The sequence below is a fragment of the Thermobia domestica genome, chromosome 2, assembly GCF_964235325.1.
Source record: "Thermobia domestica chromosome 2, izTheDome1.hap1.1, whole genome shotgun sequence".
NCBI lineage: Eukaryota > Metazoa > Arthropoda > Insecta > Zygentoma > Lepismatidae > Thermobia > Thermobia domestica.
In genome coordinates, this window is record NC_137455.1 from 268291375 (window position 1) to 268363463 (window position 72089).

Sequence of the window (72089 nt, forward strand, 5' to 3'; positions counted from 1 at the left end):
CAATTTGTACCATACGGGATGTTTCATGGTACATTGCGTTATAACTCTCCTATTTGAGCTTTTTCGTCCGGGTTTCTTTTGTTTTTCAAGTCCAGAGGCATTGCAGAAGACATTACGTATGGTTTCACACCTTCCTCCGTCGAGACATAGGAGGTGATGACGTCATAAATCTAAAATTTATATTTTCGTGTAATACTTTTTGGGGGGTTATGTAAAGTATTTTTGGCGGGCTTATTTTTGCACGTAGAAGATTGAAATTTTGCAAAAACATGCAGTCCACCGAGTAGTATTTACCAGATTTTTTTCAGATTTCTGCGTTAAAACAGGGGGTACAGAGGGCTAAACGTTGAAAAGGAAATTTTTACCAAAACATCCCTTTCACGGGATTTTCCCGCCTTAGATACATGATGGGGACAAGTAAATGGTACCACCTGAAAGGCAGTTCCATTCTGAAGAGAATGATGGGCGAAACATCACCCTAGGGTAATTAGGGATGTCTCAGGGAATGTTTAAAAATTTCCCTCTGTATACGTGAATATGGGACATTGTCGGTATATTTTTTTGGGGTGGGCTTACTTTTGCACCTGGAAAATTGGAATGGTGCATAAACATTCAGCCCACCGAGTAGTATTTACCAGATTTTTTCAGATCTCTGCGTTAAAACAGGGGGGTCCAGGGGGGCTAAAAGTTGAAAAAAGGGTATTTAGACCCAAAAAATCCCGTTTTTCCTCATTTTCCCGCCATAGATACATGATGAAGACACGTGAGTCATACCACCTGAAAGGCAGTTCTATTCTGAAGAGAATGATGGGCAAAACATGACCCTAGGGAAATTAGGGATGTATCAGGAAATTTTTTACCTGAGATCATGGTGTTTTACGGTAATTTGGGGCATGGTGGGAATTCCTGATAAAATTTCTTCTGTCCTTGGTATTCAAGATAGAATCTTGAAATTTGGCACACACATTCAATATACCAAGTACTATTTATCAGGTTTTTTTTTAGATGTTTACGTTTACACAGGGCCGCTCCAGAGGGGCCCAAAGTGCGAGAAAAAAATTCCCTCCGACATCATTTTCCCACTCCTAGTATATGGTATGAGCATGCAAGTGGTATCATTTGAAAGCCAGCTCCATTCTGAAGAGAATGAGGTATGAACCATGATCCTAGGATAAATAGTGACGATGCAGTAGCTGCTTGACTGAAAGTCTAAAAAATAGCCAAAAAACGGGTACCGGAAAGGGTTAAATGATCGAATCATTTTAGTGAGAGTAAATGAATCAATTTGCCCATCACTAGTCGTATCCGCTCCCGAGATTTTAAAGTAGCCAAAATAAGTCTATGGCGAGCTCTACACCAGACAAGAAACTAGCCGCTGCTGTCACTAATTTTATTACGACTCTACTCCTTGAGTGTGGCAAGGAAAACTTAATTTTTCTCACTTGCAACGGAGGCAATTTTTATTTTATGTTGCAGGTCAGCTTTGCCTATACTTGCCGCGACCTTATCCTGATAGCCGAGATACGCAGCTTCAATTCAGGCGACTCCGCGCACATTACATAGTTCCTCCCGTTACACAAGTAAAACATTACTTAGGAGATCAATTCAAAGAGCTAATTGAGTTCAAGTATATAAAAATGTCAATACAGAAACAATATTTAAAATAAATGATACTACATTTATTAGTAAAGGGTTATGAAAATGACGTCACGACTCAGAATCGGAAAGAGAGAAGGAAAGAAAGGAGTGAAAAGCCCGCAGCTAAGATGCGAGTCTCTTGCAAGTGTTGCAAGATTATAAACTTGAAAAATCTTATAACAAAAGCAGAGGACCAGTAAAATTACTTAATTGGTCAATGTTAGAAACCGTCCACGATGGATAGGAAATTGCTTAATATTTTTATATGATATATAAATTAAATAGAGTAACTACCCCGTAAGAAACTTCATTGCCTGCTGATAAATGAAACAAAAGAAATAACGGAACTCACATGTAACTTCTGCAATTTTTGTGCAGAGAGTAACACTGCTCTGCCAAGTATCGTCTTCGCGCGTGCGTTAGAGTGGGTACGTGGGTGTACTGAAATTGAAACCATGAAGAGTGTTAAGCGCGAAGTTGAAAATATGAATGAATCCGAATTATCATCTTGTATTATTGCAAACACGAGGAAGGGAAACCTCTTTAAAGTCAAGCAAAGTAAATTGCCAACAATTTGTACGCTCGACTAAGAGAAAAATATGCAGACACAACTATTGAAGAAATTGTTAATATGATTGTTGCCGGTTCGCTGTGGTTTACTCAGTGTCAATGTAGAGTTGCTGTGCTTTTAGAAAAAAAATCGTATTTTTAATTTATTGTGTGGAAGGGTGGCTGCTCGTATGTTTCTGTTTATGATTGACCTTTTCCAGGTAGATATATGAGAATAACTTCATTTCTTATCCTTTCTTACCTTAATCAATTGAAATGAATAAGCAAAATAGTTTTCATGTTCTCGGGTTTTAATTGTGAGGATTGCAAATATATGACGTGCGAATTTCCAATACATTTATTACTATTGTCGTGTCTTCATGAATTATTAAAACAAATAGACCAAGAAACATATATTTCGTAAGCGGCAGGAAAATGACGAGAAATCATCGCTCCGCGCGTATCAGCTGAAACTCAGAACAGCGCCAGTTGAAACCCTGGCGATTGAGAGCCAAACCAAAACACACACACACACATACAAAGGCTTCCCTGTGAAAAGGTTCGCGCGCCGACATGTATTAATGCGCTTGTGATGCGGCTCTCAAGTTAACATTGCGTTTAGTATAGGTGTTATGTTAGTGGTGGCTCCGTCAAGACACACTCAGACCAGATTATCATGTCAATGTAGGTTTTCGCGTCTAATTTGACCTCAGGAAGTTTGAATTCTCTCACACTGACAGATTAGGATAATGTTCTTTTCCTTTCAAAATTCTCCAACCGAGCCTTCGTATGTTCGCCTCTGTGTCCGACATCATTGCCAAAAGTAAATTCTCGGGATGACTAAACCATGCACTTCGCTTTATCACTGGATCTATGATTGATTTAGTACTTGAATACATGGATCTAGAAAATGACATAAATTCCCATAAAAGTATTCCCATAAAATGACATAAATTCCTTATATACACGATGGTTCCCTTAAAAAAAAAAAAAAAAGAACCATACAGGAGGATAAACATTCATTATGCAGAAAACCATAATCTTGAGCTCTCCTGACGAAGCTTCCGTTCTGATGTAAAGGCGCAAAATTCTACTAGTAGTTGTTACTCATCTCGCCTGATGTAGCTTTCCAGAATTTAGACTAGCCAAACTTGAATAACAATGGCCCAAAGAAACAGCTTGACAAATATTCAGAAGATACTTTTGATCCGTGCTTAAATTCAAAACACAGAAGTTTTGAATCCAATGAATAGCTACAAGTTCAAAATCAACAAGTGGTAAGGACTCGCACGTATGATTTTGGACCCGTAGTCTTACCATCGATTTCATGGATTAAATGTCTAAGTGGAAGTTCATTTGTATGCAACAAATTATTTTTGAAGCGGATTTCCTAAATAATTTTCAATATTGGCCATTACTCCAATTTTTCTTCCAGTATTAACTGGCGTTCCATCGCAGCCTAGAACAACAAGTTTTGACATGTCAAGATTTTTGTCATTGAAAATTTGTGTAACAACTAACTTGATACTCTCCCCCTCCCTGACAATAAGCATACGTGGCTGATATATTTAGATTGTGGCTCTTGAACTAAAACGATACGTTTTTCTGTCTACACTGTCCTAGGTGGTATGCATCTATTTCGTTCAGCACTAGCGTTTGGTCTTGCCTTCCATCAAAATACAATCCTTTAATTTCGGAAGTCTTTAGAAAAGAAGTGGATTCTTCAGTGACAGTTTTCATGAATGCTTTTTCTCCCTTTCAACCTTGTTGAGATCAATAACTTTCTCCTTTTGCTGAGAAGTGAACAAGGCAACATCTAAAAGTGAAGAAGCTAGGAGTGCAACATGACGGACAAACATTTTTGATCTGCAAACCACAAAAGTGAACGTTGGTAGTTTAAATCTCATTTGCTTGACTAGCAGACTCTTATCTTTTTCAATTCTTGGAGATTGACGGAATTCTTTATCTAAACCCGAACATTCTAAATTGTGGTCACTGTTAGAGAGACTTGCGTCCACGTTTAAAGTTTGTTCAGCCTGTTTTAAACGTTCATTTCCACATTTTTGGCTCTTCCATACCGCTTCATAAGCCGTTTTGATTCACTTTTGTCTTTTCCTCTATAATAATTTCCCTTTTTGTTCGTTGATCAAGAAGAAATGGCATTTCTAACTTTGGCACTCGTCGTCCTTTATCACATTTACAACGAATTTACACCAAGCAATATCAAATAAGGTTTTTCTGGCAAGTTTTTGAAATTGTACTATTTTAGTATCACATAGGGTTTGATTTTTTCACTGATTTTAGGAGCTGACGAACAATTTCGTGATAATGAAGAATTAAGGCAACAATTCGTTGTTGACTTAATGTAGCTTTTCCATATATAGATGACTTCTTCCAAACTTTGCTTATGTAGTTGCTTCTCAAATAAGTCATGTCCTTTGCTGGTGGATCTTTTCTGGAACCGGAGATATTTCTCTTTGTTTCGTTTTCCACAGGAATTGTTTCGGCATACTTTCTATTGTAGGCAGTTGAGGACAAACTCTTCTGGAGACTCAATAACATCGTGAATAATGTGTTCAATGTCCTTTGACCGTAATCGAGCTTTACTCTCCAATTCCATGTAGATACAAGCAAAACAATTACGCATTCACGAAAATATCAGACCATAGGCTTGTAAACAATAGGATCAAACAAGAAAATAGTATCACGCATCAACACTACTAAACTATTCGCTTTTTCACGAAGCTTTGCAGCTCTTGTAAACAATGCAGACGGCAGTGTGTAAATGTTGCCAACTAATAGACTAAAAAATTTAGAGAAAACTTTGAACTTACAAATTAAGAAACAAACCGAAGAGCGGGAGATTGAAAATGAAATGGCATGGACTTCTGATAGATTACCAAGATGCATTTTCTCTCTCCTGAATCTCTGAAGAAACATATAAACATAGACACAGAACACTAGGAAGCATGGCTGCCCGCAACGGGTGGAAGGGAAAAGGGGGTGTTGTCTCCCTGGGTTTTGAAGGTTTATGGAAGTGCATGTCAAGACATAGTAATTTGCTTACTTAAATGTTATAACACTTAATATGTTCATATTAAATACTATAGTACCTGGTATTATATATTATTTACTGTAGTTAATAAGGATACGCGCGTAAATAACTGTTGTTTTACATGATGTATTACATGCCCTCGTGTATCAAAAATATTGTGTATTCGGTACTGAGTTTGCGTGTCGGTCTTTTGTACCTCCCTGGAATCGGTATTTTACCCCCTTGAAATAGTCCTGCGGAAGTCCATGCCTGGAAGCCGGGCTGAACAATCTCATAAATTTTCCCTGTAACTGCAAATCATGGCTAATCGTGGTTGATCATAAATCTTCGTCCTCTGTATACCAGGGAGTTCGCATTAATGGTTCAAAATACTCAACATATCACTACTAAATTTTATTTAACCTGCCTACAGTGTCAAGGGATAACATGGGAAATTATAATCAGAGCTATTGGATCTTACTATGTTCTCTAGTCCTGATTGTCTTACTATGTTTATTAACTTGACTAGCTGATCTACTAAAAACATATGCTCTTTTACTCCCGTCCATTTCAAGACTGTGTTTCGGATCACTACGTGACTCTCAAGTAGAGGCGAGAGAACATATGGATCAAATAATTGTTCATTTAAAAAAAGTGAAACAGTTTATTTATTAAATAGATTACAATTTTAGTATCTCTTAAAGAATTTTTCGGATATTGTGTTACTCGTGAGACCGGACAATCACTCTTGCGACTCTTAAATGTCCATTTAAGCCCGATCGCTTCTTTTAATCGATATGCGAATTATAACCAGATACAAAAGTGTGGGGGAACGCGGGAGAACGCCATCCCCCGACCTCGGAAAAATATGTACGGCGTACCCCATTCCTAAAATATTACAATGGGCAAGGATAGGCGGGGGGACGGCGTGACGTAATGCCGCTTAGTACTCTCCCCCTTGCAACTTTTTATATACAATGAAAGACCCTCCAATTATCTTAAGTACAATGCATTTAATACACTGCTCCACAAAACTTAAGCAACTCGAAGAAAGTGGCAGAAAATAAAATGACACCATCACTGCACCAAGTATAATGAACAAACAGACGGTCTAGATGCACAATGCAACACAAGTGAAGACGAACAATACAGTTAGGATGTACAGAGTGACCAAAAAGTTCAGCACAACAATACCTCAACAGGTGAAGCTGGATTGTGCGAGAGCATAGGCAGTCAATATGGCCTTCATGCTCGTATGTGACCCCCACGAACAGCTATACAGGCACGACATCTGGCCTCCATGCTGCAAATCAGTGTTGATCAAGTCTTGTGGCAGATGTTGCCACTCCTCGAGCAGAGCTGCTCCCAGGTCAGGGAGAGTGCGTGGTGGTGGACTGTACTGCGCTATTCGCCGTCCAAGAGCATCCAACACATGCTTGATGGGATTCAAGTCCAGCGAATATGCAGGCTATGCAATACGCGTAATGTCTTCGCTCTCCAGATAGTCTGAAACAAGATGTGCACGGTGTGGTCGGGCATTGTCATCCATGAACAGGAAGTCTGGGCCAAATGCTCCACGGAAATTGCGCACATGTGCATTCAGAATTTCATCCCGGTACCGTTGTGCTGTTAAAGTGCCATGTTGCACAATATGGAGGTCAATTTTCCCATTCAGCATAATTCCACCCCACACCATAATGGAACCACCGCCATAGGAAGGCTATTCAGGAATGAAGTTTGAATGATAGCGTGTTCCTGGCTCTCTCCACACTAAAGTCCGACCAGAATCATACGACAAACTGAATCTCGACTAACCGGAGAACATCACACGCGCCCACTGGTGTTCCCTCATGCAACATGTTCCTGACACCATGTGTAACGCGCACGTTTGTGCTCCATTTTCAATGGCGCACACAGCACAGGCCTTCCTGCATACAGTCCTGCTCTGTTGAGCCGACGACGAACAGTTTCACGACTCACGCGTTGTTCTGTAGCCTGAAACAACTCATTGGCCAGTTGAGAGCGTGACTCTTGACGGTTACGTTTGGCAGAAATTGTGAGAAATCCGTCATCGACGGCCGACGTCTTCTTCGGACGGCCTCCTCCATGACGTCTACTGACTTCATCTCCATTTTGGAAGCGACACCACAGCCTCGCACAACACTTTTGTTCACATTGAATTCCTGCGCCACTTCCACTTGCGATCGGACCAATTCCAACCTCCCAATTATTCGCCCGCGGTCAAAGTCACTCAAATGTCGTCTATCAGTCATTGCAAGGTGTGTACCCCACACAAGAACCACTAACACAATGCTTGGAGCCTCGGACACTACTAGGCTGTGGTGTACGCATCATGGCATAATTTGTTCACCGCGCTTGAAACGGTGCTGTTTATGCAATGGAACGTGTGCTCGCCTTGCCTGTGTGTCTCTGACGCGTCTCTGTGTATGTGCATGCCACTAACCAGTGTTGAATGGGCCCCACACGTCGCTTATACCACGTTCTCTCGGGTTGCTTAAGTTTTGTGGAGCAGCGTACATTAAATAGAAATGTAGTACAAGGGCTGCTTTTCTTTTGGGTAACATAACGAACATTGCAGCCCAGTTCTCTGAAACTGACTAAACAGTCTGACTACGATTCTTCGGTGAGGAAAAAATGAAATATAATCAGAAGTGAGCAACACTTACAATGAGCCGAATGACCATTATTCTTCCATAAGAAAATAGTCCTCAACAGATTCAACTTGTTCTACGTAGGTAGCAATTATTGTATTTTTAAAACACACTAAGAACATTTTAGTTTCAATTAAAAGCACATCTCTATATGTGGATTGACATTTTCCACAAAAATATTAAATTTAACAGGAAAACAGTTGCAACCACTAACAAATACGCAGAGCCATGGCCATGCAGGCAGGAAGATTACCAGCGTCTCCAAGTTGTTATAAAAAACATAAACAAGGCAAATCTTAAAGTGCAGGGGAAAACAAATAGTGCTAAATGTATTTAGTAGTTTTTGTAAGTGGTATCCAGACAAACCTGTGAACGAAGGGGCGCGGACAAAATCCAAGCTAAATTCTGGCAAGGTGGACAAAATCCAAGCGGATAAAATCCATGGAACAGTATCATGTGCGTAGCTATGGTAAGTGCCTGTGAAAACACTAATTAAATTGTATGTTTGTTTTTTCTTCAATTGTCATGTATTCTGAAGTTTTATCTGTAATTCTTCAATTTATTGAAATGACATTTCATTTACTTTTAAATAACTGAAAATCCAATAAAACATGTAAGATTGTCACAGTAAGAGTGGAGATGAGCTTTAATTACTTATTACATCCATATGAAAGTATGAAAAAGTATGTATGTATACAAATACATTGTAAAAGTATGTATTTGCATCTCATTTTTATTATATATAATACATTTAAGACACTCAGCATATTGTTTCAAGACCATTTATTGGAGTATTTTAATTCCATCTTTATGAGGTGGCATACAGAAGTCTTAATTTGTTTGTTCGTAGTGTTTTATGAATATTTTTTAAAAAATAATTCTGATATACTGATCAAATTTTCGTCAGAAATGATCAAAATGTGAAATATGTACTGTAGTTGTAGAATGTTGAGTTTTTTGTACTTCTCATGTTTCGCGTAGACCTATATATTCTAAATAAGTAAAATATAGATGTACACTCATGTCCAAAATGATTGTCGCATATCTATAACTGTCTTCTTGTAAGAATATAATTTGATAATGATTTTGCAGGATACTTTTAATACTGATACTATGTGTATAATCGGAAAATGTATATTTGTGGTAAATTTCATAGGAAAAGAATTTTCTAAATACGAAAATTAGAATGAGTAAAACAAAACGTTGCTAAATGGACAAGAAAGTTTCATTTTCGTTTTATTGTTCTTATTTACTGCTCTTTTGACATGAAATTTGCCACATAGATGTCTTTGCCGATTATACAGATCCGATTATAACATTATAAGAAATACCGGACGAATTCATTATCAAATTATATTCTTACAACAACATATTTATAGACATGCGACAATAATTTTGGACATGAGTGTACCTATAAAGATCAAAATGTGAATATGGTAATGGTAGAATGCTGTTTTTTTTTTTTAAACCCTGTAGCCATCCACCATTTATTATGTTTAAATGTTATTAAAGTGTGTTATTTTTAATAATGTAATAATGCGTGTGAATTAAATAATGTAAACGTGTTATCTAGAAAATCGAAATTTGAAAATGTGTCTAGACAAAGTAAATGAAAATGTATATGTTATTGGTTATTTTGAAAGTGTAACTGATGTAAATGCTCTGAGGGTGGAGAAGTAACTTTGTTTTTATCTAAATTATATCTTTTTAATTTTATTTATACTTTAATTCTCAATGAATAGAATAGAATTTAGTGTACTCTTTTTAAGACTGGGCTGCTTTGCTGTTATTTGTTATCTCTGATTTAGCAAGTCAGTGCTTTCATTTTCTGGTTGATTTATGTGAGTATACTCTTTTTGGTCAAAATATTTCTAATCACCATAAATTGGATCCACCTGGGCATGTCCTAGCAGTAGCCAGAATATTTTATGAGTAATTAAAGCTCATTTTCACTCTTACTATGACCATCTTACATGTTTTATTGGATTTTCAGTTATTTAAAAGTAAATGAAATATTACTTCAATAAATTGAAAAATTACAGATAAAAATTTAGAATGCATGACAATTGAAGAAAGAAACATACAATTTAATTAGGGTATTCACAGACACATACCACAGCTACACACATGATACTGTTGCTTGGATTTTGTCCGCCTTGCCAGAATTTAGCTTGGATTTTGTCCTACACTCGTGAACGAAATAGTAAATTTGGTTTCGAATGTTACTGGCGTATCTAAAAGATGTGTCTTCAATGAAAGAAAAGTGTGTCAGTGGTAATGTTCGATCACCTGTTAAAACTCGTAATGTTGTTGCCCGAGTGGACAAATATGATTCTTTTGACTTAGATGCAATTAGGAAAAAAGTGCATAATTATTTTTTCCAAAATGAGATCCCAACTTTGAACAAAGTCTTTCAGGATATTAACAGTGATGTGGAGGTACCAAATTTCAGTGCTGCTACACTTTACTGACTTATGAAGGACATTGGTTTTGTCTTTGCTAAACGAAATCGTGAGACGGCTCATCTGCTCATTTGAATCTATATTAAGATATGGATTAATATTTTGGGGAAATACTGTAAAAAGTAGAGATATTTTTGTTCTTCAAAAAAGAGTTGTACGAATCCTAGCAGGTGTAGGACCCCGAGAGTCCTGTAGGAAATATTTTAAAGAACTAGCTATACTATCTTTACCATGTTTGTATATATATTGCTTAATAGAATTTGTAAGATCCAATATAAATGAGTACACAACAAACGGTGACGTGCATGGATACAACACAAGAAAAAAGACTCATTTTCATCCACCAAACCATAGAACAGCAATGTACGAAAAGGGAGTAAAATATGCTGGTATTATGCTATACAATAAGTTACCAAACAAATTAAAGGTAATCAAGTCTAAGGTTACATTCAAAAGAAAATTAAAAGAATACCTATTGTCACATTGCTTCTATACAATAGATGAATATAATCAATTAAATAGTCACAATGTAAATAGTAGTAGCAAAGTAACAAGATAGGTTCATTTATGTATAAGGTATGCTGTAGTATTGGTATAATGATATTTCAAATTACTGTAATGTATAAAAGTATGAATTATGTTTAACAAATGTGTGTAATATATGTACTGCATCAATTAATCATGACGAATCCCATGTACTATCGGGAAATTATTTCCAAGTTTGTACAGAATGGAGAATAAATAAAATGAATGATGGACAAAGACGATATTGTAGAATGGCGAAGAAAATATCTAAGGTCAAAATCATTTCGACAGGAAAGTAGAAAAATATATTTTTTAGATGGGACGTGGGTAAACGCAGGACATACGGTATCAAAGGTTTGGCAAGACAAGACTATCACATCCAAGAAGCAGGCTTTCCTGAAAGACTGTCAACTGGATTAAAACAGCCTTCCGGGAAGGGAAACAGGTTGATTGTCGCGCATATTGGTAGTGACACTGGGTTTGTGGAAGGGGTAGAGCCCTTGTTTGTGTCACGGCCAACATCTGATTACTACGAAGAAATGAATGGCGAAACATTTCATAAGTGGTTTGAATCTGTGCTGCCAAAATTAGAACCGCACAGTGTAATTTGTCTTGATAATGCACCGTACTATTGTGTTCGAAGTGAAAAAATTCCCAACTCCACATGAAGAAAGCCTGAAATATTCAAGTAGTTACAAGATAAAGGTGTGGAAGTTACGTCTGATATGCTGCGTGTAGAGTTACTGCAACAGGTGAAATCTATACAGCATATATATATAACAAATATGTTGTTGACAAAATGGCAGCAAGACTTGGTCATACAGTGCTGCGCTTATCCCCCTATCATTGCAACCTGAATCAAATCAAAATAATCTGGAGTCAAATAAGGCGTTACGTGGCTATGAACAAAGATCATTTAAACTGGACGAGGTCAAAGGTCTTTTTGAAAAAGCTGTGTCTCGTGTTACGGAATCTGACTGGGCAGCAGCAGTTCATCACGTAATTGGAAAGGAAGAAAAGAGACTGTGGGAGGTTGATTGTTTGACAGACGAAATGAGTGAAAGATTGCATATATCGTTAAACGATGATTCAGCAAGTGACAGAGATGATTCCGACATTAGTGGTGTATGTTCACTCGAGGAGAATTAAAATCGTAAGTTGCCAATTTTCCCTTTTCTCTCTCTCTCTCTCTTTATAGAGAATACGTAGAATAAATATATAAACTATTTATTTCTTGTATGACTTTAGTTGCTATTTGTAAGTTCAAATGTTATAGGATATGAGAAAGCATATCGAGAAACAAAGCTTCAGGGAAGAAAGAAAAAAATGTTTAACCTGTATTCGTGCATTTATTTAATAATTTAAGTAATAGATAAAAAATTAGATTTTTACTGTGAGCAAATATACTTGCTGTTACATACAGCCTATCGTCTAATCTTGAAATTGATAATATTGACGTAGTGTGTACATGTAATTTTATCTATAATTATAGTACAATATTAAAAATCTGTGGTCCGTCCTCTTTGGAAGAGAGCAGAACTATTGTCGGCTATTTTGCCTAATGTGAGGGTGGTGTTGTGTGTTTCAGTTTAAAAAAAATCATCGTTTTAACAGTGAAGGATTACATGCACGCATGCACGTGCAGAAGCAGAAATATTGCGGGAAACATACGAAGCATTTTCTCCTGCACCAATCACTGAATACTCGTGCGCGGAGTGATACAACTCGAGTTACGCGGTTTGTTTTTGAAGGGTGCAAAGGTATGTGAAAAAGCGATTAGTAGCAGCACAACACTCAAATGCGATAATTCACCTCAAACTTATTGTTATGTCTGAGTAAGGCGAATCAATTCGTTTCAATAATTGAGTTGCAGGGGAGGCAGCTGCTACACACAGATATTTTAAATTTATCGGTTTTCCTCCTAAGTCAAACCGATGGCGGCACTGATAAATAAGAGCTAAAGATTTTAAACTTCTTTCCTCATTATATTTGGACTATTCGGAAAACAACTATTACTAAGGGTAAAACTGTATAAAGTGATATTTCACTTATTGTTTTAAAACTCCACGATTTCATCATTTTTTTCGAATTTCAAGCTAATGGCGGACAGCAAAAAATTGAAGCATACATTTGACATTTTTTCTATGTGATATTAAAAATATTTAGCCAAAAATGGCCACTAAGGGAAACAAGATTTTGAAAAAAAAAAAAAAGTTTCGATACACTCTACTGCACATGTTTGTTTGCTTTTTCTAGGGTATTGCAACCATTGTAATATCAAGAAAATCTTTTGGCCGTTTTCCACTCAGATAGGTCTTGTTAATAAGTGAAGTCAGTTCTTTGAATGCATTGTCTCCTAATCCCTTGAGCAAACCTGTTGAATGATCTTGGTATGTCACTTTCAGTTGTCTTTGATGGCTTGTACGAGTACTAATTCAGTTATCAATATACTGGATCCTTTTTCTCATCATCTACCTCTTCCCCTGCTTCGATCGCAATATCTTTGCGATGGTCCTTCTGATCATACAAATCCTTTATATACCCCTCCCAGATTCTTTGATGGTCAGTAACTACACGACACGATCTTGTTGATCTTCAATTTCAAACGTGCGTATAATTTGTTGGATTATCCTCCTAATTCTTGTGCTTTCTGATACATCAGTTCATATCTACCGCGCCGTTGAAGTTCCATTATTTTTCACATATCGGTTTCATGTACTCCTCTTTGGTTTTATTCTTCTCTCTTCTTAATTCATTACTTAGCCTTCTGTATTCTTGGATATCCGTGGTTTTCGCCTTTCCGGTTCCTTCATCTTCCTAAGCATCGCTTCAGTTACCAATGCTTTTTTCGGTGCTCTTTACACCCTGCCGATGTTGTGGTGTGTCTAGTAGTATCTTTTTAACTTTTCCCCAACTATTTTCTGCCAAATCGCTCACTGTACAGAATTTCTCTTAAATCTCTTCTTTTACATCATTGTTCTTACTTTTTGGTCGCTCTAAGTTCCATTTTCGATTTCTCTTTCCATTTTTCTTGATTGATTTCAACCATGTTTGCACTTCCACTACTAAGAGATTGTGATCCGAATCAATGTCCGCTCCCGGTACTGTCTTCATGTCTCGTACTATTCCTGAAACGCTGCTTGACAAAAATATAATCGATTTGGTAACGTTTCTTCTCTCCTGGACTTTTCCACGTGTACAACTTTTTTTTTTTTTTGTTCTTTCTTAAACCACGTATTCGTCACCACCATATTATGTTACCTACAAAAGTCTATAAGCATTTGGCACTCTGCGTCCACCTAGTCCAATGGTCCCACCTACTTATTCGCAGTTTCTTCTACTATGCTGTTGAAGTCACCCATTACAATGGCGTTGGCATTACCTTTTCCATCCTGATGCAACATGCTATTAATATTATCATATAGCACTTTTACTTCATTGCCCTCATGGTCGGTTGTTGGAATACACACTTGCATTATTATAATATCCACTGCTTTTGCACTTAATATTACAAACATCGAGCGGTCACTGAAGCATTCCACTTTGCTTACAGTTTTTACTATCTCAGGACTCATAGTGGTCTGGTCTCATGTAGAGTTGAAAAGTGAACAAAAGCACACGAAAATGTGACCAAAAGCAAACGGAAAAGTTACCAAAATCTCATCATGCTCCTTTTTTCCTTTGTCAATTTCTCCATCCCTCTCTCTTTGTTGTTTTGTTTTTTCTTTCTGAGCTTCCTCTTTTCTTAGGTTTTTTAAGTATGTTTTGTAGTTACGACAAGCAGACTTAGCAGATGTAAGAAGCTTCTGAGTAAGTAGAACCAGTTCTGGCCTATTTCCGAATTTCTTTATCCCAGACATTAGATTTAACTTAGCACTGAGAGTTCTCAAAGCCATGAAATATTCAAATTCATCACCTACTCGTAAGAAAAACATACAAGAAGCAAAATACAAGACGAACACGATGAACCACACAAATATATATATATATATACACACACACACACACACAACGTTGAGCGGAGCGTTAACTATTACGAGAGAAAACTAAAAGACTATTATGATAGAAGAAATAGACAAGGCCCCACCTTGAGAGCTTAAGCATCCACCAATCATCCACTGTGCTTTAGAAAGAATAAAAGCTGACTGTTTCGCATGTGGCAGCAAGTACTGAAGCTTTCAGAAGAGTAATGAGTAACAAGTTTCTGCCTTTTTCCATTTATTTTTTTATAATATTTTTCTTAGAAAACTGTCAATGCAAAACATAAATCTCACGAAAAAGTCACTTTACCTCCCAAGAAAGTAACTTTTGGTGACAAATTTGAAAAAAAGTAACTTTAATGACCGACTTGAATAAAAGTAACTTTTAGTTTAAAAAGTGACTCGTTATGAGCCCTGCTATCTGTTTTTTCATTACTATCGCGACACCATTCTCAGCCTTAACGCACGTGGAATAGAACTGTGTATTTTCCAGATACTATCTCACATTTTCCTAACCACTGTACTTCACTTAAACTCACAATGTTAATTTTAAATTTATCCATTTCTATATTTAATTTTCAAGTTTAACCGCACGTCGTAAAATTCGTACATTCCACATACCGATGCTGAAATGACAGTTATTATTATTTTCTCCTTTGATGATTCGTACTATTCCAGCATTTGTCTGGTGGCAACGAATACAACCCAGAAAAAGTCTCACTCAAGATGGCTGACCTGAAAACGTTGCTACATGTTTTCGACCAAGTCTTCCCCACAGAGAATTGAACTCGGGACCACTCGCATCAAAGGAGACAGCGTTAGAGACTACGTTACGCGGGGATACAAAAATTAAAAATAAGGTGTAATGAATATTCTGAAGTACAAATATTTAACCCTTAAACCAGTTCTGAAGCGTGATTTGCTTTTGAATATATTGACTCCCGACACATATAGGAGTAAATTGCGTGAGGGGCATATTTTAGAATGTTCGTACATTTTTCTGAACAATAAAGAAATACAAATCTGAAATTAAATGATCTTTAATTCTGAGTTTACAGACCGGAGAAAATATTGCATACAAAACTAGAAAAGGTGACCTTCAGGTAGCACATGTAACCACAAACGTGAGCTGCAGTACCCACGGGTGGGTCACATGGCCCGTGGAATATTCCTATTGTGATCCACCGGTGGGTCATGCGACAAGTAAGGTGTTAAATCTTTACTATAAATATGTCACTACGTTATGTCTTTACATAATGTGTAATGTTGATTATTACTTGTGATGATAATCAAATGAACATAAATCGGATATTAAAGAAAAGGCTGAATAATATTTGGCCCCGTACCCGATGTTCAAATTAATAGGGAAAACAAAATGGTATTCCAGCTAATGAATATATATTTATTGATCGTATGTTAGAAGTAACTTTACATCCAGTGCCTTCTTGACAAATTTTGTTGGCAGTAGTTGCGGCACAATTAGGAGGTAATGTAGTCAGAAGCACACTCCGATTATATTTATCACAAATTTCCCCAGGTATAGAGTTTCAGAGGTTTGGTGAAACGTTGAATCGCAATGGAACAAAAGTAGATCGAGAAAATAATTCCTGGACTCACTAACGTTGTATCTGCGAAGTCCAGTTGGTAGGTGTAAACCTCACTGATTACGCTTGTGTATGAATCTTTCGGTGCCGAACCAGCATGAACCGTTCACAATAAGACTTCTCACAATAATCACAGGGGAAAGGAGTACTGTGTGTTCGCACATGCTTAACAAGATTATTTCTTTGTGCAAATGATTTTCCACATTCATCACAAAAATAATTTTTACTATCGTTTGTGTGAATTCTCTCATGGCGCACCAGGTGACTTCTGTCTGAGAAAGATTTCGGGCAGTAACTACAATGAAATGGAGTTTCTCCTGTATGAATTCGGACATGCCTTTGGAGATTACTTTTTCCTGAAAAAACTTTCCCACAAAGTTCGCAAGTGTAATTTCCCGTGTGGATCTTTTCATGTTGTTTAAGAATATCTTCAGTAGAATATGTTTTCCCACACTGTTTACAAGTGAATACACAGTCCATCATCGTATGATCAAGAAGATGCCTCTTCAAACTGTATTTCTTGACAAATGTCTTATTACAGATTTTACACGCGAACAGAACTTCAGATTGCTCTGTCTCCGAGCGCAAGTGTCTTTTCCAGTGTTCACTAAAGTTTTTGCGCCACACAAATCTCTTGCCACATAGTGTACAGCCAAATGGTCTGTTCTCCCCATGAAATTTCTTGTGGTCACTGAGATAAAATTTGTTTGAGAAAGTTTTCTCGCACAGATCACACGGATATTGGCCAGTGTTTCCGTGCACAGTTTTATGCCCGCTCAACTGGAAAATTGTCTGGAAAGATTTACCACACTTTGAACACGTCAATGAATCACCTGTTTCATGGTTCTTCATATGGGTTTTCAGGTAACAATTCTTCGAAAATGTCCGACTGCATAAACAACACGAGAATCGTCTTCGCTTTCCATTTCCAAATGAACTTCTATCACCACTTTGGTTCAACTCCTTCCCGCTGAAATGAAAGAAAAAAAAAGTGTTTTTTTAAGCCTTAGACAATGGGTGACATTCAAATATCTAATATTGTTTAATGATAACATTTCGAGCATCATTTATTGACAATCAAATGATACAACGAGGTGAGTGTGTGTCCAACCATGAACCACTGATCTTACTCCTACATTTACTCAAGGCTCTTCAATACACACCCTTCTCTTTTCTGGTTCAATCCAAATGAAATCGATCAATAATGGTTGCTGACAAAATTTAGTTTTTGATTAATTTGTTACCTAAGTTTGTACCATATTCTGGGAATTGAAAACGGGTATTCATTTATTTTTTAGCCGCGCAGGTTTTGTCGTAGCGGCCATTTTGTATTGGCGTCTGAGCGTATTTTGAACTTTTCAGAGGATTCCGTTAAACGCTGTAACTTTTTAGGTTTTAAAGATAAACCAAAACCATATGAAAGATAATGGAAAGGACAATATTCTGTGTTCTGTGGACATTAAGACATACTTTAGAACGTCGGGGAAAAAGCTCTGAACATTGATGGAAACCTAAAAATTTCCGTTTTGGAATGTATATTTTGAAACGAAATAAATGAGGCTCACCTTCAAATTTTTGTCTACATAGAGACTAGATAATAAACAACTTCTCAAACAAGTTTCAGATTTGAGAACCATATACTTGATTTTTTGGAAATTTTTAAACATTGCGAATTTTCGAAAATCGTGTATTTTCACCAACAAATATTTCTGGAAGGACGCAAGTGAAAAATCTGAAATTTGCACAAAATACACGATAGTTTTGCGATAACAAATGGATAAAATTGCATCCCTGAGACTTGAGTGGTTTCAGAGTTATAAGCTTTTTTCTTTACTGGCACTTTTTCATATGAAGCGCCATGAGGAGATGAGAACTAATGGAATGTGATGTCACCCGTTACACCAATATGATTCTATATGCATTCTTTAAGAATTGATATCTAGCTGAACGCCCTGAACGATTTGTAACTCCCAAGGAGTTCGCCTTCGATATTGATGGTGCGAACATTTGTGATCACTGTGGCGCGTCATTTTTCATTCGGTGTTCATGGTGCAAGTTAATGGTTTGTTTTGAACATTCCGTGAATATCGATTATGTCCATTTTGTGAAGTGTGTTACATATACCTAATAGAAGGTTGATCTCCGCACCTCCCGGACACGTAGTTTCTGTCGCCCTCCTGATGCACATGGTGAGCCATTAGCAGCTAATATTTTTCCTGTCATCATTATTCACACTACACTTTCAAATGAGCCTTACTAGAGATTGCCTTTCCGACTTCGCACTCAAGGGGTTCCTTGTAAGTTGGACATCCTCGGTTCTGATAATCTGCAAATATCTCAATATTATTTATTATCCCACCAAGCTACTCTCAGATTGCTAATTGCTTCTTGATCTTATTGTGGACTGCTATTCCGTCAATACACAACTAATTATTCCCTTCACATATATATATTATTAATTTTCCATAAACTTGATTACACTAATCTAATGTGACGGTATCCTAAACAATAGCTACTACATACGATGGGATTCATGAAATCAGTAACACGACCCTAACGCAGCTACTAGTGCACAGAATTCTTAAATAATAATAATAATAATTTAATTCCAAAGTGCATGTGCCGAATCTCCTGGTGATGCTTCTGAAATCAGAGACTTCTCGGGAATACCCCTACTAGGGGGACAACTTCAAAATTTTAAATGAAATCAGGGGTTGATTTTGTCCCCGCTTAAACAATCCCTACATTTTGAATAACCCTGAGAGGAAACACTTTGTCATTTCTCTTACCGTTTGGCAGCTACACGAGTTCATAAATAGGTCAATGAGAGTTTACGGATGTTTCAACTCAAAAGGAATGGTAAGTAATGGTTTGAAACTAAAGCGAAGTACAAAAGTACATATGCGGAAACAAAGTGTCCAATTTTCAGAAACAGTGGCGTCTCGGGAATATCTCTATTAAATATATTTTAACTGAATGTCTGCTAATATAGCAGGGGTGCTCACAAGGGGGGGGGGCTATGACGCAAACTGCGTCATTGAAATATTTGGGGGGGTTAAAATCTATATAAATATGTTTGATGAGGGGGGGGTAAAATTAATCGAAAAGAAGATGTTTTCATGGAAGAACACCTACGGATAGACAATTGTGGGGGTGCGTCATAGACATAAGGGGGGGGTGGGCACCACTGAATATAGTACTAGGAAAAAACGTAAAACTTGTATGGCGGTGGAGGATCTTCCTCCCCCCGCCCTGACCAGCAAAATCTGAAACGACGCTCCTGCAAACATACGTTAAATATTTGTAATCTCATTTCAATTTAACTGATTTCATTGTAGAAAAAAAGTGGAAATATTCAATTTTATCTGTGTACGTTTTTACCTGAAAGAAAATATTGAGGCAAGTTGAAGCTGAAATATATTGGTTGCAGTTTTAATGGCAAGAATTGTAGACTGTTGAATCTTATGAGATATACTAAAATTTAGCACTGAATCTAACCTTTTATCCTATTCCCAGAAGAAAAGGAAGTATCCTCTTGACCTACCTAATTTCCCGGGCTACTTATTCCTCCTTCTTGATTTTCTTTAATTCAAACATTTACCTTTCTTAATAACTACCGGTAAACGATGTAAATATCCCTTTGCTATAATAACTAAAGTCCCGTTATGTTGATATCCGCGCAAGTTGGTATGAAACACCAGTTTCGCTTATCAGCTCCTCTTAGTTTTAGTATTACTGACGACGGCCGACTTCAATCACAACTAACAACAACGGTCAAAAGTATGATAGGAGAAACAATAGGAAGTAACAACTAAGAAAAAAAAAAAACAATGGTAGAATGGACGAAAGAAAGAAAAAAAAGAACGCAGTTCTTACATGGAATGAAATTTGATAAATACATTATTATTTCTGAACAAAGAGCTTAAGAAAATAGAAAGTCAATGAAATTCTTAGAAACGGTAAGGATTATTGCTGTACGTAGAATGCGAAAACTAACAAATATATTTCAGAGGGGAGGGGGCTTGAGCCTTATAGCCCTCCCCACTATTTGTACTCTAATCGGAAGTTGTACATGCTAGGAAATTTAGTTCTTTTTTTCTTTTTTCTCATACTTAATCGTCCAATATGCTAATATCATAATTAAAGCCCGGAATTAATGGCAAAATAAAAGCCCGAAAATGGCAAAATAAAATAAACAAGTAATCACGAACTTTGGGGAAAAAACAGATACTAAAATATGTAAAAGCTATAATAGGCTATAATTCGTTTACTAATTGAATAAAATGTTTCATTTTGCACTTTGTACTTACCACTTAAAATTCTGGAAACTTGCGCAACTCGTGAAGGGACGACATCTAACAATTTATTCGCCATTCTTCAGTAGTAACAATGAAATAATAACTTAAAAACACTACCGTATCACATTTTATTCACACGTGGTTACATTAGCACAAACATTCAAAGAACTGTACTGTTGGACTGTACTGTAAGATTCCTTATGACTGTATCACTAATACCGAAACTGCAACATGATTTCGGGAACCTCTCAACTGCCCCTCCCATTATACTTAGCACTGATAGTAATATGCAATATTTGTTTTGTGCACAATTACCACAGAATAATTTAATTTACGTTGTTTCCCGAATTTGGCTACCAAAAATTTGCCAGATAGTGAAACTATCCCTTGAAACGTCCGAACTGTTCCTTTTGCCTATCATCTCATGTTCGCAAATCATTTTGCCATCACGAAAACATTAAAATATCAATTTTCATCATTACATTAAAGTGTATTTTATGCCAAGAAGCTTCACTATTGGCTGAATAGAAATACGAAGAAATTGTACCGAATATAGTAAAGTTGTAAGTGATTTTAATTTCAGACCATAGGAAGCGATTTCTAAGTCTCAAAAGAAACACAAACCATGTCATGATTTTCTTTTTAAGTTGCTGCTACATTTATTAAAATCTGAGGGTGAATCCAATACTTTTCCTTAAGTAATTTCAACTTTACACATTAAGCCTGATTTGAACATCTTTAAGGGCACATGCATATCTACCAAAATAATAAAACCAAAAATCTCGAATTTTTTCTTGCCTTTTAGAAAAATGTAATGACTCAAATGTGTTCAACATATTTTCAACTTCCTTTTTTTCCCTATGATTATTCTGTTTCTTTCAAAGCCGTACTTGCTGAATCAATTGTTAGCAAGTTCTCTTCTTTCTTTTTAAAGAGAGAGCCACGTAACCACATATGCAATGGTCTTTAAATTTTCATTAAAAAAAAAAAAAAAGTTTTCAAAATCTCATTCTTTGGAAATCTAAATTCTTAGCAGAATTCTCTGGATTTATCTTAATTTTTAAAATTCCCTAACATTTCCAGGTTTCACAGGTTTGTGGTCACCCTGGCTAAACACATATTGAAGCAGACATAACCCTCGAAATAAATCTGAAAAGTTTTAGCACCTACAGCTGAGACTGGGAACTGGATTTACATTGTCTTGTCTATCAGTCTGGTAAAAACTGATTTACAGTATAAATTTAAGATGTGGGTTGGGGACCTACAGACCCTAGTATTTGCTTGCAGGTTTAATTCTAGACAGACATGATCTATGGGGCTCTGTTTTTCGAATTTCTGAATGTTTCTTGATCATGATGGTGAAAAATAATTACAACGAAACGTACTGTGAAGACGAACTAAATTAAATAAGTATATTCACCTTCTTATGATTTAAATCAGGAATATGCACAAAAAAGCAAGAATTTACTATCCACAATTGTAGTTTTAAGAAACAGCAACTAACCTGGAAGACGAAGCAATGATCGTTGTTTCTAAGCTACATTCTTCAACATTTTGAAATTCTTCCTCATTCTGAAACTCTTCCACTTTCACCTTAATTTTCAAGTCCTCATCATTCAATAGCACATTATCTGTTTCCTCGGAAGTTCTCTCTACTCCGTCTGTCTCCTTTGAACTATTCACAACTCTTGCATTCATCAAATGTGATGTTGTATTCGCATTTAAGACAATTGATGTTTTGTTGCTCCACCATGTCACTGAGTTATTATTATCCATCAACGAACTAACTACTGATAAATTATCCTGGAAATTTTCACTAACTTCAACTGTTTCATTTCGCCGGTCTTCCAAAACATTCACTAAAAGTTCGGGATCAATTTTAATAGTAACTATGCACGACCCGACGTCTGTAGCTTTATCATCAATATTGTTCCTTGGATCATTGCTCTCAATCACATTTGTTTGACTGTTAGCACGAGGAAATTCTTTTGATTTATTGCTCATGGTTGGAGGAAGTGATGTCTCTCTTTTTCGATCCTCTGGAGAATTCATTCTTTTTACGTCTAAAGTACGTGGGAATAAATTAAGAAATTGCATGTATCACACACGAACATACTGTAATGTTCTTAGAATCACAGAAAATGTTATAATCATCAGGAAGCTGGAGATACATCTTGGTAAGCCATTGCAGAAGTCCTTAATTTCATGCGTTCGATCGGAATTTCTAAATATATTCTATATAAGAAGATTCATGAAAGGCGTTCCGATATTCTTATTACTGTCATTGTAGTCATCTACTTGAAAGCATAGGACCCCTAAGCTAACTTCCTTAGGAACGCTTCAGTTACACAACCATATACCTATAATTAAAAAAATGAATAAATTTAAAGTAAATGGCTACAAGAAAACAAAAATTCTGTATCGTTTCATTATTCCTACTTTTCTATATTCTTGAACGTCTTATTTTCTTAAGACATTAAAAAGAGATATACAAACAGAGTGAAAACAATTCAAACATGATATTTACCAAAATGATATCAATTCTCTCATTTTCTTCGCGATTATGCTCCTAGGTTAAGAAAGACGGTGATGCTGATGAACGAAATGGTGGAATAAAAGGGAACTTGGGTCGAACTAGAGACCCCCATCCATCAGAGTTGAACTCAGGAAATACACTTTAATTTCAAGTTTTACGTTTTCTTAATTGAATGATTATGCAGTAATTGGAATGAGAATGTGGGAAGAAGAGAACACCTTAAAAATCACGAACACAATATTTTCCACAAAATTGCGTGGTCACGAACCGAACCAGGAACTCTCGCCCCAGAAGTGACTGTGAGCTACCGAGTCCCCACGAACTAGTAGTAGTAGTTGTTGTATGAAGAATTAATTTAAATTTTAGTTTAGAAGAGCAAGGTGAGAACCTTTTGAAAAAGTAATGGGTAAAATAAAAACTGTCACATGAAAGTAACTGTTAAAATTTAAAGTAACTCTTTTTTAATCACTTAAAACTCCTTAAGGACGTATTTTGAGTTATTTCATGGCTGCAGTAGTTTTCATTTATTCTTTGTTTTGTTTTACTTAACCCAAAAGAAACAATCTATTGTTGTGCGTGTATTTCTTTCTCAACAGAATATCTCTAGAAGTAGTCGTATCCTTGTTAAACTTCACGTACTTGTTGTTCGGAACGCGGGAGTTGGTATTTCGTTCTGTGAGGTAAAAATCATTCTCTCTTTTTCCTGCACAATGTTGTAAACAGGAATTTGTAAATGAATGACATCAAGTCAGAAATTAGAGACATTTTTGATAGTTATTGATTATAATTTGATTTGATTGTAATTTTAGCGTCCCTTTCAGTAACAAAGCTATATGAGACGTGGACCTATAGTTTAACGTGGAATCCGAACCACATAAGCTCCGCCGGGAATGGAACCCGGGTATCCCACTGCGAAATGTCAGTAAATTTCGGTAAAATTTCAGTGCTATTTGATACGCCACATAAGCTACTTTTTCTTTTACATTGTGAATCCAAATTTAAGATGGCCAGTTTTAATATGGCGGCCATGATGTTCATATTTCCCAACATACAGCAGATCTTACCATACAACGATAAATCTGGTTCTTTATTACTGAGCCACAGTAAATCATACGCACACTTCGTTTCTATTTGATTCCATTTATTATTTATATATTATTTACCTGGTTGCCTGCCAACCAGATATTGACAAACTCATTATTTTATGACATCTGAATATCTTTCTGTATATTTGACAATTATATTATTTTTAACTAACTTCTTCTTCATAATAACCTGGGTTAGTACGTATAAAGAAATACTCATTGCCCCAAAAATATAAGTATATACAACGTATCGTTGTAACCATATATCAACTACTAAACATTTGACCGTCATTTCTGTGGCCATTCACGCGCGGAACGAGTAATCCCTTAGCTTTCTGTGTTGTTGAGCCCTATTGTCGGTAATATTTCTTCCTACTCTCATGCTTCTCCATGTTGCCCTCAGCCGCTATAAGTTTGCATATGTGCATAGTTTCACACCCTCTTTCATATCTGATACACGTTATTCGGCAAGTCGAGTACCCCATTTGGGCCCTTGCCTGGTTAGATTTAGATAATTTTTTAAAATGAAAAACTGCATACAAAATTATTAGACCCATATTTTTTTCCTTTTGCTGAAAGAATTTCTCCTTCGATATACAGCCTTCCAAAATGGCGGCTCTCTTGAAAAAAATGTCAAATTAAAAGTTTTATTGTAGAGAAACGAGTGTACTTACTAACATAACCGCAATAGTAGAAAGAATATAAAGCAGTGTGTTTCGGTGGAGGCGCAAAATTTGTCTGTTGGCAAAATAGGAATCGCGCAATTTACTCGTAATGTTGTCAACTTTAGTAAAAATTCTGCTAACTTCAAATACTTTTATTTCTGTCCTCACTAGCTGCCATCAACCATCTGCTTCTAGCATCGAAATCTACTCAATAAGGTCTCTTGAAAACGTAAAGAATCTACGTTTCTAATTATTACAGCTGAAAATTTTATTAAGACACCATGTGTGGTCACCATTTTCTCAAAAACCCCACCATTTAAAAAATCTGAATTTTTTACAACTATTGGAGAAGTACCTAAGTATTTAATATCCGTTAACCGTTCATACGGCTGCAGCCCCTAACGTTTGCAATTAATTACTGAAATATCGATTTTTGTACTTGGAATGTAAATATTTCCTATGGATATTTAGCTCCTGAATACAACGCAATTTGAAAAGCAGTATGAAACTTTTCACAGTTGAATCTCGACATCAAATCAAGTAGAAGAGCTCCTATAAACATGAGTCGAATTCCGCTTCGTTTTCGAGTTACATAGTTTCCAACTCGGGACCCAAAATCGGCTCGCGACAATGGAAAAATAAAGCATATATATTTCGCGTTAAATCAGAAACTATGCGATAAAGTTACGATAAAATCCAGAAATATAATTTGTATCAATTTGTAATGATTTTAATCTGGAAAAGGGCGATGTAATTCAGTTGGCAGTGTTGCCAACTTGGTAGAATTTTGTTTCCAAATGACACCACGTGGTTTTTATTTGGTATTCATTAATGATTGTTAACATCACATGAAGCACAGTTTTCCCCACTTCACCACAGCTTTCGAAAACTTACATGTGGTTCATTAAAAGGTTTTATCTCGTACGTTATTGATAGTTTGCAACATTGAGTGTGAATTTTACTTGATACTTACCATCATTAGTAAAACCAAATTGCGAATAAAAACCACGTCTGTGTAAGTTGTCATAATAGTAAGAAGAAGAAAAATATTTTTTTAAAAAAATTATTATTGCAGAACCTCTTGTAACTCTATACATTAAGTTCGAACTTATTCCAGAAGCGAAGTGATATCTGCTCGGCAAGTTGTAACGTGTTCAAGAAGTTCTGCTGCAACCACGAAACAGTTCATCACCTGATTCGGTGTCGTGAGCATCGTCCTAATGTTCTCTGGAAGCTGAAAATTGTTTTCACTGGTAATATGATATTGTAATGCACTAATTACAGTTTGTGTGAATGACAATGGTGAAGTCCTATTACAGTACGAACCGTATTAAATGTGTTGATTATACTAAAAGGCATAAGAGGATTGTGTACAGAAAGAATTCTCGACAATTTTCTTTTCTTGTAGTAAAATATATGGATTGAGTACAGCGTGTCTGCGCAAACGTACTATTAGAGGAGGAGAAATCACCTTGACGGCCAATTTCACCGTCTTCGCCTTCTCCGGAGCTGGATCGTCTTTAAAACCCCACTGTTTCGATTTTTCCTTTGTTTCTGGAGTGTAGTAGTATATCCATGTCTCGTCCACTGTTAAGTATCAACGCGGAAACTCATCGGGATTGCGACGAAAAGTGCCAAACCAGTCTCCAAATCGATCCTGTAACTTGAAATAAACAAAACTTGAAATAAATAATTAGCCGAACCTAACCCTTACATACAATTTCTTGAAACATGTATAATATACTGAAACACAAATTATTAAAAAGTTACCCTGTCGAAATGTGTATTCACTCAACATCAAACACAAGGTAGAAAAAGACTTTCTATACACTAAGTAGTTTAGATACTGAGAAAGAGGTAAGCTCCCTATCTCCCAACACAAACTATGTAATAACATTAATACTGTAATAAATAACAACTAAATCATGACACACCAAATTCACTGTACTACTTTTCTAACGATCCGCCTCAGAATATCAACTAATGAACTACACTCAAATCTTATTCCCATAAACTGGGATAGCACCGATAAAACACTTGAATACATATTTATGGTATTGTGAAGCATCGTTATTTATATGCTTAAATATGATGGGGTTCACTCGAACAGATGCGTTTACCAAATAAAAAATTTATAGGTAAAATACGACGTGAAACATTTTTCGTGCACGAATAAGAGCGTGAATACAAGTAATCACTGTCAGTGAACAGCATATTAAAATGAATTTTGATTGATAGTGAAAGTATTGTATGTGTGTTCTTTCACTTTCGTTTATGCTTATATACTACCGTCGCTGATGCGCCTACTCCCCACGGATGCACCGTTCACTAAACTTTCAGACCCCCTACTGCGCTCCTGCTTGACTTGGCTATATAGCATTTGTACTTTTTACGGAGCAGGACGTTTGGGCGCAAATCAGTCCACGATGAGCTGCTTCGGTGTGGTTGTTCGTTCTTAACTGGCCATTGAGAACTTTGTCAAACTATCATACAGATTCCATATCCTTATTGGCAATAATGTTGTTCTTATTTTGCCGCCCAATCGTATCGTTTCTTTACGTAAATATATTATAAAGGACAAAAATTCGTTTTGGGGTTTCACAGACTGCTTACAGTAAATTTATTTGGCCTGTTCTTCCTATTTAAATGCATAGCTAATGCCTACAAGTGGCTGTTTTTATGAAATCTGAAATAACTTTTTATTAATACAATAGAGTATCAACTATCCGGTCTAATGGGCAGATCAAATAACAAAAAAGCATTCGATAAATACTTCCTGAATCACCCATATCATTAAAAATACTATTTTTATTCCCAAAACAGTTCTTATTCGTTTCTTCTGACCTCTTGATAGTTATTATATTGATATAATTTATTATAGAAAATGAAAATATATACAGTATTGTACACATTTTAAGGTAAATTTAGTAATGTCTGACTCAAAAAATCAAATGCACAATGCAGTATGAAAATATAGTCACATCTTTAAAATAACTAAACATTAACGAAAATCGTACGTCTTTTTTTATATACACAAATTATATGTCTTTATTACGTATGTCTTATTTTATTAAAAGAAAATATTCTTTTAATATGAGCCGCATAGTACGGAGACCGGATAGTCAATAGTTTGTTACGGTTTCTTCCGCTTCTTATTGAACCGGTAGAGACAAGTTATGCATGATATGCAAAAACTTCGCTGTGTTCAGGATGTTATTTTTAGTTTTTGCAAAATTAGTTGCGGAAATTTTTCGAAATTTCCAGTGCTTCAATAATTGGGCTCTAGATGTGAAATACGTTATAACAAATGTAGATAGGTAAACCTATTTGGATAAAAGGTTTTGCACACAAACGGCCGCTTCCAAATGCCTGCGCAAAAATGTCATGGGTCCTGCTTTTTAGTGGTCAGTCTAGCATAAGTTGGTTATTCGTTGCTGGTTTATTTTGGCGCACCACATTTTGAAAGACTTCCAGGTAAAATTGAATACCTTCCATGAAAAGACATATCTACAAGGAACACATTTCTGCAGGTGACACAATATAATACAAAGTAATACAGCTGTATTTTAGATTTACATATGTAGCATTACTAGTGTAAAATCATTACAAGTGCTTTACAATGGATGAAATAGCTGAGTGCATATGAAAGATGACTCTATTAGACGTTATTTTGCACAGTGTACAGAAGCTGTACTTTATGTTTACAAGTGAGGCGTTACTAGTATTAAAGCATAGGAAGTGCTATTGAAACTCGTGTCTTTGCCAAAATCCACTTTTTTTTTACTATCCTTGCTTACACGTATACTCACCAGCTTCGCCCACCGCTGACTCGGTTAGATAACATCTGTGCTTTGCAGTGCGAACCTACCACAACTTCGTTTGTTTTTACACTGCATTTTTAATGCCATACATCCGGGAGCTGTATTTATACACAAATCACAAGATAATTACTTTTTCGTGCAGTTTTACTATACGGATACATACTAAAAGTAGTAGCAGTAGTAGTAGGAACGAGTTAGAAGCCCCGCATGCGTTCGTTGGGTTCTGTTTTCGACAGAAAATGAGCAAATTAAAGACTTCCCCAAATTTTTCAATACATTTTTCAATCTGTGAATCCGTATAGGGTAATAGTTAAGAACAGCTACTTCTCATCTCCCGTGCACGAGGATACATCTTACTGTTGCACTACCTAAACACCCTAAGTACAAGGGCAAGAACTCAGTCTATTACCTACTTTTTAACATCCTAGATAGTCAATGAATAATTCCTGAAAGTATGGCGTTTCTCGTCCTTCCCTAAATGGGAAGTACGGCTCCTTAACTATAACCCCGTATAGTAAACCGGCACTTTTTTTTTTTTAAAGAAATACCTCTCTGACCCCTTGAATTTTATCTATGCCAAGTGCGATATTTTTATGTCACCCAGCGCAAAACTTAGAAGACTATAAAACGGAAGTTACTGAGAGAATTATAATTTCTCAACAATATTTCAAGTGGTGCGTCAAAAGTAAACCTGCACGGATTATTTAATGCCCTGTAGTTTTTATGCCATATATCCACACTGTATTTACTGAGCTCCTCAAAAATCTGCAAGTAGCAATGGAGCTAATCATTTAGTACATGCTCTGCTAAAAGAAATATAAAGCTCTAACCTAACCAGAAGAGAAATGTGAGAAAAGTGTGAGGTAATAGTATACAACGGGTCCTCATCATCATCTGTACGCGTGGATGGTGAACGACTTCCTACTGTTACACTATGTATAAAAATGACTTTATTACATAACAGTTTGGTAGTACCATCTCTTTGAGTAACGCCTTATAATGATTCATGTTCGCACATTGGGAATCATTCCTACCTCTATTTCATACTTACGGAAAATGTAACAATTTGAAATGATTGCCATTCTGCTTTTTTTCCTTTTTAAAAAAATTTATGATCCTCTTCTTCCTCTTATACTTTTGGGCACAGTGGGAAGGTGATATTCCCCCTTCTTTGTTCCAGCGGTGATGCCTTGAACATGGGGTGTATAAAGAAAGGTAAGTACATTGTAATTTGCTGATAAGGTTAGTTTAGAGTAGGAAGTCATGTAGCGCAGTTGAAAATAATGGGGGCTACTCTGAGTGGTTAGAGATCGAGGAGAAGAAGATGAAGGAAATGATAAATCACTGTGGAGTTGTTAATGGATAGAATGGTGCACACTGGAATGTGACCATAACCAAGCAAGGAAGTAAGAAACACTGGTCTGTAGTGCTGTGTGTATGAACAGGTATAGATTAGGTGATTCAACGTACCTAGATCTTCTTGGCAGTAGCAGAGTGGAGCATCCCGAAGGCCTTGACGAATTTTTTTGCACTGGAGTCTGTGGGGTGTTGAGACCAAGTCGTCTGAACAAGACATGGTGAGCATGAGTCCATTTAGGGTGATAAATAAAAGAACGTGTGGTAGGATTAGGTTCATTCGCCTGTAATATTTACCTGGTCCACCTCTAGCCTGGTGTTGATAGTTTCGCCATTCGCTCTTCTGTTTTTGCTCCAAGAGTTGGGATATATGCAACCGGTAACTTTACTGAACAGACGCTAATAACGTTTCTTGTTTATACTATTTTCAACCTCCTCATTACCTGGTATCTTTTTGTGGACGGGAACAAATATGAAAGTTACCTGTAGTCCTTTGCGTTGTATTAATATATCTGTTGTAGAATATTTACCAGAATCCAGTTGGAAATAGCCGGTTGGGATGTAGGAAGAAGACGACGAAGAACACTGACTATCACTACAAATAGAGCTAACAGATGTTTGGAGGCATAACACACGTTGGAATGCGGCTCGAATAGCGAGCGCTTCGGCTATGTTGATTGACGTGTGGCGAGGCAATGCCTGATCAGTAAATTATAATGGGGTATAAAAACACCAATGCCAACCTTCGATTGTCCAGCCTTTACCTGTTTAGGTACATCCGTGTAAATAAGTACAGCGTCTGCATAGTTTGGTTAATATAGTCTTCCCATAGATGCGATGTTAGAGAGTGGGGAGCGTTGCGAGAGATGGAAATTCCACTTGCGTAGGAGTGATGTATGTGGTGTATGATGATTGGTAGTATGGGAGTTTAGCCTTACGGTAGATAAAATTCACCCATTGTTTTACACGAAGATACGCAAAGTAGGTCCAAGGCAGTTGGCGACGGTAGGGTAGAGTTTTGCTACGGTTAGTAGAATATAGGAGTTGTGTTTTGGAAATAATGGGTGACGTTGTAATTGCCATTCGATTCCAGATGAAAAGTTTAGCCACATAAAAAGCTCGGATATTGTAAGGAATGATACCTGCTTCTTCCAGAAGTGTCCTGTTCGGCGAGTTTCTAGGTTGCCGAAGTATGGAACGGAGTTCTTGCACTTGTAATCGAACACAGAGTTCACTGAGACGCCGAGGTAGGGGAGAGAGAGCTGGGCAGCTATTTGGTCCAGGAATTAATTCGTACGGGTGGACAAGAGATGGCGCAACGAACGGAGCGTCCCACAGTTCCGTGTATCCACACATGTGTTGCAAACCACTGTCATCGCGTATCGTTCGTAGTATAGGGCAGTGGATTAAAGCGTCAACAACACCAGTTTGTAGTTAAGTGAACATGGCGCAATTTGTGCCTGATAAAGTGTTTTTGCGGGGTGTCCTGCTGCATTACTTTAACATGCAGAAAAGTGCGACTGAAAGTCATCGTATTTTGGTGGAAGTGTATGGTGACCATGCTCTAGCTGAGCGAACGTGTCAGAAGTGGTTTGCACGGTTTAGAAGTGGTGATTTCGGCTTGGCAGACCAAGAGCGAGCTGGACAGCCAAAAAAATTTCAAGACGAAGAATTGACAGCATTGCTCGAGCAGGATTCGTGTCAAACGCAGGAACAACTTGCAGCAGCATTAGGCATTGATCAAACAACAGTCTCCAAACGCTTGAAAGCCATGGGAATGATTCAAAAGATGTCACATTGGGTTCCACATGAATTGAAAGACAGAGACGTTGAAAAACGAAAAACCATTTGCGAATTGCTGCTTCAACGACAGAGCAGAAAGGGGTTTCTGCATCGAATTATTACGGGTGATGAGAAGTGGATCCATTACGAGAACCCTAAACGAAAAAAGGCCTGGGTGAAACCAGGTGAACCAGGTCCATCACAACCAAAACGAGATATTCACTGTGCAAAGGTTATGCTGTGCATATGGTGGGATATGAAAGGTGTGGTGTACTATGAGCTGCTGCAACCGGGTGAAACTATGAATGGAGAACGTTATCGACGACAATTAATGCGTTTGAAGCAAGCTCTGGCCAGAACACGACCAGAATGGGAGAACAGACATGATAAACTTATTGTTCAACATGATAACGCTCGCCCACATGTCGCAAAACCGGTCAAAACCTATTTAGAAACTGTCGGATGGAAAGTTTTACCCCACCCGCCGTATTCACCAGACGTTGCTCCTTCGGACTACTACTTGTTCGATTGCATGAACAACGATTTGATTGGACAGCGGTTTACTTCTTCAGAAGATATCGAAACATAGGTCTCTGACTGGATCGCTTCCAAGGATGAGGACTTCTTTCGCCACGGAATCCGTACATTGCCTGACAGATGGGCGAAAGTGGTGGCTAGCGATGGACAATATTTTTCTTAAGGTATTTATGTATTTTGTGTTTGTACTACAGCTTCAATGTGTGCGTACCAACCGCACGAATTAATTCCTAGACCAAATATATAGAAGCCTTGTTTAAAAGCACTGACAGAAAATACATAACTGTGACCTGATATCCATTCCCCATCGTTGGGTGCTGAGTCCGCTAATAAGGATGAGAACGGGTTGCACTTTAGTGTTAAACGTGTCTAAATGTGCTTTCCAAAGGAGTATAGAGTCCAAGGTCATACCGAGGTAATGAAGATGTGAAACTGGCGACAGTTGGGCATCTTGAAGTATTAGTGGCGAAGACATGGTGCGATTTTCCGGCTGAAGATGATGTACTGACTATTACGCCAGTTGACACTAAGGCCATGACCTCTGCACCATTGTTGTAAGTTGTCTATGGCTTGACGAAGTTTAGTGGCTCCATGGGTCACTGTGGAAGTGCGAACAAATAACAAGAAATCATCGGCGAACTGATTGACTCTTACGAATGTTCTGAGCTGCCCATGAAGCGTGATGGTGAATAGATTAAAAAGAAGCGGGCAAAGTGGAGAACCCTGTGGTAATCCTTGAGATACTATCCTGGGGTTGCTATAGTGGTAACAAACACGCACTGAGACTTGTCGGTGTATAAGCCAATTATGGATGAAGCGGAGATATCTCGCTGGGATCTTGAGTGTAGATTACTCGTGGACGAGCACATCCAAAGGTACACTATTGTAGGCTCGTGCGAGGTCAATGTGGACAACCATAAGGTATTCCCTCCGTTGGAAAGTACTCCATATGTCAGTGACGAGACTAGTAAGAGCGTCGTGAGTGTTTCGAGCTCTGCGGAACCCGTCAATGGTTTGGGGATATATATATCGTAATACTCTGCCCACCACCCACATGAGACGTTGAAGGAAAATCTTCTCAAAAGTTTTGGATATGCACATCAATAGCGTGATCGGTCTGTAGCTGCTAGGGCCCCAGAGGACACATTAAGTTTCGGAACTGGAACAACTAGGTGATATTCTCAGGACTGCGGTACATGTGAAGTTTGAAGTACGCTGTTGTACAGTTGCAGCAGATAGTTGAAGCCGCTGGCAGGAAGCATTTGAAGGTGACGAAACGTGATACCATCCACACCGGGAGAGGTGGAAGGAGAACTCTGAAGCACTGTAGCTGGAAGTAGAGGAGGATCCACTTCGGAAGGGACCAAGCATGCTGCAGATTTTGACGAGCCGGTAAAGAAGTGGCCGGAGTATCCATCGCATGAAAAGAAGTAAGCCAGTCTTCATTAAATATAACTGGTGAAGGCGATACCTGTGCATTCTGGACCGTATATAGTTCCATAAACGTTGAGGTGTGGTGGAGAGAGTTAGAGTTCGGCAAAACTGTATCCAGTGAGACTTTCTTGGAAGCTTGTGTGCGTCGAAATGTGGAATGGGCTTCCTGATATCGAAGATAAGTTTCTCGTAAGCGGGTTCGCAGGTACTCCAATTGACAACTCCTGCGATAGTTACAAATGCGCTGGTATTCTATATCTCACCATGGTGGAGTGCTGAAGGTGAACGACTGGTGCGAGCTGTAGAAGTAGTTGGTTTCGTAAGTGTGACAGCTTTGCGGGTAGCGAGCACAATGGTGTCCTGAAGGTGTTTCACTGAAGGTTCGTCCTCTTCCGTAATGCACTCACGGAAAAGATCTTGAAGTGCTGGTGAAAGGAACTAGGCCGGGTTGAGAAAGGGTCTTTAGGAATAGAATGAGGGAGCAACAGTTCTAAGTCGCATGCAGGACGGGCGACTCGTGATGAGTGGAGAGTCAATAGAATGGGAAAGTGGTAATTTCCATAAGCATAGCCATGAACTTGCCAGGTATGAAGGATATACAACTTTGGACTAAGAATGGTGATGTCAGGAGGACTGGGTCTGGCCTGAAATGAAGGCAGCCTAGTCGGAGTACCGTCATTTGCTAGTAGATAAGTACAGTGGCGCAGAGCCGTAATCAGGTCAGTACCCACCATGTTCGTTGCTGCATTGCCCCAGAAAGGCTCTTCGTGTTAGGGTCTCCTCCGATGACAGTGGAGTGTGGGAAGTGGTGAAACAAACGGTTCCAGTAGACAGCAGGAATAGGATATTCCGGGGGTGAATAAAGGTTGATGAAATTTATAGCTCCTAAACGTATTCCCTGAAATTGCGTGTGTGGAGACGGAGGAGGTAGTATCTCAGTGAGGATAGTGTAGGGATGTCCGTTTTATATCCCCAGAGCTATACCGCCGTAATGATCCAGTCGTTCTTCTTGTAGTAGACAATAACCTGGGATGCGTAGTTGGAAATAATGAAATTACCAGACTTCTTGGAGCAGAAGTATGGTTGGTCGAAAAATAGCACATAGTCGTTGTAAAGCCAATAGCTTACCCTGTGCTTGATGAATATTCCACTGTAAAATTATAATTAGATTTGTTCCTGCCATTCTAAAATGTGAGATTGTGGTAATCGCAGGTTCCAGGCCACTATCGCTAAGAAGGTTGGTACTCACTAGTTGATGAAACAGCACAGTTCGAATCGCTTTGTACTGATTTTTGAGAACATTAGAAGGGTCCTTGCGTGTGCAATCTGGAATTTTAGGTGCAGATTGAAATTGGCGCACTACATCTCGTAGTGATTCTCTGTGAGCACGAGTGGAAGAAGCTGATGGAGTAGATGAAAAAGCAGATAAGGGAGGTGTCTCCAAAGAGTATAGACCTTTTCGCCTCTTGGAGGAAGATGTTTCTTGCAACGTGTCATGATGTGTGTCACGATCTGCTGATATTCTGGTAGTAGTCGTGGATCGAGCATGGCGTCTCGGCGAAGTAGGTGATGGGCGCTCAGCACTTGGAAGTGTTCCAGAAGAACGAGTAGCTAAAGTAAATGTGACATCTGAACAAGGTGAAGCCTGTACCGTTTGAGCGTAGGTGGCTTGCCTTGGGTGTAGCTTGCGTGCTTCATTGTAGGATAACTTAGATTTGACCATAATTTCCTGTAGTTTTTGTTGATGTTGGCGTTAAGGATAAACAGGATCATCAGCTACGTGGGATGCACCACAATGGAGGCAGATCGTAGGTTTAGAACATTGAAATGAGACATGTCCCTGACCACACTGACGAAATCTAGCGGCGCATTTGCAAGTTTTGGCGATGTTCCTGTATCGGTAACATTTGCGGCATATTTTCGATAACGGTAGATAAAGTGCGACTTTGAATCGGCAATAATATAATCTACACTCAATAGGAAGTAATTGGCTGTGAAAAGTGAGGACGACTGGGGTGGTAGGATGATGAATTGGCTGTACCGGCGGAGCAGTAAGTATGTTAGGAGCATCTGACTCTTGTACAACTTCAGTGGGCGGGTTGCGGACCACACGTTCTATCCTCCGTGTTTGTACAACAGGAGTTCCAGCACACTATATATCAGCGAGTAGATCTTCCATCGATACGTCAACAGAGGACTAGCTCGGGAGAGTAATGCTCCCGGAAGTAGAAACGAGAAACACATTTCTGATTGGTTGGCGTTATCCACTTCTTGCCATGTTGCTTTCAAATAGCAGACAACAAACGCTTGCAGTTATCGGCCTCAGTGGCCAAGTGGGCTAGCGCTATATGCTAGTAATAAAGTCCTCTTTTGGCGCGAGTTCAAACCCCGCCCGAGGAAAGTTTTTTTTCTTACATTTTTTTACATTTTTATAACACTTATTAAATTAAAATAATATGAAAATAATACTTAAAAAAGTGATTTATTTATTTTTGTGCAGATAAATAGTTGTAGTACTTGTGCCCTTGTACTCCATGATGTAGGGCTCGCTTTGTTCCCCTTGTACTTCATGATATAAATTTTGTGACCAACTTAAAACAACTGGCTAGGATAGCGCGTAAAACAGCTGGCTAGAGTAGCGCGCGGAGAAACGTACTTCCGGGAGTATTACTCTCCCGAGCGGGTCGTGTCAACAGGCACTCTTTTAATAACTCCCGTAGTAGCAACAGATAGTTAGGTATGTACGCCGTCCAATTTTGTTGTTTGAGAATATCATTGTTAACTTAACGTAACTGTAACGTAACGAAAATAGCTCTCTGTAACAAAATTATTGGTTATTTAATTTCGGTGGGTACAAGACATAACACACATTTTCGTTATGAAGCAGTAACGTTATTCAAGCATGTAACGTTTTTGTACCGTAACTAATTGAAGGAACAAATCTGTTTCTGGTATGCTTTATCACTCTTCTTTCCAGAAAATCAAGCTTTTGTACCACCAGAATGAGATTCTTTCCTATGTGGGTATCTAATGGAACGAAAATGTGCGGAACAGAAGCTATTTCGTTACAAAGACTATTTGCCACATGAGTAACACAGTTGATCAGACAGGTTTGGTAAAGGTATTGTGTTCATCAGTTACAGATCTTATCAGATCTTTGGAGAGTTAATTGGGCATGGTATCAATTGTATTGTTCTTCAGAGGGTCACATTGAACTTCGTTCTTCAGGTGGTGAAACAGAAAGAAATCTAAAGCAGTAGGGAGAAAAAATAACTTGATCGATTTCTGTGAATATCACAGGAGAAAGTCAGTCACAAGGCAGGTGGAACCGTGGAAGGGGCAGCAGGGTCAGGGGAACCATAGAGTGAGCCAAAAGTAGCAAAGGGGAGGGAAAAATAGACAATGTCTTTCATTCTTCATCTTGCTTTGTTTTCATAGCGCTCTTCGCTGTTCACAACAAGAGTAGGATTATTTTATGTGAGACCTGTTCCATGAATAGGGGCGCAAGCCTGTGAAAATCATATTATTATTATTATTACTAAAAACAAAACTTTACAGTTCTATAGCCCACAAAATAGCTAGAAAATTGCGTGATGCATGGCCATGGGGTATTTCAGCGGAGTTTGCTGATTCTTAATCCAGGCAGATCCCCAATTGGTTCACTATATTGAGTAAAGATATTATTATTATTATTATTATTATTATTATTATTATTATTATTATTATTATTATTATTATTATTATTATTATTATTATTATTATTATTATTATTATTATTATTTCTAACGAGCGTAGGCTAGTGGTTAGCGTTCTTCCTTCGCAAAAGGGAGATCGTAGGTGCAAAGCTTGTGGCTTGCTACCCTGACTAGTTACACCAGTTTTTTCGCGATTCCACAAGGTAAATGTCGGGATGTTATCTTTAAGCATAAATCCTGCCTGATTTTCTTCTTTCCTTTTTCCACTATTGATGTTAAAATATTCTGTTGTAAATTGGCCTTAGAGGCTGTATTTGAAATATTGTTACATAAATAAATGAATGTTTAGAGCACACCAGGCACGCGTCCATTTTTTTTGATGGATCCAAAGATTTGGGGGGGGGGTGTTATACGTATATTGTAGTATTTAACCTGTGTTATTCAACATCTGAAAAGACTAAGTAATTTTCAATTAGTGCCTCCTATTTCTCAGAAAAAATGATAGTGCTAGAGATATAAAATACAATTTTTAGGCCATATCATTCATTTCGATATGAAACAAATATACTTGTGTTAAGAAAGTTCACAAACATTCGTCGACCTACGAAGTTTAGTGAGGGCGGGGAATCTGAATTCAGTAGACCCCACGTAGCTCCTGGTTTCAATTCTCAGTAGGAGCTAAAGTGTTACCCAGCATCTTGAGACAATGGGAAAACTTCCTAAGTTAAGAGTACGGTAGACTAGCGGAATCTGGTTATGTGCTATGTGTCTTCCTTTCACTTGCAGCAATAATGCTATTGTTTAGGGTTAAAATTCATAAAGTATACTGCGGGGGGAAGGGAGAGTAAATTCAATCCCATGTTGCAAGTTTACACATGTACATGGAAAACAATATTTCAATTTACACTATGTAAAATATTTTTATGACAAAAGTTTGTGTATACTATATTTTCTTTATGACATCTTGTATATCCCTCAATTTTAGGTTAAAATCTGCCAAGAATAAAAGTTTAAGTTCACCTTTCTCCATAAATTTTTTAAAAAATATATGTATGGTCAACGATAATTTTCGTTAGAAAGTATTCGATTTTGGGGTAATTTGGCGTACTTTTATTTGAGGCTTCCCGATTTTTATTCCCTCTGCTCTGAGTTAAAAGCAATAAGAAATAAATTAGTGGGTTTACCCTCCTAGCCCCCGTGCATTTCTTTTAGAGTTCAATGGTAAATTTTCTATAATTTATTCGATACAATATAATGTGTTTTTTTTTTTTCTCTTTCCATAATCCCCAGTGCTTGGAATTAAAATCACTCAAGAATGAGCGGTGAATTCAACCCTCTTCCCCCTGAACTTAAAAAATATTTTTCTCGATAATTTCCGTTACAACTACAGCGGGAAAAAATGAGTGATACGTAAAATTGTATGTTACATTTGTATTATCCTGTAGTTTTTGGACTTAACGTACAGCAAACGTATAACTGAAAACGCATGTTTTATAATACTTTCTGCATAAGTATTCCAATTCCATCTGTACGTACTTTCCGTATGAAACAATATAGGCTATCAGGATCTCACATGCAAATGGACGTATATAACATATAGCTGACGAAGGTAACATACATATATGTATATTATAAGGAAGACTATTAGATATCCCACATCGTGCAACGGCATGATGTAATATCTAAAGGCAGGGCCTATGAAGCATACGGATAACGTTTGTTCAATACTGATTTCTGTAGTAAGCAAGTGGATTCCGTATATTTGTACAATATACCGCTGTCCGGAGAACGAATTTTTTCAGTGTATGGGTAGTGGATCTGAAAAGGAAGGGGGGCCGCGGTGGCTCAGTGGTAGAGCGTTCACCTCTGGTGCTTGGGGTCCCGGGTTCGATCCCAGCCCCCGCCAAGTGAACCTTGTGGTGGACAAACACCGCGTGTGTGGGTTTTCTCGGGATTCTTCCGTTTCCTCCCACTTTCTTCATTCCACCATTTCATTCATTACTCATCATCACCGTCTCCTTTAGCCTAACCGGCATAACCGTGGGACGTAAATCTCAAAGATTTCATTTCATTTTTTTCTGAAAAGGAAGGGGGGTTGCATGACGTCATGCTGTCCCCCGAGCCTATCTTTGCCCATTTTATTTTTTTTTTAGGAAGTGGGGAATGCCATAGATATTTTTTGTGTGTAGGGTAAGGCGTTTAGTCGCCTTCCCCGGTTACAATTGTTCGATTTTAGTGTAATATGCCGTATATTTTCCTTAAGGTTTCCTAATCATTCACTGTACATGGAGCCGAAATCAGTAAAAAATAGCTTAGTGGCTTTACCCTCTCCCCGATTATTTATAGTTTCACAGTAACTTATATAAATCTCATTCGGTTTGATGCAGTATTATATATATTTTCTTTGACTTTTTCCGTAATCTTTTGTTCTTGTAATTAAAATCGGTCATAAATGAGTGATGAATCACTCCATCGCCCCTTTCTTTATAAGAAATACAGTATGTCCAAGATATCTTTCGTAAAAATATTAGATTTTCATGGAATATACTTTTTAAAGCTTTAAATTCATTTCCACTACTTCGATTTAAACTAGGTAGTGAACTTATCTTTTAAATAATAAATAATATAGAAAACCATATCCAATTTACTTGAAACTTAGTGCAAACATAGCAACAATGAATAAGGGATAATGTTTATTTTCCTGTTCTGTGGAAACTAGTATAAAGAGTTAATGGCCCCCTCTCGAAATATTTTGCAGCTAAATCTAAAAGTAGTAGAAGAATATGACTGATTCAGTTGTAGCTCCGTTCATACATACATTACAATAGTAAAATCATATATTATGAACTTTATCTTTTACATGAAAAGCCCGTTCAAGGGAAATATTTTCGACCCTTCGGAAATATTTTAATGCCAGTGAGAGAAACGCTAGAACACGTCCAGTTACCTTGAACTTGTATATATGTACATAAACATACTAACGATAAAATATGAGCGCTTTTTTCTTTTCTGGGGAAACCCACAGAAGGGACAACACATCTCTAAACATTTTGCAGCTGACTCCGAAAATGGCAAGATATGTCTAGTTCACTTAAAATTACGTGCATACATAATACCTAACAATAAAATAATAGTTTTCTTTTAAGTCAGCAAGAAAATTAAAATGGCAAAATCCCCTTCGAATTATTTAGCAGAGATTGTCGAATATGTCATAACAATATGTACTATTAACTTACCTATAACTGCGTACAACAGCTGAAAAGGAATGAATCTAGAGGTTAGCCTGGTGAAAAATACCCCAGAAATTCAGAATTTCTCCGGGAAAATCATGCAACAGTTTTATATTATGTAGGTTTTAGTTTTATGTATTTTACACCAAATGTAGTAAAAATATAAAAAGTAAAATTGTTGTGTTACTCTATTTACAGTATAGTAGAATCTTAACAGATGGGGAGACGATGTGTAGCTATTATTATTATACTAGCGTATCTCCGAGATTTTACTTTATGTCCATTGTTTTTAGAAAAATGAAATACTATTTATATTATTTTCTAAGGTTGCTAAACCCATCGATTTTTGCAGAACATTTACTCCTTGCGATAGTATTCCTGGCCTGGACTAGTGACAAAGTTAAATGTGGGGTAAGAAAGATTTGGGACACTTGGTCCAACATTCGATTCGAAACGAAATACAGACTGAGTTGGGTCTTGGTCTCGTCTGGAATTATAAATCTATCTCGTCTCGTCTCGACACATTGAGTCTCAGTCGTGTCTCGACACAGTATTGTCTGTCTCAGTGTAGGTAACATCTTTATTTAGAAAAAAAGATGTTTTGCCACTCGTGTTTATTAGAAAGTTTCTCCTTCGATATAATGAAGTACATTCCATACTCGTGTATTTTTTCCCCGCAGGCTGTATATAAGTGCTACGTGTATGGCTATCAACAGTATACAGCTATGAAGATGACAGTGCCGTAACTTGAAAGTTTTCCTATAAGGGCAAGCAGTAATATGTGGGTTCCAAGAATTTAAAATCTCAATAAAGATCTATATTACTTCTAGAAGCACCAGTTGGTGTTTAGTGGAAGTAGTGCGGGAGTTAATTTTTTTTGTTGTTGTTGTTATTAAATCTTTTTTTTTTTAGATGATGATGGGGCATTAGCAGCATTAAATTATTTTAAGTACTTTTGGAAATGGCATCGTGGGGCCATTCCATTCTTTAGGAGTTAAATTGAGAGGATAATATTTAACTCAACTTAAAGATGTATTATTACTGGGGACACTAACAATTTTACTGAAATGGGCCCAGATCACATTTCAGCAAGATTTATGTGCCTATGTTTATGGGATGTGGTGAACCTATTCCATGCAACATTTATACATTCATGTTAGTATTGTATCATATGGATTAGGAAAGTTTTATCTTAAAGTGGGCCCTTCTTGATTAGCGGAAAGCTTAAATAGGAGGAGGAATTGCCCCTCCTGTCGTCCATAAGTATGGCCATGGCAAAAGATAATTCTAGTCAAACTTTTGATAACTCTACTCTATTTTGACTACAAAACAAATTATTCTGAGAGACGGAAGACATACAAGGCAAAAGTTGCTTTTCAAATAGATTCCTGACCTATATTTTGAGAGGTCTTTTGAGGATAAAATTTATCAGTTATGAGTCATGAGCGAGGGGTAGTATAACTCATGTAAAGTTATTATTTTTTGTATCTAATTTGGAGTCTAAGTTTGTTTCCTTTAACTTCTATCTACATTTTTCTTGTTTCACCTCATTTTGTTATTTTTTTAATGTGTTTTGAATTCTGCCGAATGGTAAGCAAGCAATCGATATCTAACAGGTTGACTGCCATGAGCATCATATGTGGTGCTCACCTTATTTTTCTGTGGAGCCATGAGCACCATATATGATGCTCAAGCTCGATATCACAAATTACTAACGTATTCAGGTTCTTGAGCATCATATATATTTGTACTTCTTGAGTAACTCTATATATATTTGTACACTTTCTCAATAAAACTGTACACCGTATTTGTTCAACATGGAAATGATTGATATAGCACAAAAATTTTATTTTACACTTCATCTGTACTCTTTCTCTTATAAGAGGCCGCGGTGGTTCAGTTGCAGAGCGTTTACTTCTAGTGCATGGGGTCCGTGGTTCGATTTTCGCTCACGCCAAGTGAACTTTGTGGTGGACAAACACCGTGTACGTGGGTCTTCTCGGGGTTCTCCCGTTTCCTTCCACTTTCTTCATTCCACCATTTCATTCATTTCTCACCATCATCATCGTCTTCTTTAGCCTAGCCAGTATAATCGTGGGAGGTAAAACTGAAAGATTTCATTTTATTTCTTTTTTCTTCCTCTTTATTATTATTATTATTATTATTATTAATATTATTATTATTATTAATATTATTATTATTATTATTATTATTATTATTATTATTATTATTATTTGCTTGTTTGTTCGAAAGCAGTGTTCCCAGAGCTACACTGACATCCTTCCGGTGTAGCACCGAGGCTACAGGAGATGCAGACCAACAATCTAAGGTAGGATCTAAACCATCATAATGCCTTCAACCTCTTCCACCAAAAATCGTCCCGGACCACGTCCATCAAAGGAGCGGGCTCTAGGTTTTTAGACCAGCAGGAAGAGCATAGGCGTTACCAGGGCCGTGCTGGGATACTAATGAGGGCGGTGGACAAGTCTACTAAAAGGGCGCCAATACAAACGGGAATATATATATATATATATATATATATATATATATATATATATATATATATATAGAGAGAGAGAGAGAGAGAGAGAGAGAGGCTTTGAAAGAAAGTATGAGTGCCATTTTATATCAAAATCACCACCAAATTTGTTTTAGTATTAACGTAAATAGCTAACCTCGAAGCGAAAACCTCTTTACTACAGAAAAACTTTTTAGTTCCTGTAATAACATTTCTATCAAATAAAAGGAAGCTAAATGTATCAACAACTTAATATAGCACGCCTATGGACGCAGGAGGCTCCTTGCCGCATTTACAAAAGCTTTCCATCGATTTCTATCCTTAGAAAACTGAACTCAGTGTCTAGTTTATATTTCAATCTCTGCGAGAACCATTTTAATATTGTCCTCCCATCTGCGCCTCGGTCTTCCTAACGGTCATTTTCCTATTTGGATTTCCAGTTACAACTTCGAAAGCGTTTCTAATTTCTTCCATTATGCAGTGGTGCCCAGGCCCACCCACCCCCCTCATGTCAATGACGCACCCCCCTCAATTGTCTATCCGTAGGTGTTCTTCCATGAAAAAAATCTTTTCGATTAATTTTTACATCCCCTCAAACATATTTATATAGATTTTTACCCCCCCAAATATTTCAATGACGCAGTTTGCGTCATAGCCCCCCTTTGTGGGCACCCGTGCATTATGGCTACATAACCTGACCATTTGAGCCTCCTAGACTTGATGACCCTAACAATGTTTAGTAAACGGTATAAAATTATGCTGTTCCTCCTTATGAAGTTTCCGTCTTCCCCCATTCCCGTTCCTTTTGGAGTTCGAATATTGGTTTAAGAATCTTGTTTTCAAATACTTTCAGTTTGCGATTTTCCCTCAGAGTCAGAGACCATGTTTTGCAACCATACAGCATAACAGGCATGATTGTCGTTTTATATTTTGAGCTACAAATTCCCCAACAGAATTAGCGACAACAAATGATTTTTAACTGAATAATAGCACGAAATTCCAGCTTTCAGTTGACATCAATTTTTTTAGTGATTATGGTTTTGGTCTGTTAATAATGATCCTAGATATTTGAACGTATCCACTTTGTCGAAAGTAAAGATTATTTTATATTTTAACGCATCCATAAAGTGCAGTATTACGATCCCGACAAACTTCCATTTATTTAGTTTTCTCTGCATGTATTTTTAAGCCCATATATATCCTTGCAAGCGATAATTAAGATCTCTGCATTCCTTTCTATTATTCTATCATTACCTATTAAATTTACATCATCAGCATACGCCATAACCTGGCAAATACAATTCAACTCTAGGACCTGATTGCTGTCTTTGATTTTCCTTATCGTGTTTTCCAGAACAAAGTTAAATAATAATGACGGCAACGCATCTCCTTGTTTCAGGTAATTCTCAACGTGAAAACTCATGAACAAGAATTTCTCTATTCGAACCTTACTTTGGGATTCATTTAAACATATCTTAATTAATCCACTTTTTCGGTATTGCAAATTCTGTAAGCATATTGTACAATGTTTCACTCCTACCCGAGTCTAAAGTCAATAATTGATGTGCCAGGATGTTGTATTCTCTCATTTCTTTTCAAGTATTAGTCAAATGGTAAATATCTGGTCGATAGTTGATCGATTTTACCTAAATCCGTTTTGATAATCTCCAATAATTTCATCTGCGCATGGAGTCAATCTTGCTAATACAATGTTTAAGAGGATTTATTGGATGTTGACAGAAGAGGAATGCCTCGATAATTATTAAATCCGTTTTGATGCTTTTCTTCTGAACTGGAACAATGATTGATTCTCTTCACTCTTGTGGTAATTCCTCCTTGTTCCAGATAATGAAAATGAGTTTGTGTATCTTGCTCTTCAATTTTTCGCCTCCAACCAAAAATTAAGTCAACTAGAATTTCATAGCGATTTCTATTTCTGTGTGGTTAGGTTCTGGAATATACGGTTATGCTGCATGCATTTAACTTTCTCCACGCGCATTAGTTTTTGGTTATGTGTTAAGCAAATCGTCAAAGAAATCTTTCCATCTATTTAAAATGCTATCTGTATCAGTGAGAACTGTTCCTTTAGGTTTCTTTAATATATAAGCACGAAGTTGATAGCCTTTCTTAAGTTCGTTGATGCATTTATACATGTCCCGAATGTTTTTGTTTTCACTATTATCTTCAAGTTAATTAATTTTAACTTTCAAAAGTCGCGTTTCTTTATTCTAAAAGTTTTAGAAATTTTTTTGCCAGATGACAATGAAATTTTATGGTTATTTTGTTCGGATTTTGTAGCCAACGCAGTTTCTTCTGTTTTCTCTTCTCTGCTACTTTAGTGCATTCCTGGTTGAATCATGGTTTGTTCCTACGTATTTGGGCATGCTCCAATATTTCTTTTGCTGAAATTTTAATGTTATCTCTAATTTCAACCAAGTATCTTGAACACTAGTGCACTCCGAACCTTCTAAAACCGAGAATCTATTCGACACTTCAATCTGGCTCCCCTCTTACCTGACTCTCTTCTATTAAAAAATAAATAAATAAATAAATAAATAAACCGCTCCATTTTCAGATATTGAATATTTCCTTTATTCAACGATAGTCTCTCTCTTACTATCATAATCAACTCCTGTGAGCGACCGAACATCAGTTGTGCTAGACTGTTCTTTTCTGTCTACTAAAACATAATCAGTTTGAATATGTGTTTTTCCATCTGAAGAAGTCCAAGTATATTTATGAATGACGCGATGTTGGAATTTTGTAATCTTCACGATAAGGTTTCTGGATATTGCACAGTTCACGAGTCTAACGCCGTTGTCACAACCTTCCTTATGCAAACCTTTATTTCCTATAATCGGTTTAAAAATACCCTCTGGTCCTACCTTCGCATTGAAACCGCCTAACAGAATTTTCATGTGGTATTGCAGGAGATGATCAAATACCCGTTCTATTCTTTCGTAAAAACTGTATTTTTTTAAAAATCGTCATCCTTATTTTCTGTTGGAGCATGTGCATTTAAGGTGGATCACCACCCGGAAGTCAGTGCGTATTTTAGCTCATTCTCTTAAATACTTCATAATGAAACATTACATATTATAAATATTGTACTACAAGATAGAGTTATATTTCACCTACAACTCAAGACACTGATTCATTTGGTTGTGTCTTCTGATATCGCAAAAGGTAACAATTAAAAGAAAATATTTGATTCGTTTTAGAATGAGCACACAAGATGGCACTTGTTGTTAGATCTTACTACAATTGCTCATTTTTATGAAATGTTTACTTGTATGTTTAAAGTACTTTAAAGTAACGATCTTATTACGAAATAGATATATTGTTTGACCAATTTTCGTGTTATTTTTCTCATTTTATATAAATATTAATTTACATTTAAGGAAATAGATTTTGATAAGAAATTTGCGCAGAACGCCATAATCCGTTGTTGCCAAATTTGTACGTTTACTGTGATAGTCATTATAAGAAAATTCCTGGATTCTAGCGTTGCAGTTCAAGAAGCGGAACTTAGCTGTGAATTGCAGTAAGGGTCGAAAACTAATTTCTCCAGTAAGTATCTAAGCAGAATTCCATGATTACTTCCTTTATTACCTAGCATCAGTAAACACTCAACACTATCTGGCAACGCCGCACTATTCAACCAGCGTTTAGCATAGCACAGAGAACACCTAATGTTCCACCTTAAAATAATAATATTACACCACCGACCCTGAAGAGAAGTAAAAGAAAATCTATCATTAACAAATTCAAACTATGTAATTGCTGATATTACGTATTCGTTTGTGTACGGAAAGTCCTGTTTCAAGTTGGTAATTTTTAATTTGTTCCCCGTAAAAGAACGTAAAATTTCCCGACTTGACTCCTCCATTTCCTTCTCATCTAATTTCCTGATATCCCACTAGGTCCAACCTCTATTTCTAAACTCATTTTTTACAAATTTTAACGCACCTGCCCTAAAGAGACTTCTTATATTTCATGTCCCAAATCTCATGTCAATTTTACTTTGCTGAGTTCGTGCCAAGTTATCAGTTCTGATCTAAGGATTCTGCGAACTTATCTGAACAATCCTTTTTTATTACAGGATGAGGTTGTTAGCCTCACACCAAATTCTCAAGCTGGATTATCACCTCTTGTCTGTCCGCGACTGCTTACTCACAAGTAAACCTTACGTTTGGGTGAATCGAGTTGCTGACTGAGACACATATGAGAAAGTAGTACTAAATGTGATCAGTATTTCAGTGAAGTTGTAGGTGCGAAGCTCCAGGGGTTTAGGAGATACAGCTACCAGAACATCACATGGAAGTACAGAATAGTCTTCATACAGTTGGAGGTAAAAGCCCTGTAATACCTCTTGTAACGACAAAATGTGAATAACAAATATATGGGTACATATTAGGACTAGGGGGAAGTCATATAGTAAGGGTATACCTGACGGCGGCCATCTTGAAATCCGCCATTTTGAATTAAGGTTAAGTTTTTAAAATAGGAATAGGGTCATCTGATACATGATTTAAGACTCAAATTTAATCAGAAGAACAATGGTGACGTTAATTTTGATTTACGCGCAATTGGTAAAAAGTTACAGGGAAATTAAATATTGTTGCAGCATACGTATTAATCCTTTACCCCACCTTGTAAATTTTGTGTTAATGATAATAATTAAATAAAAAGCAGGTGGATAAATATTAGGTCTATGGTAAGAGTTGCCTTGATGGCGGCCATGTTCAAATCCGCCATTTTGAATCAGACAAAAGTTTTAAACAAAACGCATAACTGTGACACCTTATTAATAGCAAATTTTACCATAACTCCAACGGTATAACCATTTTTGCTTTATCATTAACCAGCACAAAATTAAATGGATCGCTCCTTACGACTGCTGCTTTGACGAAATTGTTAACGACAAATGTCAAGTGTAACTCGATTGAATTTGTCAGGTGTGCTCACTGTGAGCAAAGCATTTGTGCAAGTCATGCACTCTTTTCTGAACTACATATTGATTGTACTAATTGAGGACTTTTCTGGAACAAAGACCCAAGTTCAATTATGACTCAATTCCACTTTGGTGTTTTTTTCCTTAAATTAGAAACTTGTTGATGCGATAACAAATGCTGATTAATGATAAAGCAAAAATGGTTATACCGTTGGATTTATGGTAAAATTTGCTATTAATAAGGTGTCACTGTTATGCGTTTTGTTTAAAACTTTTGTCTGATTCAAAATGGCGGATTTGAACATGGCCGCCATTAAGGCAACTCTTACCATAGACCTAATATTTATCCACCTGCTTTTTATTTAATTATTATCATTAACATAAAATTTACAAAGTGGGGTAAAGGACTAATACATATACTGCAACAATATTTAATTTCCCTGTAACTTTTTACCAATTGCGCGTAAATCAAAATTAACGTCATCATTGTTCTTTTGATTAAATTTGAGCCTTAAATCATGTATCACATGACCCTATTCCTATTTTAAAAACTTAACCTTAATTCAAAATGGCGGATTTCAAGATGGCCGCCGTCAGGTATACCCTTACTATATGACTTCCCCCTAGTCCTAATATGTACCCATATATTTGTTATTCACCTTTTGTCGTTACAAGAGGTCTTACAGAGCTTTTACCTCCAACTGTATGAAGACTATTCTGTACTTCCATGTGATGTTCTGGTAGCTGTATCTCCTAAACCCCTGGAGCTTCGCACCTACAACTTCACTGAAATACTGACCACATTTAGTACTACTTTCTCATATGTGTCTCAGTCAGCAACTCGATTCACCCAAACGTAAGGTTTACTTGTCAGTATATTCGCAGCTAACCTCTATATCCCAGAGGAGTTCTCCTTGATCCGCAACCTGAGGCGCGCCGTGCCATGGTGACAGGAGGACCACATTTTACGGAAATTAATACAGCGATATTTCAGAAATACAACAGGTACTGATTATCCGAACACTGCTTTAAAACACACAGGAACAATCAATATGCTCGGATATATGGACGCTTATTAAGACTAAAAGCTTCGATGCCATAAAAATCGTAAATTAGAGGCTAGTGTCAGTGTAGTATTACATAAATGCATTGTACGTTTGACTATCCGAACTCTAATTTACGATTCTTGATGTATCACATTGTTTCGTTTTATAGCTATATAACTTTGTAATAATATTTTTGTAAGTGATTATACTCTTTACCTGTTCTCTGCCAATAGCAACAGTATGCAAAACTGAAATACATAAGAATAAAAAAAATAATGTGATATTTCGCAGGGCATCTTATGAAAAGGGCGCCTTGTGTTCTTCACAGGTTCTGTACTACCAGTCAGTATTTGAATTTATTAAACAAAGCTGGTATACAGGATAACTAAAACCACTTATCTATAATGTGCTGTTTCGTAGGGCGCCTTATTTAATGGGCGCACTGTACCTTTCACGAGTTCTTCGCCAACAGTAACTGTGTGTATTTATTGCACAGAACTGTGGTATACAGAAGAGTGAATAAAATCGTTCATCTTTGATGTGGTCTCGGAAGGGCGCCTAATGTAAAGGGCGCACTGCACCTTTCTCGGGTTCTTTACCAATAAAACTATAAGAATTTATTACTAAAAACTTGTACCTTTATTTATACTGTGATATTTCGGAGGGCGCACGGGACACGTCCCGGTGTCCCTGTGGGCCAGCACGGGCCTGGGCGTTACTAAAGAGGAACTACTCCCGACTAGCAACTGCTCATTACTCCAAAGAAGAAGAGCTATTATTATTATTATTATTATTATTATTATTATTATTATTATTATTATTATTATTATTATTATTATTACAAATTGATTAATAATAATAATAATAATAACAATAATAATGTACAGGTGTCATAAAGGTTAGTGGTAGCCCAAGCCATCAAACCAGTATACGGCACTGTTATATATTACTTTCCCTAATTCATAATCCTTTGTTCAGACGCGTTCAAACGCTCATTACTCCGTTTGACTTAGTCAAGCTTAGACAGTACTGAATGAGTAGAGTGGTAAATAATTTGTCCTCTACTGGTAAATCATTTGTAAAACTAGTTTACGTATGACCTCGAGTTTGACTTATTTCATTTTTTTAAAAGAAAATACACGTTAGGGCTACTCAACAAAGTAAAAAAATAGTTCATAAAACAAAGTAGGTTTCTGTAGTGCAATATTTTTATTTTCCCAATTAATATTGAAACCCCAAAAGGTAGTAGATTTCTACCACTTCCGATTTTAGTAGAGAGATTAGAATACAGACGAAATGTATATTTCTGGGACGCTTAACTGATTGCAGAAAACAGTTTCTTGTTATCTATTATAGATTTATTCTATAACTCTCAACGTTAAAACAGGAAGTTTCTGATTTTCGACCACTTCCGGTTTGAATAGAGGCCCAAGACAGAAGATGGCAGCTATTTTTAGAACGCTGAATAGAATGCAGAGAACTGCTTCTCCCTGTTACAATTCCTGTTCTATGGATATGACTATTGAAACCGGAAGTGGTTCATTCCTACGACTTCCGGTTTCAATTGAAGATTAATAGAGGACATGAAAGGTATTCTTGCAGTTGCGTAGCGAGAAACTCATCAAGGGGGCGCTCACACACAAGCATTTCGTATATATGTATACAAGCATGGGCGCCGATCCTGGGGGACTAAGGTGACCCGCCCCCCCCAAAGCACATGTGGGCCCCCTTATTGTATTTAAGAAGATATAATATTTGAAATAATTTGAATGTAATTTGTTTTAAAATCCTCATATATGCCTTCTCCATCTAAATGAGGCCCTCCATTTTACAGAGAAATCGGCGCCCTTGTATACAGGCGCGGATCCGAGGAAGACTATAGGAGCTATAGTTCCCCCTTGACGATCAGGTATACACTGGTTAAAATGGGTTTCAATTCTGCTTTACACTGGATAAAGCTGCAAGCTATGGTTTAGCCCCTCCCTTGTTCATATCCTGGAACCGCCACTCTCTCTCTCTCTCTCTCTCTCTCTCTCTATATATATATATATATATATATATATATATATATATATATATATATATATATATATATATATATATATATATATATATATATAGGGCCCCCCTTCGTTGTAAACATACACTATCTAAAATGAGAAGCGAGCAGTGAAAATAGCAACACATTCCGAAACTTTTTGCCATCATGTTTCTGTTTGGGGATTAAAAGAAAGCAGAGCTTTGCAAAAGCATGATTTTCTGAAGGTTGAAGGAAAAGAATTCACCAAGCAAAATAATATAACTTTTGTCAAGTAAGTAAGAAAACATAAGGCAAGGGGAGAGAAGGACATTTTTGTCCTGCATTCCACTTGCGTCCCTGTTTAAAATATTTCGGCCAGTAGTTACTGAAAAAGAAGATACAACGTACAAGGCAAGTCGAGCCGACACTGTCGGCGACCGAGCCCAGAGATAATGTATAATGATCTTTATTCCTTAAGCGATACTTGGAAACCAAATTTGATTTAAAACTGACCAATAGTTACCGAGAAATAAAGTACCACATACAAACAGAGCCGAACCGAGCCTATCCTTTACCGAGTCGGCCACCAAGTATATAGATATTTATTCTTTGGACAATGGGCTATCTGCGCACCAAATTTCGATGATATTTGGCCAGTAGTTACGGAGAAATAAAATAGAACATACAAGAAAAGCCTAGCCGAGCCTGTCGCCGACCAAGCTCGGCCATCACATGTAGAGATCTTTATTCCTTAGATGATTGGGTACTTGTACATCTAATTTGGTTTAAATTTAGCTGGTAGTTACCGAGGAATAAAGTACTACATACACATATACTTAATTACATCTGCAGTAAAACTACAAGCCCCCTTATGCTTACTAAGGAAACTAAGAAGAAAAGTTCTAACATTACAAATGGAACATACTTCATGTAAGCAGAATTCACTTTCAACATTACAACACTAATGGGGAGAGCTTGAGCCCCCCTGACTACGCCACTGCACTTTTGAGACACTTGAGAGCTATTCGATTGGAGCAAACTGCCTTCATCTATCTTTTACCGCTCTTGCTCTATGTAGACCAATATTTATTGAAACGAAAAATTATAGTTGAATGAACCACTTCCGGTTTTAGTAGAGAGTTAATAATATAGATTAAATATGTTCTTACGAAACAGAAACCCGAATCTTAATACGTATTACGTTTTTCGATCTATGATGATCAATGATCAAACCGGAAATGGTTTATTTAAACCACTTTTGGTTTGAGAAGACTATTTTAATAACAAACTCACTTCCTAATTCTTGACTCTTTGTATTTTTTAAAAAAATGGTGATGATCCATGAAATACTTTATTTATTTATTTACTTTTTGTCACACACGGACACACGCGAAATATATAATGGAGTTTTGATAAACCAAACTCTAGTTATTAAAAGAAAAAAAAAACAACGAAAACTTGATTTTTCCCATCCCTGCACACAATTAATCCATTCTAACCACAGAAACATCATACTATGTGTGTTTTTGTGATAAATATTATAAAATGAAAAGAAATATATCCTTCCAGAAAACAAAAGAAATCGGCAAATATATAAGAAACATTTAGACTTTTTTGGTTGTACATTTGTGAGTGGAAGAGATTAAAGCTACTGTTTCGAAGGAGAATCCATCCGTTCCAAGCAACAAAAAATGTAGAAAAGCAATTGGAAAGACATTCCATACTGAGGTTTCAAAGATCATTATCTTTGTTCTACGAAGTATTTTGTTAACACGTGAATCATACCAACATACGCCGAAAAAGCACATTCAGATAGTTGCGTCGTAAAGTTGTGGGAAATCAGTAGGAAGTGGGGGGTGGGAGTGGGAAGGGAGACTGCTCAAGGCATAAATGATTATGAAACTGGAGGGGTAGACACGGGTTTCACGTTTCAAATTGTCATAATACATCCCTCCTCAGCATTTCTTCTTCAAAGAATGTCATCCATGAGGTTTGCAAGTGGTCTTTTGACTCTTTACCTGCAGTAACTCAATACGGAAGAATGCATTACAATTAATCCAAGTAATTAGGTGCAAAATTGTGACAGTCATCTGAATTGTATTACTCTTCGGCAACAAAATTACCATCTTTGTACAAAATTACAAGTTCCTAAATGCAGTATTTTCTAAGATATTTATGAATTAAATTTTACATGTTATGAAGATTCTGAAGCCTCTGATGATGGGAAGACATCCCCTTAAGCTGTAGGTCATGTCTGACAGTGGCGTAGCCAGGGAGGATCACCCGGCTCAAGCCCCCCCACCCCATTAGTGTTGCGATGTTAAAAGTGGATTCCGCTTACATATAGTATGTTCTATTTGTGATCCTGATATTAGGACTTTTCTTTTTAGTTCCCGGCGTAAGCCGACCGGATGTTGTACCATTAAATGTCAAACACTTCATATTGAACCAAATAGAAAATTGTGCAGGGTCCCGTGTGTATATGCAATCTTTTATGTGTTATCGTTGATGAAATATTCTCTGAACTTATATACATGCAGACACACAGATATCAATACGGAAATGGGATGTCTTCACCCAACTCTGGCCGTATCTGGATCTACATTAGACATTTTGACAGTAATACAAAACTTCCTTATTATAGTATACATGGAAGTAATAACAATCACTCATGGAAATGTAATAAGATTATGACACCTATTTTGTAAGGAGTTTTCCAGTTAGAAATTGTTTTGATTTGTCACCATCAAAAACGTAAGCGTAACTGATATTAATCTGCAATGTCTATTCGCAAAGTGCCTGGATGGAATGAACATGTAATACCTTCCAAATGGTGCAAGTTACGGTAAAATACATTACCCCAGTGAATGTAAACGTAACACTTGCACGTGTCCGATGTAACACTTGCACCTATTTCCATTTGAAAAAAACGAAAGTAAAATCTAATATGGCGGATCTAAGATGGCGGCCGGGTTGTGGGTAACATGTTTCAGAAGCAGTACTTGATCCAATTTGTTTTGCATATGCCCATATTCATGTCCAGTGAGTAATATCTAAAGAAACTAAAATAAATTTTGTGTCCGAGCGTTATGGTGTGTATGATAGAATTCCGGATATATGAAGGCCCATAAATATGCCAATTACCGGCATGGGCAGCTAAATTTAGTACAATACACATTAGACAGCAGAGAACTTTGTATTTAAATCAATTTTACACGAATCTCGAGGGGACACTTCGCGAATGGGAGCAGGAAAATTCGGTGTAGGAAAATTCGGTGTAAGTAAACTCGGTGTAGGAAAATTCGGTGTACAGAAAATTCAGTGTACGGAAAACTCGGTGTGGGGAATGTTCGGTGTAAAGAAAGATTCGTTATAGTAGACCGTAGGATGTATTAAAAACTCAACTTTGAGGATAAATGAGCGTATTAGTTTTAAGTTCAAACTTTGTGTAGAACGTACTTTTACTATCTACTATACCAAATTTTAAAAAAATTGTGTTCTTGAAATAATTTGAATTCTAGATTTCGACGGATTTTAACATTTCATGGCCCTTACATGACGAGAAATTTGTTTTTTGATGTCCGTTCGTGTGATTTAGCGAAGCGACCATCGCTATTAATCGACATTTAATTTAAAACTCGAGTTTTTGCAGGATGTCTCCTAGAATTTTCTACTTAAAAAAATGTAGGTTACTGGACGGGTAAAGTTGAAAATTGTAGATTTAAAAAAAAATGTCCTGACGAGTTTATCGCTATTTTATAAATAAATATTTAAATCTAAATGCTTCAAAAACGACATAGTTCATTTTTGTTACTTAAAGGTGTAAAAATAAATGCCTCAACTAAAGTATCTACGCTTGATTGGAGGAGAAGTCAATAAGGAGTCAATAGGGTTGCAATTTTTGTTTACCTTAACTTAAGGCAAACAAACTAAGTGTCTGATTGGAGAAGTAAACTATTATTTGATAAAACCATCCTGCTTTATATTGCTCTTTCCACTAAGACTTTTTTGATCAATATATTTTTGCATCTTACATAGTACTCGTATATGCAGAGTGATTCTTTCAAAACTCACGGATTCATTTGGCTCTAGAATTTCTAACTGAAGTCCGGTTTTCATGCGGTTTGTTGCAAATCATCAAGGGAGGATGGGGGATTTATGGGACTATGTTTACTGTTTTAAATTCATCCGGAGTAATATCGAGCAGGACACAAGAAAAACAGCACATTTTCGCCATTGTACGTTGCAGTTCGAATGAGATATTGGATATTAGAAGCGAAATTGAAGAATACAAATTAAATGTTAGTGAGAATACAAATTAAGTGTTACTGAATTGGTTACGGTTGGGCTGAAGGAGAAGGTGATGATGAGAATTGACTGAAATGGTGGAATGAAGAAAGTGGGAGGAAACGGGAGAACCCCGAGGAAACCCACGAGCACGGTGTTTGTCTACAACAAAGTCCACACGGCGCGATCTGGGATCGAACCAGGACCCCAAGCACCGAAGGTGAACGCTCTACCATTGAGCCACCACGCCCCCCAAAATTAAGTGTTAACACACATAAATCACATGTTGAATAGCCGGTTTCTCGCTACAAACGACAGAGAGATTTCTTGGGTGACTTAAAGAGTCGGTAACTGACATCTTCCACAGCATCCACCAGCGGGGTTCGATGCTTCCCTGCCTTACTCAGAAGTGATCCTGTTTCCTGCAATTTATTCACTAGCGACCATATTATGTTTCTGTTTGGGGCAGAACGTGAGGCAAAGTTGCATGTAATTGCCGTTTGCGTAGCAACAACAGATCCCGGTCTCCAAAATCTTTTTAACGATAAAATCACGTTGCTCCAAAGAGTACATTATTGTAACTGTGTTCTGATCATATTGGTACAGTAGCACAACATAATTCTCAATACAACGGCCCAGTTTCCTGTTTCTTATTGACCGTCGCGAGGTTGCCATCTAACGAAGAAACTCAAATCTCTACACCGCACCTCACCTAATTCCAATTCGGTACAGTGGCGAATATTTGCTGCTTTTCTAGAGGCGTGGTCAATATTACCCCAAATGAATTTAAACCAGTAAGCATAGTTCCATAAATCTAGCAACGTTCCTTGATCATTTGCCACAAACTGCATGAAAATCGGACTTCAGTTAGAAATTCTAGACCCAAATGAAATCCATGAGTTTTAAAAGAATCACCTTGCATATGTTCTATGATGTACTATATAGGAAAGGTGTTTTTAGTTGTTCCTATAACTATCCTCTGAACTTATAGTTGTAATTGTTTTATTTCTGACAAAAATACATTGTGTGCTTCATTGTGTGATGAAAAGTAGTTTATAGTAATACCCCGCAAAAGACATGCAAGAGGTATTGGACTCAAGGCAAAAAAAAAAATAAATTTGCTTTTCTTGAAATAGGTAATAACATTTTATTCGTTACATTATATGGTTTTCGTTTTCACAATATGAAGTGTCGTAAATTATCGTATGTGTTAATATTCAATATGTATTACACCGAATCTACCTTACACCAAAATTTCTCCACACCGAGTTTTCCGTACACCGAATTTTCTGTACACCGAATTTTCTGTACACCGAATTTTCCTACACCTAATTTTCCTAGACCGTTCGCGAATGTACCTGGTGAGAACCAACATGTAGGCTACTATATCAACGAATGGCTACTATATATATTAGTTTTAGAACCGCAAGAACCCTTTGTTTTCTGAATACAACTCAAAAATTTGTTTCCATAATAATTCTTTTATTTACTTTATAATATCAGTTCTACAAGTAGTACAACCTTCGACTATGACACTTTCTCGTAAGTTAACTCATAAGCATTTAAACAATACAATGAACATTAAAAATCAAAGGGAGAAAATGAGACAAAATGAACTGTAGATTACCACATTGCCACGAGAAGTCAAAACATTCACATGAAAAGAAAATACTCTTCTGAATGGGTAGCACTTTTTGACAGTTTTCTTTCTCTGGCAGATTTTTTTTTTTTTTTACAGAAATAAGATAAAATAGAAATATGTTTAAAACAAGTCTTAAAAATGCGTGTTTAAAACAAAATGTTTAAAACGTATATAAAATTTTATTTAAACAATACCAATTGTTTAAAACAAGTTTTAATCACTTGTTTTAAACATTTTGTTCTAAACAAAACAACCCTACACCAGATTCATATTTTAAGTCGCTATGGTGACCTGGCACTCCGGATTTTTCAACCCATACACACACACACACACACATATATATATATATATATATATATATATATATATATATATATATATATATATATATATATATATATATATATATATATATATACAGGGTGGCTCAGTAATGTTGGACAGCCCTAAATAAATCGGAAACCAGAAGAGATATTAGCAAGAGTGTGGTGGATCCAGATACTTGTGGAAGGGGGATGTCTTTTGAGGTACAACACAATGTTACCAGGTCAACAGTGTTGCCAGCTCAGTACAAAGTTGTATTTTTTTAAATGGAACATATAGAAGTTTATGCCATCAAAAGAATTAGTACAGAATGTGAATACCAACAAGCGAAACCGCACCTGTCAGTGTTGCCAAATAAGGAAGTTATAAAGCTTCAAAGAACAAGAAATTAAAGTGTCCGTAGGGCAAAACTAGCAAAAAGGCAAGAAAAATAATACTACGGAATGAAAAGGAGTAACAGAAAGAGTAAACCAAAGAACGCACAGCATCCAGTGAGTAACAGGGTTGCCAAAGCAAAGGGGGGAAAAATTGAAAATTTTACAGTTGCTATAGGAGAAAAAGTGCCCATATGACATAATGCTGAAAACACCATAGAAAGTCTATGTAAGAGTCAGGAATCCTAATCGCGTTTGTTCGAAAGCGATATCTCTAACCGTTTTCGAGATACACCAAAGGTGTGCGGGGTTTGCAACACTGCATAATTGATTTGACGATTAGACCCGTGTAGTTCTTACATTTTGTTGGGCGTATCATTTTCATTACTCGTTCCTGTAGTTTGGAGGGCGAGGGAATTATTATGCAGTGTTGCAAACTCCGCACAGCTTTGGTGTATCTCGGAAACGGTTAGAGATATTGCTTTTGAACAAACGTTATTAGGATTCCTGAATCTTACATAGACTTTCTATGGTGTTTCCAGCATTATGTCATATGGGCACTTTTCCTCCTATAGCAACTGCAAAATTTTCAATTTTTTCCCCCTTTGCTGTGGCAACCCTGTTACTCACTGGATGCTGTGCGTTCTTTGGTTTACTCTTTCGGTTACTTCTTTTCATTCCGTAGTATTACTTTTCTTGCATTTTTGCTAGTTTTGCTCTACGGACACTTTAATTTCTTGATCTTTGAAGCTTTATAACTTCCTTATTTGGCAACACTGACAGGTGCGGTTTCGCTTGTTGGTATTCACATTTTGTACTAATTCTTTTGATGGCATAAACTTCTATATGTTTCATTTAAAAAAATACAACTTTGTACTGAGCTGGCAACACTGTTGACCTGGTAACATTGTGTGGTACCTCAAAGGACGTCCCCCTTCCACAAGTATCTGGATCCACCAAATTCTTGCTAATATCTCTTCTGGTTTCCGATTTATTCAGGGCTGTCCAACATTACTGAACCACCCTGTATATATATATATATATATATATATATATATATATATATATATATATATATATATGGCCGGATTTATTGGGGTGCAAAGGTGCACGCGCACCCCCTTCCTTGTAAATATACACTACTTAAAGTGAGAAGCTAGGAGTGAAAGTAGCAACACTTTCCGAAATTTTCTTCTGTCATGTTTCGATTTGGACTTAAATCAAAGGGATGTTTTGCAAAATCGATAGTTTAAGTTAATTTTCTAAAAGTTCAACAAAAGGATTCACCGAGAACAGATACTTAGGATTTCCAGGGCATTTCCTTATTCACACCACAGGTGCCTAAAGGCATTTAAAAAATTCCAGTTCAATTCAAATGTACTAGTAGTTATTGGTGCACCCCCTCAGAAGATCCTTGTGTGTTGGTCCCCCTTGATGAGTTTCTCGCTACGCCACTGATGTCTGATGTGTATTTGATTTATAAACTAAATTGCTTGCAAGCAAATTAAATGTCTTTCCTGCTTCCCTGGGGGCCAGTGTATGTGTAACTTTGGTGTATGTAGCTCCGGGTTCGATCCCTGTTGGGAAGTGAGCTCGAGCTTCAACCACATTGGTCAGTGCAAGACTGTTGTAAAATAAACATATATGGTGACTACCGGCAGTGAGCTCCTTCATGCCTAAGCGCTTAGCGTACGCGCCTTTGGCCTGGAAGACCCGGGTTCGATTCCTGGCGTGAGCACATATGATTTCGATTCCATGTTAATCAATATGTCCCGTCTCATAAAGCCTCGCTGCCGAAAAGGACGTTAAACTCCAAATCAACTCAACTATCGGCAGTGTCATCACAAGAAGTAAAAATCTTATCAATAAGCTTATATTAAAAACTTCACTCTTTGATAATATCTCTTTTTCCTCTTTTTAAATACAGAGCAATCAAAGAAATGCTATTCTCAAAGGACATGTGCCTGGGGGCCTAAGGTGTTTACTGAATCTTAAGTATGAGGAAAAAGAAAACAGACTGAAAAACGTGGAATTTATTTGCTAGTATAATGGAGATTCTTTTAAAGCCAACCTTAGACTCCCTGTCGCCAAAGATGTTTAAACGTTACTCAAGTGTAACTCCAAGACCCTCAGAATTGAAGAAGATGAAATACAGGTACAAAAGGTAACCAATAAAGAAAAGAGAAACATAGAAATGGTACTCATCATAACAAAAATATGTCTACTTACACGAAAATGTTCTGCAGAATTTCAATACGTTTCATATCGCTAAAATCAAGGAACAAAACACTTTGGGTTCGAGAGAGAACTGGTATTCAGTGGAACCAGTTTTATCTTAACAATCTCAAGCGGGTACGACATAGGTGGGTATTTCGAGTAACGATAATCCCTTGGTAACTGTAACTACAGTACCGAAATGCAGAATGTTCCATTGAATAACATTACTCATTGTAACGTAATTCAGAGCGTACCATTTTAAAAGTTACACTGACTAATAACGTTATTAACTAGATGCAGAAATGGGTTACAAAATAGTAACCGTAACAGATAACAAATTGTAAATATTGCACATTTCGTTAAGTTATCCACCCTTGTTGTTAAGCAAGGCGTTAGCACTGTCACAGGTTGCCTTGATTAAATTGCGCCCTATGGTATCAAAACAGGTTATTCCCGTCAGTTTGGATTTAAAGAGAGCACGTCCAAGCGCTATTGGGTGGGTTTCCCCACAGGCTTGGAATGATCTTCGGCAGTGATGTGCACCACACAAGGAGCCAAATGATGAGATTTGTATGTAACAGAAGGCGAAGCAGTCACAGAAGAAGAGGCTTGATCAGTGGTAATGATGAATTCCATAGCCGGACTTGGAGGCTGATGCAATTCTGACATAGGTAGATCCTGTATCAAGGTTTCAGGCTGAAAGCCGGATGGTGAAGTCAAAGGCGTTCCACCCGATTGGGAGGCCATAGTGAATAATTGCCCCCAAGGAGTCTAATATATTAGCACTTAACACTACATACAGTGAAAATAACACAAACACTAAAACACAGTACAAGTAACAGACGGATGGCCCTATGCAGAGTCGTTTTGACGCAAGATTAGAGGCATACTAAAGAGTTCGACTAACATATGTTTTCTGCAGTAGATAGGCTTTTAGTATGACGCTAGTCATACTTCAAAACGTCTCTGCATAAGGCCGGGACAGTCGGTGTGATAGGATAAATCGAGAACGATACGAGGGCTGGTACCGAACGCCACCAACTCAAACACGTGAATCATACTTTATATATGTATTCCTCTTCTTTGCTATCTATTAAATAACTAAAATTAGAAACCATAAGAATTTAAATTGCGTACGAGGCAGCTTGTAATGCACCATTACAATCTACGTAATGAAATCTTCATTGGGAGAAGTACACTAATTTTATCACGTACTGTACCATGCCAATTTTTCAAAAATATGTTCCGTTTCATATATTATAACCAGTTGATTATTAATATACTCAAAACTAATGTGGAAGCTCGGAATAATTTAGTAGAAATTATATTTTGGGGAATAATACCTTTATTTGTGCATTATTTCATAATAATATTTTGTATATGGGTATTTCAAATAGGCAAATATTGAAACTCATTTTAATGCTATATGAAAACCTAGCCCCGCTATTGGGCAGGAATTCTTGGAATGTACTACCAATCTAAATTTTGGCAGAATAATTTAGTCCCCCCTCGTCCTTCTTGAGATGCCTATATCCTTTCCGAAATTCGGTTTTATCCAGATTCTACCATTTCCTATTCGTTTTATATTCCCCGCCGCCAAAACTCTTTGTTTTGATTGGGACTATTTCTGATGCTGCGATATCAAGGCGCGATTCCCATCACTTCTTGATGTGCAATCATCTGTGCTACAACTACCTTTGTTCGCTGCAGATATTTTGGTGATTTTGACGCTAAAAGGACAGAAATTTAGGTAACCTAAGACGCCATGTTTACTGACATGAATAACTGTGGACAAGATTCATCGTAGCGTGTGATTCGTTGTAGAAACAGTTTGAAGACTAGTGCTTTCTTTTTTCTCTCCCATTATCATCAGAATTTTCCTGTTAACGTTAGAGTTGCGATAGCCTATCCCCATAGAGATTCGTTTGTGTGAGTAGTAAGTGTGATTTTTTAATTACTAACATGGCGGTACGTTTAGGGTTTATAGTAATTAGGATAATTTTTATGATGTCAGTGTAAAAGTAGAAGGGGTTCCCATTTACTCCTGACTTGAGTATACCTTCCAGCAGAAATGGGTTGAAGAAAATTTGTAGGGATCCACCAAAATTCCTTCGGTATCTTCTTACCTCGACATCACTCTCCCGCAATTATACAATTATAAGCAGTAATTTCAAATGAAAATGATAGATGGCTGAGATGAATTTTTAGCGTTGGTAATAAGATGGGAAATAAAGCTGAGCGTTGTAAATATAGATAATAGACGTGAAGAACAGGTAGGGATAAGGTGAAAATTCATTAATCGACATTAAAGGAGCCAGAACCAAGAAATTTATGGAGGATGGAAAGACAAGGGAGGCGATGTTGCATGTGGAGAGGACAAGAGAAAACAAGATGATTGATGGTCAGCGAGAACACAAGTAGAGAGAGGAGTAGTGCGTTTTCGATAGAGAAATAAGCTTTGAGGAGTATAAAGGATGTGAAGTCTGTTACGGAGGAGAAAATGTAGGTAATAGGGACGGAAATTGAGATGGAAGAACCAAGATAGAAAACGGAGAGGACAACTCCATACCGTAAACGTTGTCAAAACCTAGTGGCCCCCTTACCGGTAAATGTCGATCGTCGCTATAGCGACGCGTCGAAGGATTGCCGTTAGTGTGCCACTGGCGGCAGGGTTTTGTCGAGTTGAAATATATATCTAGAGTCTAGGTATTGAAGTTACCACCGCATAGTAGCGAGGACATCATTTTGGTCCGCGATTCCTCGATTTGTCGCAGAGAATCGCGAGGGGACCAACACGACCTATAGCCAGTCATGTACATGCAGTTATTAATATATATTATTTTTTCCTGACGAATTGTTCCTAAAGTGAGCTACGGGGGGTTAAGAGTAATCCCTGGCTCTGCATCATGAAGTGAAAATTGAGATGAGTGCATATAATTGAATGAATTTAGATAATAACTGTAGCCGATCATTTGAAAGTGAATATGGGAGAACCATGAAATAAAGTAAATCGACGCGCAACATTTTTTATAAAATTACATAGAGAACGGACTTTATCTGATCTCAAACGGTTATCGCCGAATATATATGGTTACAGAAGCACTCTGATTAGCCAAATTAAAAATACCTCAAGGATTTATGCTTCTATAAGCGACTTTTTCTTCACCGCCTCCGTGACCAAGTCGGAAGAGAACGTGTCTAGTAATCCAAAGGTTGGTGGTTCGCGCCCACTCGGGACACTTTTTTAAAACTTTCTTTTAGTGTTTTTCAGACTCTCCTTAATGTAAACAAATTACGCATATAGGCGATTTAACATATTTTGGGGGAGTAATTTTGTTCTTCATTTCTCGTTTCGTTGCGTCTCTGCTGCTGGTGGTATAATTTTCAAAACGGAAGTGGGGCCACCGTGGATCGTTGCTGCGGGGCCCCCAATTTTTGGCGATATATCTCTAGTTGCCCATCGGTGGTGCACCGACGCTTACGGCATGGGAAAAGATAGTTCCAATACCAACTTGCCTTTGTATAGCAGACCAGCGTAAAAAAAGAATTGTAGTAAGGAACGGAAAAAGATCAATAGACGATGCCAAAATATCAATGTGAGTGCCTTGAAGGGCTCCATAATCGAGCAGCTGGATCAGTGCCACAATTCCGGAGGATAACCACATAAACCTTCGATCAAATTATGCAAAGGTAAAATTGAGGGAAATACGACTATAAAGAATTAGACAGAATTTTGAGAGCATTTATTATTAATCATATAATTGCCAACTACAGTCGCAGCTCTAGAGAATCCCTAAAATTGTCTGTAAAATCTCTAAAATTGTTTTATATAGAAATCGATTATAAAACGATTATTAACATGCAGTAAAACTGCAAAAGTAAGAAAAATTGATGGCATGCACGAACCGAAATTGGCTGATTCCGAACAACTTAGAATTAGACTAAATACCGAAGTAGGAGGTCACAATGATGAAATGTTATAAGACGCGCGAAATAGGAATTCACTAGAAATAAAATTGCGAAAATGTAAGGAAAATTGCGTGTAATAAAATTAATGTATAAGGGGTAATCAACTGAAATCCGTTCAGTGGTCATAATTCATGTGTAACGTGAATAGAGACTAGAATGAAATTTTTTTATTGTTTATAAAAACAATTGATTGAAAATAGACCTAGAAAGAATTCACGGAAACAATCCTCTTAATTTCAACAAACATAGTGTAGTGAAAGGGAAAGCAAGAACTATTTCTGACAATAGAAAGGTAGACCTGTGACGAGATAAACAAGGACTTCCTGATTGACGTCACAGAGAATAACAATTTTGTGGTTAAGAAAGTCCAAGAATAGAGAACAGGAAGATAGAAGAGAAAAACAAACTGTGTATAAAAACACTAGTAAAAATTTACTAGGGGTTGAGTTCGTTCAGTTGGTCAGTAAATCATTATCGGACGAAACTATACGAGTCGCGGTATCCGTACGCTGTACACGCGTAGACTTTGTCCGTCTATCCTTTCAACTGTTGGATGTACTTGGAAACATGTAAGTTGGGATTGTTCTTTATTTGTTTCTTGTCATGCATAAGATTAATACCAGAGGTAACATAGATCCTAAACTAATTCCTCAAGCACCTTAGGCCCATGTGCCAGGACTGTAATTTTAATTTAACATTGTTCTCTAACTAATTTGCATATGAAATTAATCCAGGTTTTGAATACTCATGTCCAAAACTATTTTGACTTAATGGTTCAAACTAATGTTATTTATTTAGATAAGGGACTGGAGTAAAAGATATAATTTCATTGTAAATGATTGTCAATGTTTAATGAGCTTGTTGGTCCAAGGTATTGTGCCGACATTCGCGTCGTGCCTTATGTAAGAATTGATTTTAGTTGTGAGGGCCAACTAAGCTCATCCTTGCAATTCAGATTCATTATAAATAAATGATGGACTAGATTCCAAGTATCTTTATTTACCAGTAGTAAATAATGCAAATCCCCTCTCTCTCACGTGACATGGTAATTCACTTATTATAGTGATCTATTCACTAGTAGTGATCACATTTATATTTATATACATGTTAATATATTTACTATTTGTGTAATACATGAAATAAACTTTATTTCGAGCGGAAACTTGTACACTATCTAGAGGCGTCTATGGTTAGCGTGCAGTAAAAGTATTGTTCAGAAGAAGTCGCCATGACCGGTGAGTCACTTGTCCCACTGTGTCACTAACTTACAAATGACGTCCATGTAAAACGTACGGCTATCAAAACAATCAAGCAGAGCGTCCTGAACCTCAGTGTCAGTTTGAAATCTCTGATCTTTCAATGCTTTCTTTAGGGGCCCAAAATGTGAAAGTCACAAAGTTAAAGGTCTGGGCTATAGGGTGGGTGTTGAAACATTTCCCACTTGAATCGTTGAAACAAATCCTTCACTTGGTTTGCAACATGTGGATGCGTTTTGTAATGCGACAGGACTCCAGCGGTTAATAAACCAGGCCTTTTGTTTCTGATGACTCTCCGAAACTGTGTCAAGGTCTGACAGTAGCGTGTGGTGTAGATGAACGATCCTCGTTCCTTGAAGTCGAGCAACTCTGGCAATCAAAGAAAACAGACACCATAACTTTCCTATTGACTTTTAATATGGTTAATTTCAAAATTATAATCTGCTAAGAAGATCTTGTAGCGACTAAATTTTCCGACTTTGTTGGACTGGGTGTTGAGTGAAGCCAGGCATTTACCGTCTATAAATAACTTAAATTTTCTTATTCAAGAGAAAATATCGAAATTTTCTAAGGACATACATCAATGCATATAACTCTCTCTGCCACATTGAGGTTCGTCGTTCAGTTTTGGTGAAACGAAGACTACATTAGGAAACAACACGTTCCTGATTAGTTTTAGTGTTATAACATTCTAAAATTCCTCCTGTGGAAATTGACGATGCATCTGAGTACAGTCGGATTTCCAATGATGGATCTAAATGAAACAAATATGGGGCCTGAATAATATCACATTTAAGGTTCTAGAGTAGCTCGCAATGCTGAGTTATCCATTAAAATTTTGAATTCTTTTCCAAAAGAATTTGAAATGGTTCCACTTTTTCCGTAAAATCTTTGATATGCGTACTCGAATAAGAGCAGAGTCCTAGAAAACTCTTTAAACTTTTTTAGAGGTTGGATTCTTAAAATTTCGTATTTTATTGGCAATTTTAGGGGAAATTTTGATCTCTTTGCTACTAACGGTAAAGAATAAGACATCCCGTTCTGAGTATAATAGGTGGGCCTTGTTAGAGCTTGCTCTAAAATCGTGTTTTCTTAGTCTTTTGAAGAGCAATTCCAAGTTCGATAGTTGCTGTTTCCAATTTTTGGTTCCTATCACGAAGTCATCTGCAAACGCAGTTATACGAGCTGGTAAACCCTCTAAAAGCATGCGTTCTGCTATAGTAAGGGCAGCTGCTGATGTAGAGTGACTTGCAAATCAACGTTGAAATTTATACGCCTTCCTAGTATGATTAAGTTCAAAAGTCATATTTTTTTTTTTTACTTTTAGGATGCAATAATAGCTGAAAATAGGAAGACTTCATATCGATTGTCGAAATGCAAGATTTGCCTCTTAGTACGTGTAAAATGTCTTCCGTGGACTGCAATGGAATGCTCAAATAGTTTGTAAACTTATTACATGCCTGTAGATTGAAAACTAGGCGGAAATCTGAAATATTTGGTTTCCGAACTATGAGAAGTGGCGACAAGAAAGAACTGTCACTAGTCTCTTTAATAATATTGGCTTCTAAAAGCTGTTTATTTTGCAAGTCAATTTGTGGCCTTACTGCCAAAGGAATGGGAAGTGATCTCTGATGGAAAGAAGTTCCTTTGTTTATACTTATTTTATGTACCACGAAACTAGCATATGTCTGTTGGTGTATGTGAAAAGACATGCCTGTATTTAAAAAGTAGATTATGTACAGCCTTTTTTCGTTCATTGGATCATTGTTTGAATGAGCTGTGTTAATGATTATGGGATATCCGTTAAATCTGGGTTTTTGGCAAACAATTTTGTTCAGCCTATCCTGAATTTCTTGTTCAGATTTATAAAATGCTTAATCATTTTGTTCGTCTATTTGGTGATTACCCTGTATATCTACTTCTTGCACATCGTCTTCAACATATGCGATCAGTGTATTTTTTGCTAATGTCACTGGCCTATTAGTTGGGTTTGATATTAATAAGATAAAATTATTCTTATGTACTTTAGTAGGCGAAGTCTATAACACGTACTTATCCAATAAATTTTCTAATGGGGAGATAATAAAATACTCGGTATCCATTTTCCGATTCTTGACTTCAATGGATAAAAAGAAATGTGACGTTGCTGGTATGGTAACCTTTCGAGTAGTAAATACATATGCCGATTTATGCTGTTTTATTGAATGAATTGCACTTGCTGATAGTTTTTCCTGAGTGTCTACTTCAATTGGATACGGCGGTGGCCGTGGTTTTCTGTACACTGATAATGTATTAGTTTGCAAGTCAATTTTGGCATGTAAACGATATAGGATGTCTTCTCCAAATAAAGGCAAAAATACTTCGTGCTCTAAAATTCGAGAGTAATCAGAGAAAGTTGTTGAGCCAATCCTGAATTTAATTAAAGCTATATAACACAAATTTACGGTACAATTCTCAATTCCTCGTAGATTGGTGCTAAAAGGAATCAGTTTTGTGTTTGGAGGAATCCAAGATTTGGATCATTGTTTCAATGAGCTAACTGTGTTAATGATTATGGGATATTTTTCTTTGTTAATTATTATTTTAATTAACAATTTATGTTTTTGATTTAACAATTTAATGTTTTCTCTCCTGTCGGTTACTGGAGCGACAGTATAAAGTGAAGTCATTAACTGTTTATTAGTACTAGTACTTGCAACTTATTGTTGTTCCTTTACTTCCTGATTTTCGGCCTTCAGAACATGTTCTTCAGAAGATTTGCCCTGGGGCCCCTCTAGGCGTCTCCCTGCCTATTATTTTTATAACATGTGCTGCAAGAATGACATTTTTATAGCACGTACCGCAAACTGTGACTGTTTCTGGCTTATATATTATTATTTTTATAATTATTTTTACAATTGTTTTTCTTCCTATATTTATGTTGGTTGACCGCTTCTTCTAAATTGTGAATTTTTAATAGCATTTTGGGCTACTAGGAGAATTTATTTGGATATTTGATTAGCTAATTTACTAAAGTTTAATGAATTATTGGCGCTCGATGTACCAGATGTGCTGGCGTAGGGGATTCGGGAGTGGGTTTCGGATTACCAACTTGTGGGAGAGGATTCGGAGATAATTGATTTTATGAGGCCCCCTGTAGCTGTGGTGCTGAAGGTACGGGAATTACTGTAGAAGCTTGTTGGTATTGATTCCAATTAGGTGCCGAATTACAAAACGCATAAGTTAGTTGTTGATGGTGTGAGTGGAAGAAAGCGCTAGCAACTGACAATGATTTTAAACTGGTGACTGGTGAATTTTGGTCGCAAAGCGAATATATTGCTTGTTGTAGCTTTTTTCATTAGGTCATGTGCCTTTTCACGTTATGTATGTTTGTTTGTAAATCTTGGACTGTTTTTATATTTCTAACGCGATTTTTTGTAAAACGGTTTTCTTTAGTCCTAATGATAAATAATTTATTTTTTAGTTTTCGGTGGCCTGAGGCAGAATTGGTCGGATAACTCTCAATTTCCTTAAGAAAAATGCATCAATTGGTTCTCTTTCGCCATGTGGAACCTGCAAAAATTTGAAACCCACCCTATAGGCAGGTAATTTGGTCTACTCAAGTCGACTAATTTGGCTTTTAATTGTTCATTTTCAGTCAATCCAATTGGTTCTGAGATTTTAACTGTAACAATAAATCCAGGGGCATATCCTGTAAATACATAGGTAATAGCTCCTTCTTTTTCTCTGCATCCCAATGATGAAATAACGCAAGATGATCAAATAGCATCAAATAGCAAAAAATCTAACGGGGTTTCCGTAACGTGTCCCGAATAATTAGAAAGGTGTGGTATATTGGAAGATGGGCGAGAATTCTGTTGCATATTTCCACCGTCCTCCGGAAAAGTGTTTTTTCCTGATCTAGTGTGAGCCATGCACTAAAATAAAGCCAAGTTCGAGTCAATAATTTCACAAATAAGAAAATCACATACCTATAAGAAAAGAATTCACTTCCAGTTAATAAAAATACCGTCCCGTAGGGGAGTATTTAGATCAAAACTGAGCCCGTCAAACCCTGTAAAACTTCGTCGCATATAGGTGTAGGTAGAGCGTTAATAAAAAGAGTATTCGGAATCGACTCCCACTACCGGATTTTAATATAAAATTTCCACTATATAAAGTATTTTTACAAAATACTGTACAAATAATATCTCCAAGTTCGTAAGGTTAGTTACAGGTAGTCTTTGATCTTAAGGTCCTAAACCTACAGAGCCCCCTAGCAGGCTAAGCAGAGTAAAATTAGAGGCTTAAAGCTCCGTGGCAAACAGAGGGATGGTTAGTAGCCAACAGAGCCGCGTAGCAGGCTAAACGGCTGTGGTTAGGATTCCCAGACAGAGGTCCATAGCAGGCTAAGCCAGAAGATAGGATAGGCGTAGTCCCATAGCAGACTAGAGGCTTTAGGTTAGGTTATTCCTAACGTTCCGTGACAAACAGTAGGATGGACACCAGAAGACTGGTACAGAATTGACGTCGTCCAGCCAATTTATAGAGGTCCTTGGACGGCAGTGGCTCTGCTGGTCCGTCGTTATCGTGTATTGTATGGGAGGGTCCAGAAGCCCGTCGTCTACAGGTGATAGCATATCAATCTGGTGTGTGGAATCCTGTTGCTAAACTACGTGGTGGTGTTTGTAAACACTGCCATGTAGAATTGTTTATGCACAATACCATGTGGGACGTTACAATATATATGGATATGTCTGATATAATAGTATGTTTTCTTGGAGGGGGCTAAGACGACATCCCGTGAGTAAACCAAATGAGTATCTTTTTTTAAAAATTTTGTTCTTGTTTTATGAACAATTTTTATTAAAATTTTGTATGAGATTTGATACGCATATATGCCACGAGTTTTCAGCAGTCGAGCCAAGTTGCATTATGGTTTATATATAATTTAGTAACGTATGGTTATGTACTAATTGTGCGTAGGGATTGCAATGGGGTACATTGGTGCTGATTGTAGCGAGGTAAGACGAGAGTTATGAAGTAGCATGCATAAGCAACTAGTATCAGTGGAGAAGTGTTAAATGTCGTAATTAACCATTTCGGGGGGCAATTTTGTGCATTCACCCTTAAATTCCAGGGATCCCAATATACATTGGTTGATATGTGTGTCATTTAACACAGTAAAATCGCGCAAAATTCAGTAAATCCGTTTTATAAACTCAGTTGTTGTGTTTGAAAGCACAGAACTTAATTAGGCTAACCGAATATCATCTGGTATTAACGCAATAAACGTTCCAGAACCAGTGGGCATGAGTCTAAAGTTAGCACAATTTTGGGGGAAATGGAACCAATCATAACAAAATCAAATACTATTACGTATGAAGGGTGTAAATAATGCACGCAACAGCACGCATGAGTGTACATACAACAATAGATCTCTTATATGGGAGAAGGGGAAGCGAGCAAACGGTAATCTGCAAGCCGTGTAGGATTACTCGTGGAAATGATAGCTAAACAAGTGTTATTTGCTTACACTAAGTGTTAGAACCTAAATATATAAATAATACTCTATAAGTAATTTGGTTCATCATATACCTAGTCAAGAAAATATTGCATATGTAATAAAACCCAATATTGCTGCCACGACTACTCAAGTGGGACGCTAAACTTCTGCGAAACAGCTATTATATACGTAGGTATAAGTAGTAGAAATCCAATCGATCTGGTACAGTGTCTGGCGTTTTTTCGCAGTGATTCCTGATAGCACGTATAGCAAGACAGATGACGTGATGTCTGAACTCCAATTTCAGTGGTGGCGCTAGGGTTAAGAAGGCGGTCAGAACACTCTCTGCTTTCTGTTTGGCAAGTCGCTGTTGCCACTTTTTCACCATACCCCTCTTCAACGTCCCTTCCATCTTCGTTTAAATAAACGTCAAAAAGTAGGACGAAGAAGTCTTTTTACTCAGGATCACATAATATTATGTTGGTAGTGGATACAAAATTTGCTTGGGCCGCGGTGGCTCAGTGGTAGAGCGTTCATCTATGGTGCTAGGGGTCCCGGGTTCGATACCAGCCCCCGCCAAGTGAACTTTGTGGTGGACAAACACCGTGTGCGTGGCTTTTCTCGGGGTTCTCCCGTTTCCTCCGACTTTCTTCATTTCATTCATTACTCATCATCACCGCCTCTTTAGCCTAACCGGCATTACTATGGGACGTAAAACTCAAAGATTTCATTTCATTTACAAAATTTCCTTATTTTGTTAAACTATTTTCAGACTGCCACGTATCTGTTAGTATCTAGCTTCCATGTAGGCATTCGTATGAGTTCTTTACTCGTTTTGGGCCTAAATGCCGGCACGTTTTTATTTAGGTATGCATTCTGCCTTTCCATTATTATAATTGATTTACGTAAATTCTTTTGCACTTCGTTAAACGGAAGATAGAAGACTACGAAAGACTTACTATATAATGATGCAAAAGACTAGGCTTCCTCATTTTATTTATTTTATATCACGACCCTTTTTTATCACACCTTCTTTCCTGCGAGCCTCACAATTAATTTCCTGTTTATATATATTTTCTTAATTGCTGTTCATC

General features: G+C 37.1%; 1 protein-coding gene across 4 annotated transcripts; it reads right to left on the minus strand.

Annotated features, from left to right (window-relative positions):
- Positions 1 to 16241: 16241 nt before the first annotated feature.
- LOC145678490 (uncharacterized) lies at positions 16242 to 30668 on the minus strand. 4 transcript variants are annotated; one of them, XM_081748679.1, is made up of 4 exons: positions 29921 to 30072; positions 26520 to 26711; positions 22267 to 23122; positions 16242 to 17434 (listed from the first exon to the last, which is right to left on the minus strand). In XM_081748679.1, exons 3-4 carry the CDS (start codon positions 22857 to 22859, stop codon positions 16525 to 16527), a joined length of 1503 nt encoding a protein of 500 aa, XP_081604805.1. In that variant the 5' UTR covers positions 22860 to 23122; positions 26520 to 26711; positions 29921 to 30072; the 3' UTR covers positions 16242 to 16524. The 4 variants fall into 4 exon arrangements, with proteins under 4 accessions (XP_081604805.1, XP_081604806.1, XP_081604808.1 ...); XM_081748680.1 differs by having other exon boundaries at positions 26499 to 26711; XM_081748682.1 differs by lacking the exons at positions 26520 to 26711; positions 29921 to 30072 and adding an exon at positions 30523 to 30668.
- Between the last annotated feature and the right edge of the window lie 41421 nt (positions 30669 to 72089).

Excerpts from the sequence above, each read along its gene's own strand:
- LOC145678490 (XM_081748682.1), bottom strand. The coding sequence starts at position 22,859 with ATGCAATTTCTTAATTTATTCCCACGTACTTTAGACGTAAAAAGAATG. Across the intron at positions 17,435-22,266 it reads ATCATTGCTTCGTCTTCCAG|CGGGAAGGAGTTGAACCAAA; the intron begins GTTAGTTGCTGT and ends CTTTCATTTCAG.